Raw genomic sequence first — 72,089 nt, 5'->3', positions numbered from 1 at the left:
CCTTAAGTTCTGCAACTTTAACCCAAAACAGTTTAAGCCTGATTATGTTACCCCTGGAATCTCTGAAGTCATTTTGTCATCAAAAATGTAAATTATCATTAAAGGATTGTACAAAATATGCAAATCACACCCAATAAGAGTAGGGAATTCAGGTATCATATTTTCAAGTGCAATAAGTAAAGCCTTCAGTTTAGCAGAATGCAGTCTCCAATAGACTGTGTGTGAGTCATTTACGGGTAAAAAATGCCTTCTGATGTAGTGCCAATAATGATGGTGCATGCAGTAGAATACTTATGGCAGACTGAGCCGACCCATCAGTATAAATGATGTATTTATATTGGGCAAGAGGCAGAATTGAAAAAGGCAAAGGATAAGCATGCTCCTATTGCAAAAAAATTTGTGTTTGCAAGGAAGGGTAAAAAACGAAGTCCACATCCACAGGTGTCAAGGACATAACCCTTTGTATTCACTGAGGATACAGGGCTTTTGCATTAGGAATGCTGGATTTGATGACCGTCTCTAAGGTTGGCACTGGAGAAATGGCAATATTGCGTTTTGCCTGAGCAAGTGGCTGTTCATTAAGGATGGCCATCTGCACTGCAGTCAGTATTTTTTCAGTAGATGAAAAACACATTTATGCAGTGGAATATAAATGTGATTTATATGCTATAAGTATCATTTCACCATTGTTAAAGGTGACAAATGTAAATCCAATTGCACTTGGCAAGACACAGTTACCTAAATTCATGACATTGACATGCACATGTAAGTGGCATGTCTCAAGTAAATCAGATTGTAAAGATCTGAGGGTGTTAGTGTGTTCTGACGTCCAACAGGAAGTGAAAAAATCAGGATGTATTAAGTCTTAAAGTGGTTTAATACTTTGTGCATAATCAAGTATGTATGTTCTGGCAAAATTCAAAAACCCCAGAAGGGATTGTAACTTCCTAAGAGTACTTGGAGGCTACAATTGTGCCTAGTTCTAAAGAAAATAAGGGGAAAGACTGTTTCCTTCTTTGGTAAGGCCATATCCTGAAAAAAGGATGGTCAAAAATGCTATGTTTGATATTTTTAAAGTTAAACTTGTAGCCCAGTTCAGCAAATGATCACAGTGTTATGCTATCAACTCTTGTTAGATGGGGGTATAATTAATTGTCCATTAGGTAGACATCATCTACATAGGACAGAACATCCGGGTCAATATCATGAAGAATCAACACAATTTGTGCTGCAAAAGGTCTGGGGCTATTCTTATAGCCCATAGGAAGTCCTGCATGGCTCATTTGAAAGCCTAAGGCGCTAAAGGCGGACCAGTATCAGCTTTCAGGAGCCAAATTGTTACTGAGAAAATAGATGGAAATGTTCAAAGTGGTTTTATATTTTTTATGGACCACATTGTTAATGAGAGCCGTAGTGTGTGTATTTCGCACTGAAAATGTATGACAGGAAAAAGATGAATATTCATTTGAGATACACAGTGTTCAATTACTCCCTGGTACACTAGTTTGGAAAGAATTTCTTTAATATCCCTTTTAATAGGGTGTACCTCAGGTGTGAATTGTACAGGAATAACAATATAAAGGGTAATCCTTATCCCAACCAGTATGGTTACAATAAAGAGCAAAGTAAGACCCCATTCAGATGCATAACCTTGCTTAACTTCATCTGGGACGAGGCGTGAGAAAGAAGGAAGAATTACATCCTCATCCTTGGTGCATTCAAGAACAAAAGGTGGGAGCCAATCAACCCTCGCCAAGAGAATGTCATAAGAAGTAGTCAAGCTGTTCCAAAATATTGCTTTAATGGTGCATTTAACATTATTATTATTATTATAGGACATTTATTAAGCGCCTGATTACGCCACTGGCGTGTCTCCGCGCTATGGCAAGTGGTGTGGCTGTCCCCCCCTCCTCCCAACCAAGCTATCTACTGAAACAGGTGCGTTTTAAGTTTTTTTCTAAACTGGACTTCGCAGGGTTCCAACCGAAGTTCCAGTGGCAGATTGTTCCAGCGCTTGGGAGCAAGGTATCTGAAAGATCTGCCTCCCATGCGAGCTTTAAATATTCTTGGGACTTTTAACAGCCCGGTCTGCGAAGACCGGAGACTGCGTGCAGGCTCATAATGGGCTATAAGGCTCTGGAGCTGGAGAGGTGCTTTGCCACTCAGGATACGATGGCAAGTGGCAAGAGCCTTAAACTCCACTCTCCTCTCTATGGGGAGCCAATGAAGCGCCCGCAAGGCCAGTTTGGCGGATGACCTCCTGGGGAGTCTGAGGACCAGCCGCGCCGCTGCGTTTTGTAGAACCTGCAGGCGGCCGAGGACCCTGCCTGAGGCCCCCAGGTAGAGCAGATTCCCATAATCGAGTCGGGAGGTAACCAGGGCATGCACCAGTGTCTGACGAGCATACCCTCAACATACCTTCAATTATGTATTTCTAAGTGATATAGTCTGTCCGGAGGGACTATGTGGGTATCTGCGATTTCAACCGAAATAAATGTTTCAGTTGCTTTCCCTGCCAGAAATTGGTGGTGAATCCAGTATACTATGATGACTTATGCCACAGTGTCGAGGAGAGTCTCCGCTCAACTCCTGTTCAGGGGAAGGGTTATCACTGTATGTAGCATATTTTGTAGTAAAAGCTGCAACTTTCTCTTTCTGAAAACGGGGTTTATAAGGAAGAGGATGATCCTCCTTCTTTATCTTTACGTCAAACGAGCGAGTGTTCCCCTTCTTGGTTTCACGTACTCTTCTTGTCTGTGGTCAGATTGCCCTCCTCTATCATACAGTTGGTCAGACAAGTCCTAAAAGGAACGAGGAGAATGGGGATCAGGAATTCAATACCTATTAGGTGTTTTGATTTATGTGTGATCGCGAAAATCATATTGCCTTTTAGAGGACTCTGGAGGTGGAGTTTGTCCATGCTGTTTACATTTTTGTTGTTACTTAGATTTATCTGCAGAGACTCCATGTTGTGTTAAATGTTGAGTTACTGTTGGGCGCAGTTAACAGTGATAGCAATGGGTTGCACCATAACCAATTTGTAATGGATTCACAAACAGGGTATAAACCTTTTAATAGTCAAGCTTGAAAAACCACAAGAACTAGGTGTTGTCTAAAAACTGTGGAGGGCAAATCCCTAACACCATTGACGTCTCTGAGGAAAGGTGCAAGAGTATTGTGAACAAGCACTACTCAAGGTTCCTGCAAGTAAGGACATGAGCAAAACTTTGGCCATGCCATGTTGCTGGGATTCTACTCAGGGACAGAACTATGATTGGAACCGTAGAACATCGGCGTGTAAGGATTAAGTCACCATACAACATCAGAGTCCATCAGCCTGAGTCCAACTAGCTATAATGCCTCACTTGCCCTCTTAACCTTACCAGAGAAGCAAATGAATTGGTGCCCCAGAACACTCTCGGCCCTCTCAGGGATCGTGTAACAGGACACACCCTTTTAATATCTCACTCGTACCTGTCCACAATAAGATTATCAAGTGACACAAATAACGTTTAGAGAATTTATTTAAACTATTGTGCTCTAAAATGCAGTAACTGTGTAACAAATAGAAAACAAATGCTTACTAAAAATACTGTTAGCATGGTCAATAAACCACATACAATAAAAAGCCCAGTCAGGTTATTAGATAAAATAGCCTAAGCCCCCCTCCAATTCTACAGAAACTAAATGATTATATATTAAAGATCTCTTGGATTAGTGGGTGACCCCATACCTAAGCTTACACAGACGGATGTTCTACATCTCAGCTGATGTAGCATTCTTGTCTCTGAATCCTCGCTCAGTGTTCATGCTTAAACCCTCGTGTTCAGTTGTATGGCAAGCTATGTGTGCTCACAAACAGCAGCTGTGTTCTTAAATTATGTCTAGGTAATTGTTCCTGACCAGAGAAAGTAACAAGGGGAATCCTTGTTTGACCTTGAGTGTGGTGTTCAGGCTAGGGGGCTTCTTATGACTTTAGTGGTCCTCCAGCACCGCAACCACTGAGCCATCTGCTGTGGACCGACAAAGGCCATGGCGTGCACTCATTAAAAATAACTTTCCAGTCTGTGCTTTTTCTTCTGAAAGTGGAAAAAGGATTTTTTTGTTCTTGAAATCTTTTAATTCAGAACATAGGCTTCTATGACAATGACATATTACATATCGATTGATGGCAGGTGAACATACAGGCGACAAATAAGTACATACAAATCAATGCGAACATCATGATTCAGCATAATCAAACCGCAATCCATACATAACCTTATGACTGCAGAGAGGAAGCTTGAGTATCCCACACTTCCCCTCTATAACTCCTCAACGCCCCCCCATATCTTTTCCCATTTCCTAGGACACCTCCTACTCTTGTAAATCACTCATTCAGCCCTTTGGCACCAGTCCAGGTCGTGTTCCCATTCTTCCATAGTCGGCAGGATGTCACTACCCCACAAGCGGGCTGTGTTTCGCTTGGCGACCATGCTTGCCAACGCCAGCCAGATCTTATCCCATTTGGGCCAAGTGGTGTCATTTGTCACTCCTAGGATATGCCATCTGACCTCCATCTGGACCTCCGCCTGCTCACCTCGGACATTATGGCAGCCAGGTTAGACCAGTACGCCCGGATCCTGGCGCAATCCCACAAAATGTGGAAGAAGGAGCCCTCCTCACCACATCCTCGCAGACAGAACTGTGCATTAGCATATCCAATACAATATTGTTTTGTGCGGGGAGTGTAGGAGCGGTGCAGGATGCGCAACTGGACCAACCTAAACCTTGCGCGGATTGCCACTTCCCGGGGGCTCTGCAGTGCCTCCCGCCCGTCATCCTCCTCTAACAGCCCAACATCAGACTCCCATTTTTTTTGGAGAGGCTCCAAGGGATTGGGGAGATTATTGATAAGCTTTTTATACGTGAGGGAGATGGCCTTATCCACCATTGGGTCTAACAGCAATCTATCTTCTAAAAGGGCATAATCCGGTAGCCGATCCCCCTTCTGGAGATGTCGGAGGACGGCATGTTGGACTTGCTGATAGTGAAGGAACTCCCCCCATCTGGAATTCCCCCTGCAAAGTAGAGAACTCTAGCACCTCTCCTCTTTTCCATAAGTCTCCTAACACGTCAATAGGAATCAGGCTCCACTTGCCAAGGCCCTTCAGTTTCGTTACCTCGGGAAGGTAGTCTCCGGCCCACAGTGGGGTTTGCGCCGTTAGTTTCGCCTCCCAACCCAGCACCTTTGTCGCCTTCCTCCAAGCTCCAACAACAGTAGCCGTCTGGGGCAGCAGACGTAATCTACGTCTACCCTTACGATGGAGCGCATCCAAGTAGGTATCACTTCCCAAGACCATACGATCTACTCTATAGGCTGGTTCATCCATCGGGGCGAATACCCACCCATTTACATTCACCAACTGTGCCGCCCAATAGTAGAGCCTAATATCAGGCACAGCTAGCCCCCCCTTGAACACCCCTCTTTGGAGCTTCCTCAGCGCGATTCTTAGACATCCACCTCCCCAAAGCAATGCGCAAATCTACGAATCAATCATCCGGAAAATCCTCTCTGGGACCGGGAAGGGGATACTCTGCAAGACAAAGAGGAGGCGGGGAAGGGCCATCATTTTAAATAGGATGGTGCGTCCCATCAAGGAGAGCGGGAGAATCCTCCAATGCGCCACGTCTCCACGTAGGCACTCCAATTGGGCCTGTATATTCAAATGCGTGAACTCCGCCTCTGACGCCGTAATCCAGATGCCCAGGTACCCGAAAGTTTCTCTCCATACCAACCCTCCACAGTCCACAACCAAATCCAGAGGAGGCCCTGACAGCCGATGTCCCAGAGATTTATCCCAATTAATACGATATCCAGAATGCTCCCCGAACGACCGCAGAAGCAGCATCAGTCGCGGGATGGAGACCGTCGGATCCTGTACATAAAGTAACACATCGTCTGCGTATAACGAGATACGCTCCTCCCAGCCTCCTCCTAAGTCAATGCCTCGAACTATGGGGTCAGTTCTTACCCAAGCTGCCAGTGGCTCGAGGGCCAGGGAAAATAGCGTCGGTGAAAGCGAGCAACCCTGCCTTGTCCCCCGCCCGAACTTGAACTCCCTGGAGAGGGTGGCATTTACGCGGACCCTCGCAAGTGGTGCTGTGTATAGGAGCTTTACCCACGCCTTGAAGGTATCACCAAAGCCCATTCTGGCCAAGACCGCATATATGTAGTGCCATTCCATACTGTCGAAGGCCATTTGGGCATATAATGACAGGAGAGCCGCTGGCACCGCGGGTCGAGATGACACCGCCTGGAGTACCCCAAACAAACGCCGTAAATTGAGCCTGGTGTTTCTGTGGGGCATAAAGCCCAACTGTTCCGGATGGATCAAGGATTGGATTACCGCCCCTAATCAAGTGGCCAGAACCTTGCCAAGGACCTTGGTTTCAAAGTTAAGAAGGGAGATGGGTCTACAGGAACTACATTGATCTTGTGGTTGGCCCGACTTATATATTACAACTATCGTGGCTGACCGAAGATCCCTAGGGAGCAACCCATCCTCCCTGGCAGTGTTAAACATACTCAGCATGTGGGGGGCGATCCGTCCTGATACACACCAAAACGCCTCCACAGGGAAACCCATTGGGACCAGGTGCCTTTCCTGCCTGCAAATCACTCATGGCCGCCTCCACCTCCTCCACTGTAATGTCAGAGTCTAAGAGGTCCCTATCCTCTGGAGCCAATACCGAGAGGGTTATATCACTTAGGAAAGCTGTGCACTCCCACTCCCGCTTCTCGGTGTGCGGTTGATAAATGGATTCTTAGTATTGCGCAAACACCTCTGCTATCTCCGCACCAGCATCCCTCATAGCTCCGTCTTCCCGCCGGATACCCGGGGCCCAATTACGATCTCTATCTCTCTTCTCGAAGCCAGGCTATCATCCTATTCGCTTTATCCCCCAGATCATATACAAGCCGCTGCGTGGCAAGAGCATGCGACTGGTCCTGGAAGGTCAACACATCCCTCAGTTCTTTTTCTTTGAGGCGGAGTGTGTGCCTAATGTCCAGCTCCTACTCCTGGGTTCCCCCCCTAGCATGCTCCAGGACCTGAATCTCTGTTTCTAGACCATCAATCTGAGCCTGCTTTTCCTTCCTCCTCATTCCAGTTTCTGCCTGCACAAAATCCCTAGCTACGGTCTTAAATGCCTTCCAGAGGGTACAGTGAGACCTAACCGAACCCACATGATCATCAAAATAGAGATCCACACGGTCTCCAAACCGTTCCTGGAACTCCTGGTCTTTAAACAGAAAAACATCCAACCTAGGAGGGGTGGACCAATCTCGCTCGGGACCTCTCATCTGCACTCCCACCGGTGAGTGGTCAGATATACCCCTGGCTTTATGACAACTGTTGTGAAAGAGCCCCATGTGTTCCACCTGCGCGAAGAGGTAATCAATCCTGGACCCCGACCCATGTGCTGCAGATATATGCGTGTACTGTCGAAGGTGTGGGTTATGCGCCCTCCAAAGGTCCGCCAAACCCATTGCGTTAACAAACTCCTCAAGCTGGTGTCCTACCCCCGATCAGATGGGGACCCTGATCTATCTACTTCCCTCACCATCACATCATTCATGTCTCCTCCCATTATCAGGACTCCATCCGGCAGCTCCAGGAGCAGTTTCCCCAGATCCGGAAGCGTAGTGCCGTGCAGCCGTGGTGGGATGTAAACAGAACAAAGCTTAATCGTGTAACCCTCCCACCACCCAGAGATAGCTACATAGCGCCCCAGCGGATCAAACCACTTGTGATTGATCACTAGTGCTAGCGAGTTTTTCACAAGGATCCCAGCTCCCCTGGAGCCCGTGGTGAAGCCCACGTGTGTATCCAAACCTATTAAGGGCCTTATAATGGTTTCCCACCAGATGCGTCTCCTGGAGGAAGACTATATCCGGGGCGTGTCTGTGGAGGTATTGAAGGACCATGGTGCGTTTGATTTTGTTCTGCAGACCATTAACATTCCAAGATAAAATGTTAATCTTCTGTGTCGTCGATGTATGTGCCATAGTGTATTAATGAAAAGCAGTAAGAAAACATTCGCCCAACCCTATCACCACCCGCCACCCTTATGTCTGTCAACTGTGGAAAAGTAAATTTTGCCATGTTCTGTGTCCCTACGTGTCATCCATCATATGTTATGTGTGCATGATTAAATATGCATATGTTATTCCCCATGTTTGATTAAAGACCCAATTACAGTTGTGTCCACCTCTAGTATGGCAGTTTCCAGTTCTCGTGAATACTACGAATATCAGGCCTATGTAAAGTTACGTTGCCACGTTTCTCAGTGTGCACGTTATTTCATTGTAAAGTCCCCGTTTCTAGGCCTCAAAAGGGCCCGGACACCGGATTCGGCTTCCGTCTCCTGAACCCTCGCTGAGGAGCGATACAGCCCCCACCTGTATCCTCGACCCTTCACTTACTTCCTGCCTCGCAGTGCCCGGTTCACCCTGGCTCTGCCTCTGAGTCTGCCAAGAGTATGTTATGATTCGAGTTATCAGTACAGTCCTCCTTCTCTGCATTCCTAAGCTACTGAACTGCATCAATAGTCACCGTCATAGTCTAGCCTTTACGGCCCCATGTTAGAGAAATACTGTATTAATGGTCATTTAATATTCTTCATCACGCACTACATGTAGAATAATGCATGCTCCAGTCTTAGAGTCTGTTAGCTTTTCCCCTCCTGACTTCTAGTTTATATCAACATGTTCCCTAAACATCAGATACTAGATACTGCTTAGGTACATGTCGCCCTGACTCTCCAGACTTCAGTCTCTGCTCCTAGCACAGAGTTCGAAGCCCCCAGCTTCTCCTAGTGATACGTCATTGCCAGTTTGCGCGCACCATCAGGTTAGAGGTCCCGGCTCCTTAGGTAGCCCCCTCCATGGTTTCCGCCCCATTCATGACATATTCTGTTACGTTTGCATCACATGTCTATGTATACGCCCTGTTACACCTCTTTTCACCCTTATCTTTCGCGACTGCTATGCATCACGCCTATTGCTCCACCCACTGCTACGCCTATTGCAATGTAATGCTATGTGGTTGCGTTATGTATATATGCTCATGTACTGTTATTAAAAGTGAGACGCCGTCATTTCCCGATCCTGTCCCCGGCAGCTGCCATCCTATTCCCGTGCAGGTCGTCCTGTTCCTGTCCTTATGCTGTATTAAACCTGCAAAACTCCTACTGCCTCGAATCTTGACTCTTATTTATTGAGCTATCTGTTATTCATTTATTCATTCAAAAATAGGGTATTATTTATTTATTTACCACATAATGGCGCCCGAATAGGGACTTGCCCTTTCCCCACGCGTCGGTGAAGCCACGCCGACCCCCTGACCCTCTGCAGTCGTGACGGAACTCTTCTGCGCACCGGCAGATATTTCTGCTTCAAGTATCCCTCAGGCCCACGGAGGAGACGGAGGAGGCGGTCCAGCATCCAAACGAGACGGTGGAGGAACGCGGCGAGTCCCGACCAGAGCCCAAGCCGAGAGTCCAAGGTCCGAGGTATCCGGAGGTCCACCCGTAACTGAAGTCCGAAGTTCGTCGTCCGTCGTCGAAGCAGTCCAGTCCAGTCTGAGGCCTTCCGTTCTTGCTGCCCGGTGAGTACCATTACTGGGGTAGTATCTAGACAGGGTCAATTTAATTGACTCTGGTCCGTGGGTTGGTGGTACACAGACCCACAAACGAAGTGTCCCCTTCGGTGGATGCGGGTCCTGACGTGTCTCTTTATGAGACCGGTAAGTTTCGTACTGTTTCAGCAGTGCATCTGGTTTCTGTTCTAGTCAGTTCTGTTCTCGAGAAAATTCATGTATTCTGTGTTCCGTATTCCAGGTAGTATTCTGTTCGAACTGTTATTTTAAATGTTCTTCATGTATTTCAATGTCGTGGTATGAATGGGGAATAAGTATCGTGTTCATTGTGTATTGTATTGTGTCTAGACTACAATCCAGTCATGCCCTTGTTTTCTAAGTTACGTCAGTTAAAAACCAGAAAGGGTCTGCTGGAAGCAGCAGTTCCGGTTCCGCCTAGGGACAGTCCAGGTCATTTTATGTATCAGAAGCATGGCATAAGTGCCATACTATATCTAGATTTATGGGTAGAGTATACCAAACAGTTGGAAGAAAAGTATAGATGGCCCGTATCGGGTACATGGGATGCCGAGTGCATCATGCGAGTAGAAGAGGCATTATGGAAAAAGAAAGCCAGACAGTCACAGAAAGATGCCATCGAGTTATGGCGCAAAGAAGCTCATAAAAGAACCGAAAAAGAAATCAGAAAGTCAGAATTAAGTAGAGAATCCTCAGAACGAGCACAAGAAAAAGAATTAATCGAGATAGGTGAACGAATTAGAACTGAACAATCAGAGAGACAGAGGCATGCCCTCATTAAGGGTATGTATCCTCTTCTTGCCGAGGGCCTGCCAAAAGCGACCCCGGAGGCATCCAGTAACTTCCTGCCACCATTAGTTCCGACACAGTCCCAGAATATGCAAATCCTGTTCGCGCTCCGCCAGTCCCTGTAAATCAGGCACTTCCCGTTCCTCCAGACACCGGAGTACCTGTTACGGTACCCCCGGTCCAGCCCGCCATACAGGTCCAGCCCGCATTTCAACTTCCTGCCGTGCAAAGACGAAAAGCATCAGTTGACGACTCTAGTTTAGGGGCCGCAGGAGGAGGTCCTCCTCAAACCCCGCCGCCACATAAGCGTTTAACAACAGCCGAATTACATATGCAAGCGTCACAACGTACGCCCAGACATCAGTCTGTTGCAGAAATAAGAAAATCCCTTGCCGAATGCTGCTATGACCCAGTCCCAGGCGAGGATGATATGGTTTTATATTCATTACGTGTAAGAAGGGTGGCCGAGTATCTAGTCACCCTACCGAATATGAAAGAAGACCTAGACAGAATATATCGTTTCATCCGTACAGGGGATGATCCAGAAAGCATTGGCGAGGCCATGTCCCAAAGGAAAGCTGAGACCCAGCTCATGATATTAAAGTTTCTGATTAATTGTCTAATAAGAGAACAAGATTACCCGTCCAAAAATCAGGCCGAAATGAGAGCCCTGATGAAGTGGAGTAATAGTATAGCCGAGGGTAAGCACAAGACTATCAGTGCTATGGAGAGTATGTACAAGAAAATCCGTAAAGAAATAATAAAGTTACACGAACAACGTAAAGCAGCACAAGTAAGCGAGAAAGAAAGTAACTCTGATACTGAAGAGGTAGAGGACGAGAATCCCGACAGAATAGCGTATGTAGGAAAATCTAGATTTCCAGATCGCCATTTACGCCTAGAACACAAGTCTACTTTCCATCATCCAGCACCAGAACAAGGTTCTCTAGAACAAGTATTCCAAGCTACCGATCACATTCTGAAATCACGAATCGGTTACAGTGAGTTGAGTACCATGCATGAACAAGAACTAGTCCGATCAGCAGTCCGATGGATTACTGATTCTACCACTTTTCCAGACGAAATAGTGGCACAAATGTTTCTGAAAATGCCCCCAGCCGAGCAACGACTGGCGGGTATGTATATGATTCAGCACCTCATTACATTGTATGAGGGTCAGCACTCTGATCCAGGCCCGTTACATGATATCCTGAACGAGTTACTCCAGTATAGATGGAAAGGTTTAGGTACCGATTTAATTAGTGTCGTTCTAGAACAGCGTCACAAATATAGAACGTTTTTGAACCCGCATTTTGTTCATGTCTCACCCCCAGAAAGTAAACCATTTTACATGGAGAGACAGAATCCGTTACGAGAAGTCCACCCAGTTAGAGGAACGGGTGGCGAACTAGAACGAGTGTTTGTTTACACTCCGATTACAAAGATGGAACTCCTAGAGATGAAGAAATTAATCCCCTGTCATGATAAAGATCCAGCAGGGTTCCATCGAGAATTAAAAGACATGCTCCGTATGGGAGAATACACGTATCCAGATATAATTAAAATGTTAAAAGTTCTGCTGCCCGCAGGGGTGTATGAAAAGCTCAAGGAAAAAGAATGGGAGGTGGGAGAGAAAAAGATCGATTGGGCAGTTCTAGAAGCTGAAGATAAGGCACGAGTACCAGGTACCGGTCTTGGAGCGAAATGTAAAGAATTACCGGAATTATTAATACAAGTTTTGCCTAGGTTATTGACAACTAGAAAAGAAGACTGGGATGCAATCTCAGCCTGTAAACAGAAACAGGATGAAGACATTAGTGATTTTTATTCTAGATTTGAGAAATGTTTTAGCATCAACAGTGGCCTCAAGACAAGTAGTGAGTCATACCCTCACCTTTTTGTTACTAAATTAGTCGAGAATTCAAGCCCACAAATTAAAAATCGAGTTTTGAAAGTCGAAAGTACCTGGCAAGCTAATACCCCATCCCAGATGTTGCAGATGCTCCAATACCACCAGAATAGAATCAGGGAAGAGCAAGAACACGAGAGAAAACGTATGAAAGACACGAAAATGAAAGTACTGGTTGCACAATCTGTTCCTCAAGACAGTCAGAAGAGGGGTCCAAATCAAGCCAGTCATCCTGCAGCTCCCGTTAAAGGGAACTGCAATTATTGTAAACAGCCAGGTCATTTTATAAATGAGTGTGCAGTTCTGAAACATAACATAGCTACCGGTAAGACTAAAGAAAGACCACGTCCGCCTAGACAAGAACAAGTTTCACAGACTCCTCAGCCACAGAATGCGCCACAGACAGTTACAGCTCCGCAGCCTATCGCTGCAACACAGCACGTCACACAGCAGATGTACCAGTATGCACAGTCTGAGTATCCAGAGTACCAACAGTACTCATGAAACAGCCTAGAGAGGGAGGTAGGCTTGCCTCTCATCGAGATACCTGTAGATCAAGAAGGTCCCTATGTTCACAGTCAAGTACTAGGGAAAGATAGAAAGTTTTTGATTGATACAGGGGCAAGTAGGACCACAATTAGCCACGCCGAAGTTCCAGGGGCTCCGCTCTCAGGCTCAAGAAATGTTTCCCTTGGATTTTCAGGAAAACCTATCGTAAATGAAATATCAAAGCCAGTTACTCTAGAAGTAGGTCCATTGTCCCGTACTACTGATCTGTTACTTACTAAGTCATGTCCAGAAAACCTATTAGGCATTAAAACACTGAAAGAATTAGGTGCAGTTATATGCTGTTCCCCAGAGGGAATACGTCTGTTCCTACGTGACTTCAAGGGTCACTATGTATTACGAGATTTTGATCCCAGATTGTCTAATGTTCCGCAGCATTTATGGGCGCAAGGTCCAACTGATGTAGGTTACATGCAAATCACACCCCATCGTGTGACTCTTAAGCCAGGTGTAGTGTTACCACGAATCAGACAGTACAGATTGCCACCTGAGGCTGTAGCAGCCTTATCCAAAATCATTGACGAGCTCATCGCTCAAGGAGTAGTTGTAGAAACTGACTCCAATGTATGCAATTCTCCGATCATTCCAGTCATGAAACGTACTGATCCAAATGCACCTCCAGTATATCGATTAGTGATTGACCTACGAGAACTTAATAAATGTATTATTCCCCAGTATCCAGTTGTCCCAGATATCTCTTCCCTATTAACAGCCATTGATTCCGAAGCTTCATTTTTCACTGTCATAGACCTCAAGAACGCATTTTTCAGTGTCCCCATTCATCCAGACAGCCAGTTTCTTTTCGGATTCTGTTTAAATGGAAGGAGCTATATGTTCACACGAGCTCCTCAAGGTTTCACAGAAAGTCCTAGTATTTACAGTCAAGCACTCAAGAGACAACTAGACAACATTCACATGCCAACTGACACTGCCCTGCTCCAGTATGTCGATGATCTACTGATCACAGCCCGTTCTGAGCGTGCTTGCGAGCAAGCATCCCTTACAGTCTTGTATTTCCTAGCCGAGATGGGGCACAAGGTGTCCCCTTCTAAGCTTCAATTCTGTGTCCAGCAAGTGGTCTACTTAGGACACTTACTGTCCAAGAGGGGTAGGCAGTTGACACCAGACCGTATCCAGTTAATAGCGAGTCTTCCTCAGCCCAAGACCCAGAAGGAGGTACGTGCTTTTATCGGCCTCACTTCTTATTGCCGACAATGGATTCCTCAGTATGCATTCCTAGCCAAGCCACTGATACAGTTAACGACACAGGAGGCAGCCGTATCGACTGTCCTCCCTTGGACATCTGAACATACACTCAGTTTCAATGAGTTAAAGAAAGCCCTATGTCAAGCTCCAGTCCTAGCTACACCAAACTACAGTAAGCCTTTTACACTTTTCGTCACAGAACGCGAAGGTACAGCATTATCTGTTCTCACACAAGATCAAGCAGGACAATACAAGCCATGTGCTTATTTTTCGAGCACATTAGATCCTGTAGCCCAGGCTCTGCCTGCGTGCCTCAAGTCAGTTGCAGCCACAGCACTAGCTATCAGACAAAGTGATTCCATAGTATTAGGACATTCCTTGACAGTACAAGTTCCACACTCCGTGGAAGTTCTTTTAAACCGAACACAGACTCAGCACTTGACAATTGCACGTTTAACAGGTTATGAATTGACACTGTTCCAGCCACACATAGAAATCAGACGCTGCAACGTTTTAAATCCTGCTACATTGTTACCATCAGTTACTTCGAATTCTGCCACACATGACTGTGTGGAAGTAGTTAACATTACGACAAAGCCAAGACAAGATCTGACAGATATTCCGTTACCAGATCCCGACCTGACCCTTTATGTGGATGGTTCATGTATGAGAACAAGTACAGGAGAACTAGTCGCCGCATATGCAGTGACTACCGACACCGAGGTTATTGAAACACACCGTATTGACACCCTGTCCGCTCAAGCAGCAGAGCTAGTTGCTCTGACACAAGCCTGCCTACACGCTAAGAACCGGAAAGTTAATGTTTACACAGATTCACGCTACGCATTCGGAGTCGTACACGACTTTGGAGTGCTCTGGCAGGAGAGAGGTTTCATGACTTCTCATGGAACCAAGATTCAGCATGGTCTCCTTATTCAAGCTCTGTTAGATGCCATACATTTACCGACATCCATTGCTATCATGAAATGCAAAGCACATACGAAAGTTACTGACATTATTTCTCAAGGTAACGATCTAGCAGATCGCACAGCCAAGCTTACAGCACAGACTCCAGACATTCCAGTTAACATAACACACACTCCAGATCCGACTACATGCATGACAGTTAAGGACCCTACACAAGATGTCATAGATATCCAGTTACATGCTACTCCTGAAGAAGTCAAGAAATGGTCCGAACAAGGAGGGGTCCAGACAGATCAAGGATGGTTAACGAAGGGTAGAGCCACATGGTTTCTCCCCGACTCTATGGTTCAAGTCATTATCAATACCGCACATAGTCCAGCACATTTAGGAGAAAAAGCTATGTTAGACAGTATCCAGAACATTTGGTTCAACAAGCATTTACGAGCTGCAGCCAAGCAGAAAGTCCGTACCTGTATGATATGTTGTCAGTTTAATCCAGGTAAAAGTGTCCCGGTGGAACAAGGTGGATTCCAGCCCCCTGACCACCCTTTTGAAGTCCTCCAGATGGATTATATTCAGATGGAGCGATGTCGAGGTTTCAAGTATGTCCTTGTAGTTGTATGCGCTTTGTCCAGGTGGACAGAAGCATATCCAGTTCCAGATTACACAGCCGCGACCACTGCCAAGCAGTTGGTTCCTGAGTTCTTCCCCTGTTATGGACTCCCTAGAGTCGTATATTCTGATAACGGCCAGCCATTCTCATCTGAACTCATGAAGCATGTTTCCCTGTTGTTAGGGTACCAGTGGAAGTTTCATTGTGTACGCCATCCTGAAGCAGCCGGTCTTGTAGAGAGACATAACCAGACTCTGAAAATCCGAATCGCCAAAGTGTGTAAAGAGAAAGGTGTGGACTGGCTAGTAGCTCTGCCAGTCGCTTTATTTTATATGCGCATGATCGCACATTCCAGATCAGGTCTGTCCCCGTATGAGGTCGTTTTCGGCCGCCCCCCTAACATGTGGGGTACTCCTAGACCCCGAAGTATTACCGATGTTTCAAGTAATATGCTGACAGATTACCTAGCTTCCTTGATGTCTGCCCTCAACTCTTGTCGTTCACAGGTTGCCGCCGCATTTCCAGACAATACCGAGGTGGCACCGCATGAAATCGTTCCAGGATCCATGGTCTTGGTTCGCAATTTTGACCGCTCAAGTCCGCTGGAGCCACGCTGGAAGGAGCCCCGACAGGTCCTCCTCACCACCCGTACAGCCGTGAAGTTGGAGGGTCGCAAAGGCTGGGTGCACCTTTCACATATAAAGAAGTTTTATGGACTGAAACCCGTCTCAAAGAACATTTCCCAGGATTTGAAGGATTGCCAAAGTACTATTCTCAAGGACTGTCCCGCAAAAGACATTGCTACAAACCCTCCCCTGTTAGAGAAGACTCCGCAGCAGGAGTATAAGTTGAAACTCTGGTCTAGTAAAATAAGTCAGCCAGTTTGATTGTCTAAGTCCTCCCCTAGGTGAAACGGTTAGACTGTTTCTGACATGTATAAAATAGACCCCCATAGTGAGAGAGTTAGTCAAAACTCTATTCGATGTATCGTTTTTCTATGTTTCATATTATTTCTCAGCATTATGATTTCCTGCACCAGTTATGCGTTCTACCTGTATTTTCCAGTTTCTCATGTAAATAAGTCTGCTAATGCTACAGTAGAGCATATGTTTAGTGATCTGCCTCCTCATGAACTCTCTTACCGCCTCGCTATGCGAAATAATTCTTTTATCCGTATGTTACATTATTCACACCAGACCAGCAATGCCACTAATTGTTGGGTATGTGGTCGACTCCCCCCTTTCCAGACACCGAAGGGAGTTCTGCCACTCTTTCCTTATCCTTTTTCACATAATGGTTCGTGTGGAGCATGGTCCACGTTAACGTCATCCTCAACAGATATGTCTTTTCTTAACAGCACATGTTTTCCAGACAAGCAAGGTCTCCCCCACAGAACCGGGTTAGATCTAGAAAATGAAGTGTACAATTTAGGTAATTATTCTTCGAATTTCATGGTCCTGAATGTTCAGTCTGATACTACTCCAGATTTACCTGCTATTTCAGTACTACCAGTCAAAGGTGAATTATGTGTCCGAAATAATGGTTCCGTACATATAGGACATAGTGATTGTACTACTATTGTCAAGTATAGTGACAGTGGGAAATCTATTTTCAAAGCTTCACGTCATTCTTATTTTATTTGTGGTCAAACTGCATATGTTCGTCTGCCCCTCGATTGGGAGGGAACCTGTTACATTGCCTTCCTACTGCCACCTGTTTTCCTAGCCCCATCTGATTACCATAGAAACACACATCTAGTACACATTAGACATAGAAGGGAGTCCCCAATTGTCGATTATACTGAAACTGCCCTAGAACAGTATACAGATTTCAACAGAGGTTTCTTTTTCTTTATAGGACCTATCCAGAATAGTAAACTGATCCATAGGTTAACCAGAACCCTTGAAGCTGTAGTCAATGAGACTGCCTCTGCTCTAGGTAACTTAACCGAAGAGCAATCTGCTATGAGATTTGTCGTTTTACAGAATCGTCTCGTCCTTGACGTCATACTGGCCGATAGGGGCGGGGCCTGTAGAGTCATCGGATCTAGTTGCTGCATTTTCATTCCAAATAACGCGCCGTCTGTTTATTCAGCTATAACCAGACTTCATAAAATTGCCCATCTGTTACACCAAGATCCAGGCACCTGGACATGGTCCGGTTGGTTCTGGAATATAATTTCCGCCTGGGGATGGAAAGTCTTGTCCTTTCTAGGTATTGCAGTAGCGATCGTATTCAGCTGCTGCCTCTGTATACAATGTGGCCCTGCGATTTGCGGCATTTGTGCTACATCTTGTATTCCTAGTCCCAAGCCCCGTTCTAAATCCCGTTCCAAGACAATTCGAGACGAGCAAATGATACTGTATGAAATGATAGACGGTATCATGAATATTGATGTTTCCTGATGAAACGTAGTGACAAGGAGGGAATGTGGAAAAGTAAATTTTGCCATGTTCTGTGTCCCTACGTGTCATCCATCATATGTTATGTGTGCATGATTAAATATGCATATGTTATTCCCCATGTTTGATTAAAGACGCAATTACAGTTGTGTCCACCTCTAGTATGGCAGTTTCCAGTTCTCGTGAATACTACGAATATCAGGCCTATGTAAAGTTACGTTGCCACGTTTCTCAGTGTGCACGTTATTTCATTGTAAAGTCCCCGTTTCTAGGCCTCAAAAGGGCCCGGACACCGGATTCGGCTTCCGTCTCCTGAACCCTCGCTGAGGAGCGATACAGCCCCCACCTGTATCCTCGACCCTTCACTTACTTCCTGCCTCGCAGTGCCCGGTTCACCCTGGCTCTGCCTCTGAGTCTGCCAAGAGTATGTTATGATTCGAGTTATCAGTACAGTCCTCCTTCTCTGCATTCCTAAGCTACTGAACTGCATCAATAGTCACCGTCATAGTCTAGCCTTTACGGCCCCATGTTAGAGAAATACTGTATTAATGGTCATTTAATATTCTTCATCACGCACTACATGTAGAATAATGCATGCTCCAGTCTTAGAGTCTGTTAGCTTTTCCCCTCCTGACTTCTAGTTTATATCAACATGTTCCCTAAACATCAGATACTAGATACTGCTTAGGTACATGTCGCCCTGACTCTCCAGACTTCAGTCTCTGCTCCTAGCACAGAGTTCGAAGCCCCCAGCTTCTCCTAGTGATACGTCATTGCCAGTTTGCGCGCACCATCAGGTTAGAGGTCCCGGCTCCTTAGGTAGCCCCCTCCATGGTTTCCGCCCCATTCATGACATATTCTGTTACGTTTGCATCACATGTCTATGTATACGCCCTGTTACACCTCTTTTCACCCTTATCTTTCGCGACTGCTATGCGTCACGCCTATTGCTCCACCCACTGCTACGCCTATTGCAATGTAATGCTATGTGGTTGCGTTATGTATATATGCTCATGTACTGTTATTAAAAGTGAGACGCCGTCATTTCCCGATCCTGTCCCCGGCAGCTGCCATCCTATTCCCGTGCAGGTCGTCCTGTTCCTGTCCTTATGCTGTATTAAACCTGCAAAACTCCTACTACCTCGAATCTTGACTCTTATTTATTGAGCTATCTGTTATTCATTTATTCATTCAAAAATAGGGTATTATTTATTTATTTACCACACAACCATACCACTGGAGCCCCTCGAGCACAGTTCTGTAGAAAGCAAAGTACAAAGATCAAACAGCCAACTACTCCCCCAACTCCCCGCTCCCACCCCGCACCCTGCTACCCTGCTTCTCAGGTCAACGTGACACAATTTACCCCAACCAGCAGAGCGCCTGTCGCCAAAGAAAACGAAAACTTTGGGGATGTGAGCGACAACCAAACAGGCCGCCTGGGGATGACAACCAGCCCACCAACCATAAAAATAGCAACCACAGCATCCCAGTCTAGGGGAGATCAGTTAAACAGTAGGAGCAAATCAAGGCAAGGCATCAATGCAGCCAATCTGGCCCGTTCCCCCTCCGATGCCCAAGCCCACTTTAGGAGTCCATGTAGGACCAAATGTCTTGCCCGGCAGTCAGTCAGGATAGGTACCTCCCTGCACAGCAAGTTCCCAACAGTGGAGTGTTCATACATTACATGCGCTTCCACGCAATTCTCCAGTCTGTGGCTCTCTCCATCACCTCAGCCAAGGTCAGGCGAGGCAGACAGGCTCCTGGCACCACCAGGCCTCCGGGTCGCGCCCTGGCGCCGTCTCCCTCTTTCCGCCGACCCTGTGGAGGAGGTCGGAGACTGCACCGCCGTGTCCCTCCAACCATTTCCCAGCCATTGACTGTCGCGATGTTGCGCCTGCTCCTCCTGCCACATGAAGACTTCCTCCGGGGACGTGAAGAAGTAGGATTTCCCATGCAGAAGAATCTTAAGACGTGCAGGAAAGAACATCATGTACTTGATGCCACGGGTCCGGAGCTCCCTCTTGACGGCATCAAACGATCTGCGCTCCTACTGGACCTTGATGGTAAAGTCCAGGAAGAATCGAATGGTGGCATTTTCGATCCGTAGGTCCCCATGCTGTTGAGCGGCTTGTAAGATGGCGTCGCAATCCCTAGAATACAGGATCCTAGCGATAATCGTCCTGGGGGAGCACCGGGGCGAGGAGGGGGGATCGGGGCTCTATGCGCTCGTTCAATAACAAAGAACTTAGAGAGCCTCTTGGGCTTTAAGTGATTCAGGATAAGGTCTTCCAGGAATAGATCAACACTCAGCCCCTCCATTTTCTCCAGGACCCCTACCACTCGCACGTTGTTTCTTCGGGCCCTTCCTTTCTTGGTCCTACAGGCATGCCTCCGTGTGCCTCTGCTGCTGAGTTAATCACTGGACCTGGCCCTGCAGCTCTTTAGTGGTCTGCTGGAGGTCCACAATCGCCATCGTGTTCTGAGTAGCCTTCTCGGAGGTTTTATTCAGATCAGCCCGCTGGAGGGCCATTTCTATCATGACGATGTCTATCTTGGCTTCCAACGTTGCCCCCAGGGACTGGATCGCCTGCATGATAGAGGCCAGGGACGGCTCTGCGTTCCCGGAAACTCCAGGGGGGCCAGCCTCAACCCCCCCCGGTCTGCGCCGTGTAATTGTCCATGGTGTTCGTCTGCGTGGTGGTGTATTTCTTGGGGTGCATTACTTCGTCCACTACTTCTCACAGTGGGGTTCCAAGCCCGGCACTCCGCCGTTACAGAGGTTTTCCAGCGCCAATGTCAGCCTGCCACCGGGCCGCCGCCCTCACTCACCGCACCATCTGGGACCCCAGAGCCGTCGGGGGAGTATCAAGTAGCTCCGACCCCGTCCACCACCTGCGGGCAGTCCCTGGCTGAGGTAGGCCAGCTCCTGGCCAATGCGGGCCCTCTCCAGCAGCCACCACGTAGACGCACGGCCACCATCAATTCGGGTTGCCCACCAGGGCAGCTCAGGGCACCAACTACGTCGGGCCATTAAGATTGGCTCAGCCCCCACGGGGGCAGGCAGCAGCCTGGCGGGTCCCTCTGCTCTCCACCGCCGGAGCCCCGTGCCACCAGGAGTGTCAGTGCCGGCGCGCTCCTCCCCCGGGTTGTCCATGCTGGAACTCGAGGCCAGTGCCCCTGGCCGCGATTAGGCCCCAGAGGCCTCAAAACTGCCGGTCGGCGTCACCAAGCCGTCCGGCAAGCAGGAGAGGATCAAAGCGTACCTCCCGATTCCGGAGCTCCCAGCGAATCGGGGGACGCTAACGACCGACTGCTGCAGCAAGATATATGGGCAGATATTTGGGGCTTTTAGTGCATGCCCAGGTGCGCGTCGGGGTTATGCGGCCATCTTGTTCGCCGCCAGGCCACGACCCCCCCGGAAAAAGAAAATTTATTACACACACACTACTCAAAATTATGCAGAAATTTACAAATATACACAAACTGATGGTATTGCTTTTGAGTGACATTGCATAAACATTTTCATCCCTCCCAAAGGAGTGGGGGTCTAGTACCACAACTCACATGTGTAAACATTGCCTTGTCCCTAAATGTCAATGGTTGAACATAACTTGGAGTGAGGGTCCTTACCACTGGCACCAAGTGAGTGGTTGTCCACCGCATTATTCCAACTAGCATTTTGTGATGGCAATAAATGCAATAACTACATATAACCAGAGCTGAGAGCACCTAATACTGGCAATAAAGCATACAACCTTTACTCACAAGTGGTTGTCAGTCTCATTATTCAATTAATGAATTAATAGGAGTACATGTTTAAGCATTTCTGGGTGTGTGGTGCATTTATCATAACTGATAGCAATTCAATCACAGCCCCTAAAGGGCATCACATCTATCCCTACATCACTATGCAGTTATAAATCCAACAATCAGAATGGATGCTTGCAGGATTCACTTGGAGATCACATTTAGCATAACATAATGCATTTAATTCTCATTTGTAAATTCACACCTTGCAATTACACCTTTACACCTTAGAAAGAGTTTTACAATATGAAAATTCATAACCATAATCGCTAGGCCACAACTGGGTGCTGCATTACACGTCATCCTCAGAGGGCGCGTCCACCGACATTTAAGAACAAAAGTCCCTGTCATGGAAGTACAAAAGTTCCTGTCGAGAACAACTTGATAAATCACGGAAATCCTTGAGGGGTTATCTCCATAACGGCACCACAGACTCAGGCTGGGGACCTTCCAACACTCCTGGGGAGTCTGCGCTGCTCCTGCAGTTCTTCCCGCACAAGTGCTTTAAAAGATGGTGGTGACCCCCATCCTCCCATGGGGCTCTCCTCCGGTAGCATGTATATTGTAGCAGCGGCTCGCTTGCTGTTCCTGGGAGAGCCTCTGTGCCTTTTCTTCCTGTACCTTGCATGGTATTCCACTGCAGCTTCTTGTCTCGGGGTGCCTGGTCCCACCCCGGCACCCCGTTTGCCTATGACACCATGGAGAGCAGCTCAGACAGCCCACCCACAGCTCTTGCCGACTCCCACCCAACCAACACACTTGCATGCTGCCACGGGAGCTAGCCCGTCTCTTCCGGTCTGCCCGCTCCAGCAGGCAGGTGTGTGCGGTGAGGCCAGCAGCCACCTGGGGGAACCACGGTGGCACTGCCCCCTCTTTTCTTCTCTAGGGCCCAAGAATGGGGTCATGGGCCCCATGTACCTTCATGGGGGCGCAATAGTGCTCCTCAACTTTTGCTTCTTCACCTGGGCCCAGGGACAGGGTCCTTGGCCCCAAACATCTTCATGTTCCCCAACTTTGCTTTGATGTCGGACCCAGGGCTGGGATCCTCAGCCCCTGGGCTGCTTCATTGGAAGTACAACAGCGTCCCCCGGCTCCCTCCGCTACTCTGGGGCCCAGGGAAGGGGGGCTGGGCCCGCAGCAATCTTCGCAGGGGTGCAACAGCACGCCCTGGCTTCACTTTGGTGCCTCTTCACTGGGAGCACGAAGGCACTCTCTGATTCTATCTGCTTCTTGGGTGCCCGGGATGGGACCCTGGGTCCCCACCAGCTTTGCAGGGAGTATGGCAGCGCTCCCCGGCTTCTTCTGGTTCTGGGGCCACTTTCCAAGGAGCTCAATGGCTTTGTCTTCTTTTGGGAGCAGCCTTTTGAACCTGACCCACCCTGGAGGCACATCAAGATACCTGCTAAAAGAGAAAAGAGGGTACTTATCACTAAAATGATGGGATAATCATGACTAAAACGATGTACCTAGGCAAATGATTACATTATGTAGCATATCAAATATAGAATAGGAAATATCCACTTTATCAAGTCAGTTGGTTGTGAAGGTGAATGGGCTGTGTTGTCAGTATTTGTTGCAGTTATGTTGTGCTGTTGAGATGTTGATCTGTTGTGGTGTTGTGTTGTAGTTGTGTGTTGACTGTTTTCCTGGTTTGTTATGATTTGCTTTGTTACATTATGATCTTTTGTATTTTTTTTGTGGGTGTCATGTTGTACTGACATGGCGCGTCGTTTGTACTTTGTTGTGTTTTGTATTGCATTTTCTTATACTGTGTTGCATTATTTGAATAGCATGCACTCCGATTTACAAGGAGTTCCTTGTTACCACTCCAGAGGGTATGGATACTAAGGTATTGCTTGTAGTATGTCCCATAGGGTAAATGTTGGGTGATTTTGGTAGAGTTCAAAGACATTATTCAAACAGAGTATGATGTAGGGTGCTGCACAATAACATTGCGGGCGGTGGCGATCCGCCCGACATCCTTGTCCGCCCGCCACCCATTTCCCCCCGCCATATTACTATGGCGGGGGGGCCGCGGTGGACGGAAAGACCGTCCGCCGCTTTTCCGCCCCGGTCCCCTTGCGCCCGGGGCGGAAAAGGTTTAATATGGTGACGGCGTCTATTAGACACCGCCATCCATATTAGTATGGGCTTTGGGAGATGCCTTTCCGTGGCGGCAATGCTGCCACGGAAAGGCTGGTTGTCTTCACTTTGGTGGCCCCTTGCTGGCCCCCATGGTGAAGGCGAGGCAAGGGGTGCACATGGGGTTACCTGTGGTACCCCCCTTCATTTGCATACACAATGCGGCAGGCACCACACGGTGCCTGCCGCTTTATGTATGCAAATGCATTACATGCATTTTTAGCATTGTGGCGGGTGGTGCTGAGAGCACCGCCTGCCACAATGTTAAAAATGCAGGATACGCCCGCCACTGTGGCGGGTGCATCCTAATACCCCCCACGGGACCCCCGCCCTTATGGCGAGCGGTCCCGTAATCCGATAGGATGGCGGGCGGACTAAGTCCGCCCGTCATCCTAATGACCCCCTCAGTGTTGCAGACAGGATGGCGGGCGGACTAAGTCCGCCCGTCATCCTAATGACCCCCTCAGTGTTGCAGACAGTGTGACCTTTTGAAAGTTGGGATGGACAGTAGATTATCGAACATGGAACATAATGAAATGATTGGTGGTTGGTGTGGAGTGTCTGTTGAAAGAAAAGTGGTCTCATCCTGTGGATTTTTCAAATGCAGATTACATAGAACGTGATGGCTCAGGCTACAGCAAACCTATTTATATATTTGATGCCCAGTGGGATGTGAGTCCTGATTGGTAAAGTGAGAAACTGCCTTGTGGCAGCAATCTGGATCATCTGTAATTTCTAAATTATTTGCAAAGATCGTTCAAAGTTTGCCCATTGGCACAGTCAATATAAGAAAATATTAAGGTGATGCCAGCTTGGACGTTTTGAGGGAAGTCAAGATCTGAGGATTAGAAGCAGCTCTTGTTCTTCAGGCTAGATAGTTGAAGGCTGCTAGTACGTCCACTTGCTGTATGCAAACACCTCTGTGTCAAGGTGTTTATGTGTTTAATTTGAAGTGATCTGGTAGCATATAGTGGTCCATTGATGCTATATATTGCCCAATGTTACAGGAGGCAAGATCCGATGCATTTTCAAGTCATAGTATTATTTGCATTTCATCACCACAGTTATTGCAACTGGTGGAGAAGAGTCTTGCCGGTGGCAGTGGCAGGCTCTATCCGCTCGCGCTCTGTGTTTAAAAGTGCCACACTGTTCTAGCGCTGATTTTTAGCGGTGCATTTTAACTTTTAGCGACTAAGGATAATTTTAAAGTATTTTGTGTGCTGAATTAATTTCTGTGTGACTCACTTGCTTACCGACTCCCGCCCTGGTCCGCCGCGTCCATTTCTGGGCGTTTGCTGCGGAGGGCGAGGAGGAGCCTACCACTTCCGGGCTCGGGCGGCAAAGTCAGCGTTCTAGTTGCCCCTACGGCCTATAAATGTGTGTTGGCCAGCGACCGCGCAGCGGACACGTGCAGCGGGCGCGCCGGAAGCGCGCCGAAGTCGAGCCAAAGTCCAGCCCGTCTGCGCCCGTCCGCGACAGGACGGGACGCGGGGCCAGGGACCCTGGTCTCATATCACCCCCTACTTTACGCTATGATAGAGAGGAGTTGCTTGCTCTGTGTCCTGAGGTCTCCCTTAATTGCATGCACTCCATGGAGGTGCTATCACTACATGCTTGCCCTCTATGCTCCTTCAAACCCCTCAATCCATCGCGGGTGGCTCCTGCAAATAGGCAGGCCAAGGCAGGATTGATTAATTGCCGCTCTCTCGGTAAACACAGTCTTCAAATTTACCATCTACTCGAGGACGAGGAATTTGATATACTGTTTTTTACCGAGACGTGGCTGGGAGAACTCTCTGATCCTGACATCATAGAGGCTTTGCCCCCTGGCTATTCCCTTGCTAGACTGGATAGGAAGGAGGGCAGGGGGGGGGTATTGCTATTGCTACTAGAGCTGCTATGCAATGCACCCTATTGCCTTTGAATATTGATCATTGTGAAGCTGGTGTTTTCACTATAAACATGGGACCGCAAACCTCCCTTTCAGGCATCCTTGTGTACAGACCTCCGGGCAGGATGTATGATTTTATTGCCAACTTGTTGGAGGTCACTGCTCACCATGCGATCAGGAAAAAGAGCTTCCTTGTGCTTGGCGATTTGAATGCCCACTTTGATGACCCCTTAGATAGGGAGGCGAGCGACATTAGGTCCATACTCCATTCTCTACAGCTTGATCTCATAAATCAGGACCCCACTCACAGACTAGGGCACCTCTTGGATCCCATCTTCGGTAACCACTCTAGAGTACAATCCTCTACACCGATCCCGGTCCCTTGGTCCGATCATCTTGTCATTCCTTTTGCCATTCAGTCTTCCGAGGATGACTCTAAGAATGACTCTGAGCAGCGTTACCCGCGGCGGAAGTGGAAATCCTTTTCTCAGGCTACCTTCAATGAACATCTCACAATAGGTGGTCCGTTAGGAGGCACGGACTGTGAAACTGCATACAGTCACCTACAATCCCGCATTTTAGGCGCCCTTGATAAAACCGCCCCCATCCGTAATGGCAGTAATCCTAAAAATATGAGGAAAACCTTTTCGTGGTACACTCCTGAACTCCAAACGCTCAAATCTGCCTGTAAAAAGCTGGAGCGTGCATGGCGTGTTAACTTCTGCCCAATGATTAAAACAAAATATAAAAAAATGCAGAGGGAGTATTACAGAGAAGTTCGCATCTCTAAAGCCGCCCACTATAAAAATCGGATTGATGAGGCAGAGAACTCCTCGAAGGAGCTCTTTAAAATCTTTAAGGAGATCTCTGTACTTTCGACTGATAATAGGTCCTCCAGTGACTCAGTAGACACCTGCAATCGGATTGCGAGGTACTTCTCGGGAAAGATCTCGGATATCTATGCAAGCTTCTCTGGAAACCTAACCGCCACCTATGATCTCATGGAAAACAGTGAGGTTAGCCCCACGGAGTCATGTCTACACAGCTTCCTGGTCCCTCCACCTAATGTATTGGTAAATGTTTGCCAAAGTGTCAAATCGGGCTCTCCTCGAGATCCTGCCCCTCCGAAAGTTCTGACTGCTAGTTTGGAAGTACTCGAGCCCCATTTTAGGCACATCATTCAACTCTCGTTTTCTTCGGCCTCTCTCCCGGGAGACTGGAAGAAGGCTATAGTGCTGCCTATAAAAAAGAAACCGAATGTTAGCCAGGACACACTAGAGAACCTAAGACCTATTTTCCTCCTGCCCTTCCTTGCTAAAGTGACCAAAAAACTAGCTAATGTACAGCTCATGGATCATCTAGAGGCTAATAAGGCACTACACAGCTCCCAATCGGGCTTTCGGAAGAACTACTCGACCGAGACGGCCCTCTTGCGAGCGACCGAAACTCTGCGGATTGGTGCAGATGAAGGGCACACTATGGCTCTCATTATGCTGGACCTCAGCGCTGCGTTCGACACTGTGGCTCATTCCATCTTGCTACAGTGTCTGAGCAGTGCTGGGGTCACCAAGGCGGCATTGGGCTGGCTCAAGGCCTTCCTCTCTGACCGCAGTTTTCAGGTCCAGAGAGGCACGTTTCTCTCTGACAGCATAGCCTTAGAACAGGGGGTGCCCCAGGGCTCTGCCCTGAGCCCCACCCTGTTCAACCTTTACATGGCTCCATTAGCAGAGGTGGTCCAATCATACGGCATAGAATTAGTATCCTATGCCGATGATACTCAACTGCTCATTTCCCTATCACAGGCACCCACTTTAGCAGCGGCCAATTTTAAAACCTGCATGCAGGCGCTTGCGGGCTGGATGAACCAACACTGCCTGAAGCTCAATGGCTCTAAAACTGAGGTTCTAGTGATAGGGGGAAAGGATGTCAGTTGGACTCAGGATTGGTGGCCTCCTTGCCTTGGCCCTACACCTATCCCTGGCAGGGAGGCAAAAAACCTGGGAGTCTGGGTGGATCCGAAACTGTCTTTTGAGAGCCACGTCAACAAAGTAGCAGGGAAGTGCTTTGGGATAATGAAGACCCTAAACCGTACCTTGGACCTTCTGCCCCTGGAGGCTAGACGGACCATGACCCAAGCATTAGTTACCTCACGCATAGATTATGCGAATGTACTGCTACTGGGGACTACTGAGAAAAACATGAGGCGGCTCCAGGTGCTACAAAACACTGCAGCACGGCTAGTTCTCAGACTCCCCAAAAGAACGGCATCAAAACCTACTCTGTCTGCCCTTCACTGGCTTCCTATAAAAAAAAGGATCCTATTTAAGGCACTCTTAATCTGCTACAGGATTACCGTTTCAAAAGCCCCTGAATATCTGAAGGATTTAGCTATCCCCTACCAGCCCACCAGAGCACTTCGCTCCATGGGCATGGGCCTTCTGAAAGTACCCCGCATTAAGAAGGCCAGAATGGGCGGTCGCTCCTTCCGAGTGTTGGCAGCCAACCAGTGGAACATTCTTCCCATCGAAATTAGGCTGGCCAAGACCGAAACGGTATTTAGGAAGCTACTAAAAACTCACTTGTTCACCCAGTAGTCTCGGATACTGCCTGCTCCGTCCGTCACTCTCTCCACAGCGCGGGGACACGCCGGGATGGCGTCACCAATGCGCTTTATAAGCCCCTTTATTATTATTATTTGATAATAAATGAGTACATGGGATTGGTAGAGGCTAATGTAAACACATAAAGGAAGTAATGGTTCAGCTGATTATCTGAAGTGACATGATGAGAGCTCTGTCAGTGAAGAATGAGCTGATCCAAATTAAGATCATTGCTGTAACTTCTATGACATCCAGTTTCTGTATGAACATAGAGTGAAACATCAATGAACATAAAAAGAGTACTGTTACTCCGTTTGAGCCCCCAAAAGTTGTCTTGATATCTTTACATGTAGCGGTCAGAACTTCTTCAGTGCCAATGCGAACACAGAATCTAGTTTTCGAGTGTAGTAGTTAGTCAAACTCTCACATTTGTGCAGAGAAGGGAGGAAGCATTGGCGTTTTTTCGGTTCTGTGCTGTGAAACACCATGCTCAGAGTGTAATTGAGAATCCACTCTGCCAGAGCTGCCGTGCTGTTTCAGTGTTTGTGGCCATCCATAGGGATATTCCATGAGCTGGTCAGAGGTTAGCTCACAAATAGCGGCAGTGGAATCACAAAATACAATACTGGAGTTAGGTGTCAAAGTTGAGCTTCCTCTTCTTTGCTTCCAAAGTGAATGCCACGATTTTCGGTCAGAGGGCATGGTGAAGCCTTAAAACATGCTGCTTCCAAATTGGCTGTCAGTCGATAGGATGTTGTCAGAGAATCCTAATCTCAGAAGAAATAAGGTCTTTTTTCTGTGATGTGAGTTTCTGTTAGAGCATATAAATGGAAGAAGTTCTATGGGAAGGAATGCATTCATAGGGAAATTTGATACTGCATTATGCATAAGTGGGATGGCTTTGTCCGCACCCACTTAGGCTCTTGGCCTGGACAAGGGGCATGAAACTCCCTGGACCTGCTGCAAGTATAGTGTTGAAAATATTCTTTAACAGCCTTCCAAGAGGCGGAGGGGGTGCACATGGGGAGTACCTATGGTACCCCCCTGCATTGGCATGGACAAAGTGGCAGGTACCGAGCGGTGCCTGTCACCTTGTGCATGCCAAGGCGCGACGTGCATTCCCAGCAATGTGGTGGGCGGTGCTCACAGCACTGACCCCCACAATGCTGGGAATAGGGGATGCCACCACCACTGTGGCAGTGGCATCCTAATTGCAGGTGCGGGACCGCCACACCCCTTGCGGAGGGTCCCACATTCCGTTACGGTGGCGGGCAGACTTTGTCCACCGCCATCGTAATGGAGCCCTAGAACTCCCTTGGAAATGCTCCCATCGAAAGTTAAAATAAAAGTGTGTGTCAGCTCACCATCCATCATGAGCTGCATGCACAAATGCAAATGAAGCATTGGGGAAGCTGCAAGACAAGGGGAGGCTACACAACACCCCCATATAGTTTATTTTTAAACTCTCCAGCTGTTTGCAAACACCAGAAGAGATTCAAATAAAAATGTCTATTGATCAACAGCTACAACACTTTCTGCTTGCTCTCCCAAGCCTCACACAATCCTTAGAATTGCTCATGTACAAGGTCTAAAGCTGTCGGATCTTGGTTTGCTCAACATCTAAGAGGCAGAATATTTTCAGGTGCAACAACTATTTTGTGGAACCCCCTCTCCTCACTTTACAGGATCCTCCCAAGTATAGTGAGTTTGAAGGGTGCAGACACAGAATATCGAGTAAAAAATATCGCGTTGCACAAATATCGAGCCATTAATATTGTGGTTCAGAAATATTGACAGCAAGAATATCGTGGTCAAGAATATCGACTTAAGGTAAGAAATATCGATTTTAAAAATATTGTTTTTAATTAGTGTTATGTATTTTAGTATATATTTATATGTATGTGATGTATGTTTTTTATATAAGAATTGTTTTTACTTTTAATATATGTGTTACATTCTTAGTAGTAAAAAAAAAATTCTTTGAATTTTGCATTTTTAGTTCAGCAGCATGTTGTGGGTTTATAGGAGAATAGGGTGGGTAGACATTTACATTTATTTCTTATTTATGAAGATTTGTTTAATTGAGATGTTATTGTGTTTAATATGTAAAGTAATTTATTATTAATTAATTAATAGTTGGTTGTTGAATAATTTCAATTAATTAATTGGTAATTAATGTTGGTAATTGTGTAACTAATTTTAGGTGTGTGTTGTGTTTATAAGACTACAGGATGGGAAGTAATTTGTTTTTAATTTATGAATTAATAATAGGTTGTTAATTAATTATAATTCATGAATTGGTAATTCATTTTGGTAGTTGTGTATTTAATTTTAGGTGTGTTTTGTGGTGTTTATAGGTGTAAAGGGTGGGTAGCAATTTATTTTTTATTCTTAAATTAATATTGGTTGTTAATTTTAACTAATTAATTGATAATTAATTATGGCAATTGTGTAAATAATTTTTGATGTGTGTTGTGTTTATAGGTGTAAGGGGTGGGAAGTAATTATTTCTAACTTATGAATTAATAATTGGATGTTCATTCATTTTAATTAATTAATTGGTAATTAATTATGGTAATTGGGTAATTCATTTTATGTGTGTGTTGTGGTGTTTATAGGAGTAAAGTGTGGGAAGTAATTTGTGTTTAATGAATTAATATATAGTTTTTAATTAATGTTAATTATTTGATAATTACTTTGGGTAATTGTTATTTTTACTTTTAAAGGGGTAAAGGGTAAAGGGTGGGTATTAAATACATTTTAAATATTTAATTATTAGTTGTTAATAGTAATAGTTTTTAATTTAATTGATTATTAATTATGTTAATTATGGAAACAAATAAAAATAAAAATGTTGAAGTGTTTTGTTGGTGTGGTGCTATAGGGTAGGATATAAAAGAAATACATTTATGCTTTAATTAATTTTGTTTGTAAATATTTTCGAGTTTAAAAGAATTATTTTTTATAAATGTATTTATTATTTTATTTTATATAATATTTGTAGGTTTTTGTTATGTGTAATTAAAATTATAATGTGTTCTTATATGTCTAATATATTTTATTTTTTATTTTTAAATATTGTTTAATTATTTTTATGTTTTTTTATGTTTAATATATTTGGTTTTTTTTTATTGTTTGAGTGTGAATAGTAATTTTTGTTTCTTCGCTATCCAACACTTTCCCTAAAGTTGCACTCACTGGAGTGGGAATAGTAATTTGTACCTCTCCGCTATCCATTACTTTCCCTACTGTTGCACTCACTGGAGTAGGAAGAGTAATTTTTACTCCTCCGCTATCCAACACTTTCCCTACAGTTGCACCCTTTGGAGTGGGAATAGTAATTTTTGCCCTCCCCCCCCGCTATCCAACACTTTCCCTACTCTTGCACTCTTTGGAGTGGGAATAGTGATTTTCACCCCTCCGCTATCCAACACTTTCCCTACTGTTGCTCTGATTGCATTGTGAAATTTAAGTTTAAATATTTTTCTAATAGTTTAATGTTTTATTTTCTTATAGATTTTTGTTTTTTCATATTTTAAATCATTAATATATATTTATATATTATTTAAAACTTTTAACATAAATTAAAAATAATTGTTTATTAACTGTTTTAGAGTAAATATATATGTATAAATTGTCATGTTTGTGTGTTTATTTTTTATTTTTTTATATTTTATTAAAATGTATTTTATTGTGTTAATATTATATTTAATAGTTAATACATATAATTTTAATATTATATTTATATGAAAGTCGATATTTTATTCATCTATATTTTTTACATCTATATTTTTTTGTCGATAATTTTGTAGTTACCTGTTTAAGTAGAGGAGTCAATATTTTGGTTGTCTATATTTTTTACTCAATATTTTAACATCGATATTTTTTACGTTAGTGAACCAGTTTGAAGTAGTGATTCAGTTGGTTATGCTCAATTTAATAGTCTAATTAACTCATAAAGGTCAGTCTAATTTCTTTACACTGCAAATAAATGTGTGAGAAGCAGCAAGTACATGAAATTAAATCAGGGCCCTCTCTAGGGCAGTACCACCATTGCAGGCGAACCTGGTGATGACTTCCGGAGGCACTGTGTTTAGAATTAACTAATGGGTTTAAAAACATCTGCTGCAGAGTTCCTTGTGTGTCGGGCAGTTTTCAGGCAATAATAAACATGTCAAGGTAACTCTGGTGATTAATGTTCCTGCTGGATAGTGATTGAGTATTGTCTAGTGGCAGTCTAACTCGTCATTAAGTAGAGGGGAGGGTTAATTTGCCTATTGCGAAGAATGTGTACCATGCAGATCACAGAACTGTATTTTATGTGGAAAGCTCATTGAGTTACTGCTTTCATCACAGAGATCCTTTTATTACTTGGAGTTCATAAGTTACAATCTGCATATAACACAGTGGCCTATGAACCAGTGGTGGCTGGTGACATTTGAAAGTGGTGGGGAGTAAAAGTTAGGAATGAGTTTTAAGTAGCAAGAAACCACTGCATATTTTTTTATTTTTGCCTTGTAATAATTTTGGTAAAAACTGTGTACAGCCATAATGGGATTCTTATCATACCTATTTGCATAGAATCACAATTACAACTGAAATACGTGACCACTGTCCTGTGCGCTCTGCAGAAAGGCAAAGTATTAGATTGCCTTGTGTTCTGCCTTCAACCACAGCTCCAGAACTCTCAATTGTGTAAACAAGTGGTGCCACTTAGTTCAAAGTATGCACTGTACAAGAGTAATATGCTACTTGAAAACAGACAGAAACAACATCCTGGAAGTAGCTAACATTATTTAACATTACCCAGTGTATTGAATTGGCATCCATGCAAAAATTAACTACAATGCTTTCCAGAGACTGCTGATGCCTAGCTGTGGTCCAAAGTCACCCTCAGATGCTCATCAAGAAGATCAACACAGCCAAGTGAAGATGAATGCAAAATAATAAATGTGCCTATTGGCCTTTCACTCTCAAATCTTGATGTAGTACCTATCACTAGGTATATGGGCGGAACAGCAGAAGGAAGTGGAATGGAAATACATCCTGTCACTAGAGAACAGGCGTCTGAAGAGGCCTTCAGCCAACAACTGTGTTCCAAGAGCAGACATCCAGCTAAGTCATCAGGTTCGTAAGGGAGGGAAAGGGAAGGAAGGTGGGTGACTTGTAACTCTAAATAAGGCAAGACTCCTACACTCTCACACTGCTTCACTGCACCAGGGCCCGCTATAGCTCTGTATCATGTGAGTGGAAGCTAGACAGATATATTGCACTATCTCACTGTTTCATTGCACCATGAGCACTGCTAAAGGTCTGTATTTTCACAATGCTTTACTGCACCAGGGCCTTGCAAAAGCTCTGTATCATGTGATCACAAGCTAGACAGCGCTGCTAAAGATCTGTATTTTATAATCCTAACCCAGACAGGGCTCTTACACTCAAACTGCTTTATTGCACCAGGAGCACTGCTAAAACTAGTCCCAGGTATCCCTCAGTAATACAGAACTTACACAGCCTCTCAGTGATTCAAGCCGCAGAGGAAGACTCTCTGCTTCACTGCACCAGGAGCACTGCTAAAGCTCATGACCATATGGCTCCCAGTCCGAACCAGGAAGAGTTTCACTGTGCCACTGCACTAAGATACTTGTAAAGCTCCATACTCCATACCCTTGAGCGAAGACAGTGCCAGACAGCCCCCGCCTTTACCTGCGCATTGTAGGTGCATTCACAAAGCTCAGTGGACAAACCACCTGCTGCTAGAAAAAACTCCCACAGACCCACACTTCTCCAGTGCTGATGTACTGCTCCATGTACACAGGCACAGCTTTACACGCTCACAATGTGCTTTGCACAAAAGCACTGTTTACTCGAAAGTAGAATGCAAGTCTGCTGCTTCCGTGCCCAGAGGCACTGCTAAAAACTATTAAGCATACACATTTTAAAGTTGTTACTCACTAGGAGGACCCATGGGGCAGATGGGTCTGCTCGGGGTCACCAGGCCAACACAAACCTAAACAATCCTGGAGCTTCTCTCATGCTGGGTTCATTGGTTAGAGCAGGCTAATGTAGCGCTCCTTTTGAGGCTAGGGACCTGTGCCTGCAATCACTTGTCATTTTAACACAACTGGGATTAGTGCGGTCTGAAGTGCTCATATCGGGCTGGGCGTCGTAAAACAGCTGACCAATCCGACAAACGCACCCTGCACTAGCAAGTCATCTTGCTTCTGCCGCCAATCGCAGTAATTAGCGCCGCCCTCACACTTGTGCTAGAGCAGTGCGGGCCAGTGGCACATCATATAATGAAATAGCAATGACCATTTTCTTAATTTACATTTACCTGATGCGTTTGCAGCAGACTGGGCGACACTCTTGCGTCTTTTAGGTGGAACCGCCACTGGTTGGAATCATATGTTTTCCCCCCAGTCTCTTTTGTTATACTAATGTTGCTAAAAAGGACTCGTTTCTGTAGAAATACATTATTTTTAATAAAGCCAACTCCAAGCGCTGCAGAATGTTTTAAGTCTAGAGTTTGTGCTTCTCCAGATGTAGCACTCTTAAAATATACTGCCTACTAGTATAGATTAGATGTGAATTCTACACCTTGTAATTCTCATTGTCTTATGTAACATTCCCTATAGACTGATTTACACACTATGATTCACTCTGCATTATTTGTGAGTGATATAAATTGCTCTGACACCCTACACTGGTATAAAACAAATTAAAGTGTGAGTTGGGCTATGGAGAGATGAGGGGCACTGTTGGAGGTTGGTAGTGAGGGAATCAGTGAAGAAGTAGGCGATGCGGTGCCAAAAATGATTATTACTTTGGGTGCTTCCTTTGAGAAGGTCTTTGGGGCACACCATAAAATATTGTTCCAATGGACACCACCAGCACTAAAGCCTGCCCTGAATGAAATACATTTGTGAATATCTGTTAAGAAATATTACCACAAGAAGCCAGCCGTAATGTTTTTTCCAGAGATTAATAAATACCACTAGGTATAATTTCCTTATCTAAAATAGTCATTGCTTACTTTCAAATGATGTAAACCTCAGTGTAGAGAATGTGGCAATAGTTAGATTGGCGCAATAAAGAGCAAATGCAAGGGAACCACATGTTTAGACCAGTTGATCACTCAGTCTACTACTGAGTAATCTGAGAAAGAAAACATTTTCAATTATTGTATTTTATTTGACTGCAACCTTTTGGTACCCCCTTACATATTACTATATCACTAGATTTTGCTTGCCAGTAGAGTTGTCCGCAATACGGATTGTTGCCAGTTCTTTAAAATGTACAATGAGCAGTCTGTTTTTCTCTTGCCTTTTGCTATTTGGTGGATAATTCCACCTTCTAGGATGTACTTCCATTGTAATGCATTTGGGACTATTTTAACTCTGAAAAATGTACTCAATCACCACACTGTTCAACTCTTTGTCATCTATGTGCATTCTGTACAGAAAATAATTATTTCTTGCTACTTTCCCCCCAGCACTGGCAAAGCCTATACTGCAGACATGTTTGTGATAAATAGCCTATATGGATCCAATGCATGGTAACAGAATTTGTGAATTTCTTTGTTTACATTCTGTGGGTAGTACATTAAAGCCAGACCCATTAGCTTTGCCAATGCTTGTTTTCATTTGCCTAGCTCTTTACATTTTATTTCTCCCTAGTCACTTTTGCTTTATCCATTTTCCACCTTGAAATATTTTTCCTTCATTAAGGTATAGCTGTTATTTCATCCATTACAATAGAAATCAAATTTTACAAAAACAAAGTGGAATCTGGGGGGTTTTGGAAAAAAGTCAGAAGACTGGATTGTAGGTCAATACCACTCCCTTCTGTTTATGCATTGTGCCATATCAACATGAGGCACTGCTGGAGGAGCAGAGGTATATAAAGGATTCCATGGATGCTTTCAAAGACATCCATAATTGGGGTGCAATTTGTCCCTCATTTGCTTGGCCTCCAGCACAACTGGCCCTAGTGTACTTTTAATTTGTAATGAATACACCTGTGATGGGGGAGAGGGAGTTTGAAGCACGTCATTAATTGTAAATGTATCCTTATTCTGAATTTGACAGTAAAACCTGGTGATGATACCAGACCTGCTATCATCATTCTATTTACCAGCTCTTCTGGGTTTTGAGACAAAACTAGGTAATAAAATGCCCAATCCCAGAATTACCAGACACTTATCACATTTTCTCCAGGGCCTGGTGGTTTATTGGGTGCCATTAAGCATCTCTTAATATTTTTAAGTGTGTGGGGTGTTAATTTTGTGAGAGCCGAATCGTGATGTTCTCCTGAACCCCAATATTTGCTTTGCATATGATTCAGCACATATGAATATAGAACTGAAGAAAGGGATGGAAGACAATTACCACCCTTTAACTTTAATCCGGGCAACCTGGGAATAAAACAACTATCTACAGCAGCAGTCTGGGTTAAGGGAAGAATAACAATTAACTCTCAACCAGCAGTATTTGAGACACCCAGGAATTTAGTGGGAAAGAGGTGATCAGAAATCCCCTTAATATATCATGCACAAAGGATATGGGGCCAGGAGCGTGTTGACATGAATTGAGGGACCAGTCATAGGCCCTTACTGAAAATTTCCGTTATGAACTAAAAAGTGCACACCCAAAGTGGGACCAGTTTCGGAACACTGCAGCTTCCGATTAGCCATGAAACTGTTTATCCCTTTGTGGGAGATAAATTCCCAAGTACTATTGTCCTGAAGATGGTGGGGTTTATGTAGTAGTATCCACCGAAACACGTTGACGCTAGGTTTGAACTGGATCCAATCATAAAGAGTAACTGTAATGAATTGATTCTTGTATTCATCAGGACTCAGATTTGACGTTGGTCATTGGATCGGAATAAGCACCAGCACTTTAGACACTGAGCATGAGGGTACTCCTTGTTAGGATTTGTGATTTAAGAAAATAAGTCCCTCTGAATCGTATTTGTTTTTATCATATTTGTAATGTAATTGACTGTGTGGGGATTCATAAGAGTGTTGTATCGGTTTCACAATATATACATTCTTTTATGTCTTAATGATATGTATCAGATGCATTAGGATTTTTTGCAATTTTTAATTTTAAACCTATGATGTTATATTTTAATCTTGGTGGTATATGAATATGTTAAACAGATTGAATGTTGATGGGAATAAATGAGGTAGTGTGAAAGTCGATTCTAATTTTATGATAATATTTTTTTACTTCAAGGGAAAGTAATTGTTCCTACTGAATCCCAAATTATACCTTAGGCAGTCCAGCTCTGTGACTTTTCCCATTGATCTAGCGGTAAGAGACTACCTTCCTCATCAATAACAAGAACCTAGCAGAGTACACTCATAATTAGAAACTGGGGCAACTCAAGAACGGAGTTCTAGCTCAAAATTGAGTTTAAAATATTTAATACAGTATCATAAATAACACATTACAGAGGATAAGCATAAGTTGCCATGAGGGGTCTGATAAGAATATATAATTACAGATCATAACAAAGACCTTATTTAGGCAATAAGAATCCCTCTGAATACTAATGGCCTTATTCACAAAGTACACCTATACATTTGTGTAAGTTTACACTTTTTCAGTATTCACAAAAATGCATTTTAATATTACGTTCACAAGACTTGGCAGTTGGGGTGGAGAACTCTGCACATATTAAGATAGCCAATCTTCCTCCCGACTGCAGAGTCTCTGCACTCGTAAACTTACTATTACAATGCAGTTTTTGTGAAAACTGAAAAAGTGTAAACTTACACAGAGGTGGCAGCTTACATTTTGCGAATCAGGCCCTATGGTTGAAATTCATAAAGGGTACTGACAGCATCCTAAGTGAGGAAAGGAAAATCTCAGACAGAGTCTTGGGTGGAAAATGGGGTTTTTAATACACAATTTATTCATACTAATTAATAAAACTGCAGATTCAGTCTAGTGTGATCATGGTTAAATCACATTGGCAAATCAGAATAATTGCGTAATTCTAAAAGATTCTTAGTACTAACTAATTTCTTACGGTAAGAAAAATGTTCTGCTTGCTTCCTCAGAAACTGCACTCTCGAGATGTACAACATAATATGAAACATTTCTTAACAATGCTTAATGCTACTCCCAACCAGCTCTCGTACTGCGTTGGTCTGGGGTCTTTCCACAACCTACATATCTCTCTACGGGCCATTACTATCAAACAAAGGAATAAACCCATTCATTTATTAGGTAGTAGGTTTGTGAGGTAATTGTCGGTATCAAAAACAACCAATGGAAAATTAAGATTTAATTTAACTTTAAAAATTCCCTCCAATGCCCTCCCCACATTCTCCCAAAAAAACCTTAAGTGAACACAATCAAAAAACATATGTAGGTCGTCAGCCTCCACTACACCACATCTTGGACACTTAGGGGAGGAGTTTGGGGCAAACCTTGCAATTTTTTTGGGCGTATAATGTAACCTATTTAAAACAAAGAAGTGATTCTTCTCTAGGGAAGCTGACTTGACATACTTGTATAGATTTTGGAGGGAAAGAAGGTAACAATCAACAGATGCATCTTCCAGGGCAGAGGGAGATCTGCGTCCTCCGCATCAAGAAGACACCAGTACCATAGCCCTACCTCCTTTTTTCTGGGATTTACATTTTGGAGTGTGTTTTCAATCTCCCAGTTTCCACCTATAAGGTCATTCTCAGCCGCATACCAAGAACATATTTGTAAATATTTAAAGCGAGAGAAGGAATCACCTATTTTTGCCCTTAACACATCCCATGGATGGACTCCATCCGAAGATATTAGATCGGAGCAGATAGAAATTCCCGCCCTCTTAATAGGGATAGCCAAGTTATCATTTAGGCAGGCAGGAAGCCCCAGAGAGTCCCAAATTGGGGCAAAATCAGAATAATATCCTATTCCCCATCTCGCTTTAATGTTTTGCCATACACTGAGAGCTGACCTTATTACTTTTAATCGTACCTTTTTAAAGCAACTGATGTTTTTAAACTAAAAGACGAGGGAGTACAGAAACACATCTGGAAGAGCGAGGCTTCCATTTAGTAGCCTCCGTTTTAACTTCTTCCAGGATAACCTGGAGTTTTTATTAGCCCATATGAAACTCCCTATTTTGCTTTGGATTTTACCCAAGAGTTTCCCAGGGAAACCTAGAGGAACAGCACCAAAAAAGCATGTCAACTTCGGCAGGATAACCCTTTTAACCAGGTTTACCCTGCCAAAAATAGTAAGGGGGAGGTTCTGCCATTTCAAGAAAAGATGGTCAATTTCCTAAGACACTTTCCTCAGGTTAATCACGGGGATATCCTCTATATTTTGTGTTATGGTAATCCACAAATACCTGAACTCCCCACAACACCTCCCGGTCCACCCCTCGATGCCCCAGCACATTACCTCAGTCTTGGAGGAATTGACTGAGTATCCAGAGTACAGGCCAAACTCGTCCAAGGTATCCTCACCCTAGGGAGCAACTCTGCTGGGTTGTTGGTATATACCAGCAGGTCATCTGCATAGAGGGCTAGCTTACAGTTGTAGTCAGATACCTGAATTTGGGTGATCTGCACATCAAGTCTCAGGGCTTGAGCCAGGGGTTCAATGTAGATATTAAATAACAGGGGTGAAATGGGACACCCCTGTTGTGTTCCCCTTTGAATACTAAAGCTCGATGTCAATAAACCGTTAAGTAGAATGACGGCAGACGCCCCCTCATAGCACCTAGTAAGGGTACCTACAAATGATGGACCAAACCCCATTACCTTTATGGTCTCCCAAAGGTATGTCCAGTTGACATGATCGAATGCCTTGGCAGCGTCATAAGCGGCCACCGCCAATGGTTCCGACCGTGCCACCGCCTGATCTATACATCCAATTCGTTGTAAGGTTTGCTCTTGAATGTATCTTCCCGGCAAAAAACCCTTTTGGTCTTCATTAATCAGTTGAGGAGTGACCTTGACCAACCTCCCTGCCAGCATGCTAGTAAATATCTTATAATCTGCATTCAACAGGGAGATTGGTCTATAAGAGTCAGCTCTAAGCTGGTCTTTTCCGGGCTTCAAGATTAGCACTATTATTGCTTCCTTCCATGACGGAGGGATCCTACCTTCAGGGCTGTAGATAAAGTTAAACAGCTTGCTAATTCTAGGCACTATGACGTCTTCCAAGATCTTATACACTTCGCCCGAGAGAGCATCCGCCCCTGCCGCTTTGTTATTATTGATCTTTTTTAAACTGCTCTTAATTTCTTCTACTGAGATGGGACCTTCTAGTAAGTCCCAGCCCTCTCTTGACAGACTAGGTAAAGCTTTACTTTTTAGCCAGTCTTGAATTAAATCAGTAGAAGGTACCCTCTCTTCTTTATAAAGCTTTGAAAACAGAGACAGGAGGCACCTCTGCATATCCTCCTGATCACACGAGGTCGTGCCAGTCTCATCTACAGTCAACTTGTTGATGTTATTCCTCACTCTGTCGGTTTTAATCTTTCATGCCAAAGTGGCTCCTGCCTTTTCGCCATATTCATAGTTTTGCATTTTATGGACTGCCCATTGAGCTCTAATTTTTTGTTCCAGTTTACCTCTATAGGCCAAACGTTGGCTCTCCAAATCCTTAAGGATTTGTGGCAGGTGATCAGGTGGGCAGCTAGATCTAACTTTTTCCAACCTGGATATCTCCTTCTCCACTTTTTTAAGATCTAACATTTCTTCCTTATTTTTGGAGCATATCCAACTATGTAGCACTCTGCGAATATGGGCCTTGAATGCGTCCCAAAGATACTCCAGAGATGTTGACCCTATATTTGCGGCAAAGAACTCAGCAGTCGATGTTTTGATAACACTTATTAGCTCCATATTTGACAACATTGCCCTTTTTATTGTTAACCTTGAAGTTGGTTTCGGTTTACCACTTAAGTATAAAAAAAATTATTGGGGCATGATCGGATAGAATAGATGGCTGGGTGGAGATATCCACTAAGTGCTCTAAACCCCACCTGTCAGTAAGGATGCAGTCTAATCTTGAGGAGTGGCCGTGCTTTTTACTAAAAAAGGTAAAACCTGGTTCCCCATCCCTCTTCGATCTCCATAGATCTACCAACCCGAGCTCATGCATCATATTAATCATTGCCCGACATGTGTGCTGAGCAACCACGACGGCTATGGTTCGACCTATCTTTGGCGGGGTTAAGGAGGGCATTAAAATCGCCACCAATTATTATTGGGACAGTGACTTCTACGAGTTCGGCCTGCACCCTGAAAAGACAAGCTGGCTCATCGATGTTAGGACCGTAATAAGAAACAATGGCAAGTTTTGCCATATAGCCACCTGCACCAGGATCCACCTCTCGGATTGGTCAGTTAACGTGGACTTAATGGAGCTGCCTAAGTTAGATCTAAACAAAACCGCTACTCCTTTACTATGTATTGTCTGCTCAGAGCAGCGAAAGCACTCGACCCATTTATATTTACCGAAGACAACTCTAGACTTAAGATAACTCAAATGAGTCTCTTGTAAAAGGAAGACCTGGGCAGAGGATTGCTCCAGGTATTTTATAATCAATCTTTGTCTTCGGGGGCATCGCAACCCGTTGACGTTCCATGACATAAACTTTATTTTTGTAGACGACATACTATACCGAATTTTTCTCCAACCCCCCTTCCTCCATAGACCAGGCAAACTAAGAGACAGCTTACTCTTTAAAATATAATGAAGAATGAGGACTTTTAAAAAAAAATTCTCCCACTGCAACCCCACCCGTGCTCCCCCTGACCCTACCCCACACAGCCACCCTAGGGGAACCCTCCCTTTTCCTCTGGGCATACGCCCTTGGACAGAAACCCCCCTTGACGTGTGGCTATAGAAAAAAAAAATCTACACTTGATGCTAATGGACTGACCCTTTTCAACTACGTGGCCTTATCATTATTCTGTTTCCTCTTAAGACTCACCCTGCTGTTTTAATTTTTTCTGTTTTGAACGGGTACATTTTGTATATCCTACATACCGTTACTGATTACACCTTACTAAGGCTTCCACTCCCGCCCCCACCTTCCTCTCTGATTTTATCTATTAGGGAGTCGACTTCATCTAGTTGGCGCATATTATACATGTGATTGTTCCACATGATTCGCAACGATGCAGGAAATATCAATTGGGTCTAAGCTCCTAATGTATTCAAAATCGTTTTTCTTTTGCCCAATTCCCACTGCTTTCTGGCAGTAATGTGAGAGATGTCCGAACGGATAGAAAAGGCAAATGCTACAGAGAATGAACTACACTTATGATGACCAGCTCTTAAGTAAGTATGTGCACAAAATCCGTTCCGCTCACGGAATTTGCGGATTTTCGGCAATTTCGAGATCCGCGAATCTCGCGAAATTGCCGAAAAATCCACAAATCCGCTCACGGGCAGATTTATTTTAGAAGCCCCGCAAGTTTGGCAAAGTTACAGGCACGCATGGTCACTGGAGACAAATCTTCTGGCCCTTTACGCAGCTGTAGTGTAGGAAAAGCACTATACATTTACCCAACAAGGTAGCACTTACTGATTAGCCAGTAGAAAGTACTCCAGTTGAGTAGAGGTATCGCACAAACCGGTGGCGTCTTCTTGGATAAATATGAAGGGCAGGGTTCATTCTGGCACAATGCTCCTGTCACAAAAATTAAACCTCAACAGGAAGCATTTACAGATATAAATAAAGCAGGTGCCCGAGTTGAAGCTCAAATTCAGTAACGCATTCCTCAGCCCAAAAAAAATCGAGAGCTTTGTTGGGGCTGGGCATGTGTGCTTTCTCCCCATATCTAACGTTGAAAATTAGCTGTGATGCCGGATGGAGGCCTTTGCATCCTTCACTTTCACGAGCGCAATCCCCGTGCAAATCTTGCGACCAGGGGCTTCTTTTTCCTCATCTGCTGCTCTGATCGGTCTCTGACCTTTTATACACATAAGAGGCATGTGAACTCGCATAGAAGCCCCACCCGTTTGGCCCCACCCACACACTAGCGGTGTGCACCATCTTCCCGCCATTTACCCACTATGATGGACAGCTCACTCAAGGGACCCCTGCTCCCTTCAGCACAATGGCATAGTAACACACACATGGTCACTGGAGACAACTCTTTTGGCCTTTGCGCAGCTGCAGTGTAGGAAAAGCACTATACATTTACCCAACGAGCTAGCACTTACTGATTAGCCAGTAGAAAGTACTCCAGTATATATTTCTGCAAATCCGCGAGTTTGCGGATTTTTTCGTGAAGTCGCGTATTCTTTTGCCATTTCGCATGAATTCGCGGACCGCAGATCCGCAAAATTCACCCATACTTACTCTTAAGGCTAGAGATAGTATTCTCTCCTTGATAGTATATGTAAGGAGGTTCACCAAAATTTTCCTTGGACGCTCTCTTCCTGGGACTCTCCTAAATGGGTCGCGGTGCACCATTTAAATATCTGCAGCCAAGTCCACACCTACATCCTCAAAGTCTTTTAAAATAGTTGCCTTCAGGAGCGAAATGACAAAGTTCTTTATGTTGTTCCCTTCCAGATTTTCTGGGACATTTAGGATTTTTAGGTTGTTTTTACTGGAACGATTTTCCAGCCTCTCAATGTCGACTTTCAGATCCTGATTTTGCTTGGCCATTTTGTTAATTGAGGCAGAGGACGTGCACAGAGCTTCCTTGATTTTTGGAATCTCAGCCTCAAGAGCGTCCGTTCTCTGTGCAACCTCCTCTACCCGCTGTGCAAGCACATCACAAGAAGCCTGGATAGCTGCCTGGTTAGCCTCCGAAATGGTAAACCTCCTGCTTATGTCTTCTCTCAAGCTCATCAGGATATCAGCCAGCGTCCCAGGTGACCCAGATAGCCCGGCAACCCCAGATGTGGGCTGGATAGACGGTAGGGGTGGCAAAAGAGAATGCTGGGAAGACTCAGAATTTCCTGGCGTCTGTTGCCCAGATTGGGCCCCATCCCCCCATAAGCTATACTGAGTGCATCATCCTGATCCAAGCTCTGAATCTCCAGCGCTGAAAAACTATTCGACAATTCCACTGATGGGTGGATGGATACCATGAGATCTTGCGGTGGTAGGCTCTCCGCAGTATCAGAAGAATTAGAGAGAGCCTGGGGACTTCTCTCATTAATCATCAGTCTTGCTGGAGTAGTAGTGGTAGTGGCTAGAGCCGCTATGTCGGTGGTAGTAGTAATAGTTGCCATATTTGAAACCTCAGCCTTATCCTTTGTATTTTTACTCTGCCCACACACCACAGTATTAGTAGAAATGACCTTATAAAAGGACTACAGTGATGGTGTGATTTTTAGTTTGGGGCCTCCCCTGATTTTTTTCCGGCCTTTACCTTTACCCTGGGGTGTTCCTTCGGTTACACAAACACCTGACTGCTGCCTTGTGGTGGCTTTTACTACTACTATCGGAGGTGACACAACCTTTGATTTAGGGATCACTGAAAGGTTACTGGGAGGCCTATTACGCAGCATGTAACAACAAACCGTAGGCTCTTGGGAAGATATTTCCTTAGGGAGACACAAACTTCTATCTGGATCACTACTCATGCACTTCTCCAAACGATATATTATTTGGCATGCAGGGGTTTGAAATGTATAAATTGCAATTTCCTCTTTATATATCCCCAATGCTAAAGGAGAACATGGATCTCCCAAGCCCCCCCAGTCTGAGACGAGGGCTCCCACCCCTTGCCTCGAAGCAGCACAGTCTTGCTCCCCTCACTCCCCGCACTTTCGCCCCCTTCCTACCACACTCCTCACTGGTTTAGGAGCCCATGTGTCTCCCACTGCAGCTCTAGCGTGCCGAAACGGATGGAACAGGGAAACCGGCTCTACAGGCAGGGGCAAGCGGAGCCGCAACACGAGAGCCCACCGCCTCCACTCTTGAGCCGCGCCGAGGACGCAGCTGCACGGAGGTTCCAAAGCTGCACCGCCCCCACGTCCAGCACCATTCGCGTGCTGCCTCTGAAAACCCGGCAACGCTGCGAGAAGCCCGCAAGAAGTTGGGTATGCGGGCGGGTACAAAAGAGGCCCTCCAAATGAAGATTACTCCGACTTCACCGTTCTAGCGTTATCCACATAGTAGGGTGGGTTCAATAACAGTCAGCCACCGCAGCAATCCTGGTCAGACGCGATCAAAGTCACACATCAAGGGAGCTCCATCGCGGCCGTTAGCTTCCGGCCGCCATGTTCCCCCCTGCCCTTTCCAAGATGCACCAAACCTACTACCTAATAAATTAATGGGTTTATTCCTTTGTTTGATATTAATGGCCCAAAGAGAGATCTGTAGGTTGTGGAAAGACCCCAGACCACCGTGTTACGAGAGCTGGTTGGGAGTAGCATTAAGCATGGCGAGATTGGACCAAGGGGGGAAAATATCTGGTTTCCATTAAAGACCTGGGGTATGGAAATGAGGTTGGTTTAAGCTCCCTATGGTCCAATGATGACACCAAGCCTCGCACAAAAGAAGCTGGCTTGGTCGGCCCAAAAGCGAATGCAAGAGCATGGACCCAGGGCGCCCAGGAATAGGGTCTTCAATGTAAAAATTGCCCACGCTTATGGTGAAATGAGGACTTATAAAAAATGAAATAAAAAATAAAAACATTTCTTAACAATAGTTTTTTGTCTTCAAATCTTATGCATGGCTGCATTGGAAATTGCAGTGGAAATCCTTCAAAATGATACATCAGGTACACGATGGAAAGTTTAATTCACAATACATGCTTTCTAATACAACAGTCTATATGCATCATAGCAATCTGTGTTCTACCTTACATAATCTATTTCCTAAATCACTCATCCAGGATTCTACACTCTCTCATAATGCTAGTTTTCAATAATCTAATCTCATGAGTCAAATTAGTTATGTTAGTAATAAAAGAATCAATCTCTATACTATAATCAGGAGTGCAAGTACAACACCTTACAAACTCTACACTCTTTTTAAAAACAAATATCTAAAGCAAGACAGTACTGCATGACCATTGTTCACATTGCTACCATTTCAACATTCACTAATTGAAAAGACCCTGCTGTATCTACAGCAAGTGTATCCACTACTATCAACAATCGCCTAATTTTCACATCTTTCATAGCTACACCCACAGCAGGACTGCTTGCTGCTAAAATATCTAAAACTACTTGTTACAATCAACATATCATTCCCCTCATGCCATTTTCTTCATTTAACTCATCTATGTGAAAAATGCTAGGGAAAACTAAAACCAAATAACATGAAACCACCCAATATCTCAGATGACCATAATAAGCAGTCCTTTCACTAACATTGTAAGTTTCCATCTTAATATGTCCCCCCTAAATAAAGGATCTTGACTAACCTCACAACATTTGTCATACACACTTTCAAATTCCTCTTTCTCTTCTTTCTCAGAAATACGCGATCCCATGGACATCCCACCTTTTCTTTCCTGATCCATCTTCAACCCAGGATGTAAACCTGAAGACCTAAATGTATCTTCTCTGATTTCATCCAAAGCAATTTTCGGCTCCTCTAAATGTCTCATCTCTTCGCTCCTCTGTCCTTATGCGGTACAAACGGCGGTGGTGATAGACGGAGCATCTGAACCAATCAAACAATCACACCCAGTCAACAGATCTGGGTTTAATCCATCACCGTTCTTTAGCCCACTCTGCCACCCCAGTTCAGACATGGCCATATGCAAATCAGTCTGACCCTGTGCCTTCATGGGAACAGTCCAGCCCGAACTGCCAAGCCATGCCTTCCCTGGACCAGAAACAAGCTTCCTAATCCCAGTTTCTGGCATTTCAGCCGTCTTCACTCAGGCTTGCTTGAATCCAGTGGCAAAGTGAGCAAGGGACTCACGTCTGAGCATACCCTGCCAACTTATGGCGAACAAAGCGGTACAAAAGGGGGTGGTGATGGACGGAGCAACTGAACCAATCAAACACTCACACCCAGTCAACAGATCTGGGTTTAATCCATCACCGTTCTTTAGCCCACTCTGCCACCCCAGTTCAGACATGGCCATATGCACATCAGTCTGACCCTGTGCCTCATGGGAACAGTCCAGTCCGAACTGCCAAGCCATGCCTTCCCTGGACCGGAAACAAGATTCCTAGGACCGGTTTCTGGCTTTTCAGCCGTCTTCAGCCAGGCTTGCTTGAATCCAGTGGCAAAGTGAGCAAGGGACTCACGTCTGAGCATGCCCCGCCAACTTATAGCGAACAAAGCGGTAAAAAAGGGGGTGGTGATGGGGGTGTGGCTTAGCCGCCTAAGATGGAGCACAGATCTTCCTGAAGCTCCCGCAGCCGGCCCACCTCAAAGGCCTGACACGAGATCCCCCATGGTGTAGCCACGGATCCATGGGCAGATATCGCTGTCGGAACCCCCGTGGCCGGACCGGAATTGCTCATTGACGTGAATAGCGACCCAGAACAAGCTTGGCTCCCCTGGCGCTCCTGGGCAAAATGGCGGCCACGGGCTGCAATGGCGGCGATAGAGGGCTGCACACGCCGAGATCAGCAAAGCAACCGGTGAGCCCTGCCGGGATGCCGGCGTATGCATGGTAGCTGCTGAAGAGAGGCTCGGCTGAGAGGAGGTGAGGAGCCGCTGGGGGCTTGCAGTGTGAGCGAGAGGAGTGGAGTGGGGACAGTCGGTGCTTGAGGGAGGCCCATCCCCCGCCGAGCGGGTCACTCGCTCCAACGACCCTCCATGCAGGCAACGCTGCCGCTGGTGAGGCACAGGCTGCTGCCCCGAATAAAAACCTGTTCTGCCCCAGGGTCCTGCACAGATAAGGGGCCCCCGTGGCAATACTGGAAGCAGCTCCTGACCCGGGAGACTGGCACAGCGTTTCCCCGGGACGGGGACAACGGACCCCCCGGCGATGCACCTGCCAATAATCAGAGGGTGAAGAGGCGGACTGTCGGGAGAGATGAGCGGACACCATAGGCACTGCTAGTCCAGAAGCTCTGCAAGGTCCAGACTGCCCGTGAGACTGGAGGTGCCCCTCCCCACTGGAGAAATCCCTCACCCCCCTACAACTTCGGCCTCCGGGTTGCTGACGGAAAGTGAGTCACCCCGACGTCAACGTGGGTCCCGAATAGCGCCCAGAGAGGACATGGACTGTGCCCTCCGGACCCCCCCAGACAGCACAGCGAGACGAACAAGACACAAGGGACCTCACATCTAGAAAACTAGACCAAGTGCTCGCAGCAATAGAGAACTCCAGGGTGGCGATGGAGCAGAGATTTGACTCTTTAGCTATGGACCTTAATCTTCTCCGGGACGACCATAGAAAATTGGCTGATAAAGTATCCCAGGGAGAACAGGAGCTACAAACGCTGCACATGCAGATGCAACAACACCACCGCGACATTGCCGACCTCCAATCTAGACTCAAAACCCTGGAACACACGACGGACGACTTGGAAGGGCGCTCTCGTAGGAGCAACATCCGAGTCATGAACTTACCGGAGGGGGCCGACCCCATACAATTCATCCTTGACTGATCAACACCTTTTCGTCGTCCATGGACCTGACCCCTTCTTCTCTGTGGAACAGGCGCACAGAGTCCCAGCACGCAAGGTCCCCCCGAGACCGTTCCTGTTGAAACTTCTCCACTTCCGCGACAGGGATGTAATCCCAAGAGCGGCCAGAACACACGGTAAAATACAAGTGGAGGATAAGCAGGTCATGCTCTACCCCGACTACTCCCGGGCGGTGCAACAGCAGAGAGCCACTTTCCAAGCGGTGAAACGAACACTTCGACACAAAAACATCCAGTATGCCCTCCTATTCCCAGCCAAACTCAAGATAATCCACGAGGGCGCCACACACTTCTTTACTGACCCGAGAGCAGCAGACACCTGGGTAGAACAGCACACTCCATGCCACCCGACTCCGGCGAGCTCGCAACACAATCCACCAGAGCGATGGCCCCGTGGCCAGAGGCGCAGAGTCACCCTAACGCAACTCAGCACTCACTCCACCCCGCCGGGGAAAAGCTCCCCGGACCTCACTCAGATCCTGGCGGAACGCAGAAAAGCACTCAAAGCAGTGGCCACGCTCGGCCCACCTGAGGAAACATCGGACTTAGACAACGGACCGCACTTGTTCAGCTCAGAAGAAGAAACCAGCGACGCCCGGGTCTCCCGAGAAGGATCTCAAACACCCCCGAGGGTGACACCCCAGACTTCGGACTTGCTGATGTAACAAAGGACAGATATACGGAAGACACCCACCACAGTGACCAGACTCGAGACACTCCATCCTCGTAAGGCCAGAGCGGCCCAGGTCAACAGGACTGAGATCTGGTCAGACGGCTGAATCCAGAGCGCAACCGGGGTCGATATCGCACTCCTCCGGAAATATCCAACAGCACCCTGGTAACCTATGGAGCCATTTTCAAAACCAAACACATTTTGGTGGTGGAGCCGGCTGCGCCAGAAAAGAAACCTGGCCACCACCCCCTCAGTAACGGACTAACGAACTTCCATTTACTGCAGTTTGGACATATTGCCCCGCGCGATAGGTCCCCCTAGTTGGGATTGTTTCCCGAAGTTGAACTTTATTCCCCCCGAATGTTATCATTTTCCTAGTGTTATTGCAACCAGCGGACACAGCTACATAGATCCTGAGCCGGGGTCTTTGGGTTGATGTGGGGCGGGAGGACCGAGGGGGGGGTCGGGGGATGGGGGATGGAAATGGGGAGCCCACAATCTCCCTGCATGACGCAACCATATCATGTCATCCACGTCACCACACTCAGATCTTAAAGTCATGACGTTAAACGTCAGGGGGATGCACACAGCCACCAAAGGATAATCCATATATGCCTACATAAAATGACAACAGGCACAAGTGGCCCTTCTCCAGGAGACCCACTTGACAAATCAAGAGATAGGCCGTCTCCACCGGAAATGGCGGGGAATCGTATGTGAAAACAACAATGGTGGAGTACCCCCTGTAGGAAAAAGAAAGGAAAAAATGGCAATTAGCCACTTCCTTGTATTTATGTCAAGGTTAGCATGGAGTGCCAGAACCTGTTACCGGACAGTGCTTGTCCTTTTAGAAGACCCCTCACTCACCAACCTAGTTGGTAACATGCTTCATCATCGGGGTCCCACCCCATAGGCCGAATGCCCATAGGGTGTGCTGCGACACCTGACTACAGTGGAGCGGGTTATTGTTTGTTTATTATATGTGCTTAAAAGTTACAGTGAAAGATGTATTAAAAAGGGCCAGTACTACTCACTTCAAGACTTTATTCTTGAGCGTCTGAACCCCAATAAAAACCAGTGTGACACCTGTGCCTAATTAGGAAGGCTTCGGTGTTTCAAGAAGTGTAATGTATAAAAATAGCATAGTGTGCTATGTGCAAAATTACAAGGTTAGATGATAAAAAGGTCTACATGTTTCAACCATCACAAAAAGTTCTATGGTTTTCGTCAGGACCGTGAGGATTGCCCGGGGTGGTACGTACATGCTAAGGTGCGCCCTGCCCTCGTGCAATTTTAAGACCACAAAATTGTGATCTTGCGTAAAAGGGTGTGTTTAAATCCTTCTTCAGGAAAAAACCTGCAAGAAAGAAAAGGGAAACGGGGTTGGGAAGGCGTACTAAAGAGACATAAACATGGGTATACATATAACATATATAGTGCTTGGTGAGGTCACCCCCATCAGGTGACTTCCTATATTATTTAGTCATATAGGTTGTGCAAGTTCCAAGTGGGCTCCAGTGTCTGTTACTGGATCGCGCTTAAGTTGGTACCGTCAGAAGAGGCAAGTTTGTGAGGCCCTCTACTTATTACGGCCGGTGGTAGGAGTGACAAGTGATCATTTCTGTGTTCTGGAGCGGACCGTTAGTGAATATATCAGCGTAAAGGTTTATCGACCGAGCAACAAGTGACTAGCAACAGCCCGATTGGCGTTCGGCTAGGAATCTAGTATTTGCGTGCTCGTCTAATTACAGTCTCGGTGTTTTAGGGAAATAAAAATAAAAATAAAGAGAAATGTTTTGCGAAGCTTACACTTGAAGCGATAATTGTCGCTTCATGGGCTTCAGATCTACCAAGACTGCAAGTATCCGTCACCTACGAGGTGAAGAATAAACATAAGTAGATAAAACATTGATGCACGCATTGTACTCCAACTCGTGAAATTTGGATAAAATGCTGGCGTACCGCGTGGTACCCGTTTTCAGTGAGTGTGTACTTACTTGCGCTATGCGATCATCTGGTGGTACACCTACTTGGTTACTGCTCTCGAAGCCCCGTGGAATGATCGGTGCCTCGGTAATGCCGGTAAAGTAACCTACTCAGTATTTCCTGGTTTAGGCGTGGCGTGATGTGTCACCGCCTCTGTAGCCAATGAGAGCGTTTTCTAAGGGTGTGCCTTACTTCTGTTCCGATCACGTGGCTTCTTTGATGGAACGTATAGCAGGCTGGTTACCATGGTAACCGTTCTTTCGCTTTCGGGATTTTAGCAACGTGAGCTGTCACTGCTAGCGTAGCTCGTCGGAAAAACGCCCACGAAGTGTGTGGTTCCGATCACGTTGCTACAGTGAAGTGACGTGTGGCGGTCTGGGTGTCATGTTGAACACGCAATTGTCATTGATATTAGTAAACAAAAGGCGTGTACACATGTCACTTTAGTGAAAAAGGGGTCCAAATGACAGGGCAGGAATAGTGAAACATCAGGACTACATTTGTTGGGACAAAAACAGTGTAAAAGCCCATTGATTAGAGAGGGGCTGTATTGTTATTTTAGTCTATACTATGATAGTAAAAAGTCCACATATTTTCATTGTTAATTCGGATCAGTCGAGAGAATAACTATCACATCACTGTATACCAAGGAATATTGTCATTCAAGCCAATTTTATACGTTGAGAGCCTATACACCCATCTTTGTTCCTTATTAAATAGGCGTTGGTTCAGATTGGCTCCTGGTTTGATTTGTTCGATAACGGTCCATTGTATATCGTCCGGTGTGTGCCCACTTGACAGATAGTGTTCCGTCATTTTGGTATTAGCTTTCTTGCATCAGATGTTGCTCCTATGATCTCCGATACGTATCTTGACCTTTCTACTTGTCATACCTATTTAATGTAGGTTACAAGGGCAGGTCACTCTATACACAACATTTTCACTATTGCAGTTGGTTTGTCCTCTAATAATCCAGGTCTTTTTAGGTTCTAGTTGTAGAGTTTTGGTGTTGTGAGTAAAGGGGCACACGCTACAGCCCCCACATTTGTAGTGGCCTGTCACTTTGGGCAGACCCCACGTGTTGAGGACTGTCTCTTGTTCTCTCACATTTCTCTTCGGTCTGGTATTGACTACTGCATCCTTGATGCTGCGCGCTCTTCTGTAGGAGAACAAGGGTTTTTCCCATCTCAGGTTTCCTGTGTTCAGTATATTCCAATGTTTGCCTATTATTTTGGTAACAGTATTGGAGATGGTGTTATATGTCGTGACACACGTCAAAGGTGGCTCCTCTGTTTCTCTGCTTTGGTTCTCCAGGAGCGCAGTTCTCGGCTGGTTACGGGCGCGTTTCTGGCTTTTGAGCAGTATTTTGTCAGGGTAACCACGATCCCGTAGTTTGACAGTGAGGTCTTGGGCCTGTCTCTTATAATCAGCAAGTTCACTGCAATTTCTGCGAATCCGCAGATATTGGCCATAGGGCAAGTTTTCACGTAGTGGTCTGGGATGAAAGCTTTCAAACCGTAATAAGTTATTTTTAGCTGTTGGTTTATAGTGAGTGACTGTTGTCAACTTCCCATTCTCTTTAGTTATTACTAGGTCTAAGAAAACCAAGGAATTTGGATCTTTCACATACGTGAACTTCAGATGGTCGTCACACGTATTTGTAGTGTAGTTCCTATTATCCCAATAGGCTCTGCGCATTGGAATAATACCTCCAATAGTATAGACCTAGACCAGACGTTAACTAGGCCTTCTACTGTCGATATTAGACTTAAAGTTTTGGGTTTGCCAGCTAGCTCAGAGTTCACTAGAAACTTTCTCGAATAGGCAAGGAGGAGTTGAACCTCCCTGGATAGACAAGAAGGGATTTAGTTTCTGACAACCATAGAACATGACAACTTTGCTCTCCCCTAATCAAGAGTATATCTCTAGAGTCGTGTGAAAACAAAAGACAACTTATTTTACTCAGTCAGTACGTGCATTCTTAGTTTCACCAGATTGTAGACAAAAGGAAGAGACGGGCGTGTTCAATAAAAGATGTTATTTATTGATCAGTCTCTTTTCTCGTACAAGAGAAATGAATCGATATTATTGTAATACTTATGGTTAAGTAAAGTGCATACAATAAAAGCAGAATTATAAAATAATACTGTAAAAGCATTGATATGGTTTCTAAGCAATATGCTATTTAAAATGGATAGAGTATATACATACACATATACATTTAACTAATCGTACTCAACTGGTGCTTCTAACCACGCCTACCCCGGTGTACCTGACCTAAGCCTAATACGTGGGCTGGAGTAGAAAGTAGCAGTTTGAGTTAGGTTTGTTTTTGCCAAGTGACTGACTCAAGAATTCTCTGCAAGGGGTTATTCAGTTCTGTACCTGAGATCTAGTATGGTTGAGGGATGGTATCTCTCGTCTGTGGTCTCGATATTCCAAGCTGCCTGCAAGGGCTGCTCGGAAGCGCCGGAGCTGGATTTCTCGGCAGGAGAAAGGCAGCGTCTCGTTCTCAGCGCGTCAGGAAGGCGGGGCAGCGCCAGTGGGCTTCGCTCTCTGCTGGGCTTCGGCAAGTCTCGCTGCTCCGATCTCGTCACCACCGCGTGTGTTTGCTTAAGGCAATGTCGGTAATATTTATACCTGTAAGGTGCCGAGATTGACGTAAGGATGGACATAGATACGTCAATAAGGATGTCATACGAGCTGGTCGTTAGCACATTCTTTTACTGAAGTTCTTTGAGAAATCAAAACAATGGCCGCAGGGATTTTCCCAGGTTGTTATAGGTTTGATTTGTTTTGAGAACTCCGTATGCCTTATCAGGGGCTGGAGGAATATTGCTTGCCTAATTAGATGGCAAGCGTTATGACCTAATCAGATAACGCGCTCCTGTGCCGTGGTCTGGCTTAATCAGATAACGGTTTCTGCATCATGGGATGGCTGCTAGTTAATTTGTTAACCAGAATAGGGTCAGGAATAGGGGGATCTATACAGAACCTATAGGAATACATCACACCCACTCCACGCTAACTATGGCCATATTTACGAATCTAGGCATAGTAAAACATACTGTAGAGTATTGTGTATACCTTACCACCCCAAAATACACATAATGCATTTCGAAATTATGTAATATACGGGAAAAAAATAGTCACATGTACTATATGCACTCAAGCAGTAGAATAATGCTAAATTAATCACGCATATGTATACATTATTAGTAATCGAATATGAGAATTACACATGAAATGGCTCTTAATACAGAAGAAAAGTTCGAGACCATTTCATCACAGTTCAAAAATATTTATGAACATACCAGCGGGCAGCTAATGTCTATGAAGTTTCTAAAAACAGAAATTAGTTCTCTAAGAATAGTTCTTACTTTAAGCAGAAGATAAGTGTCCCGAAAAAATTATAAAAATATTTTTGGCCTGCTAAAAAATTGCTGTCCGTGGACTGGAGGAAAAAGTTGATCTTGCTACTTTATTATTAAAGTTGAAGGCCAAATTCAAGGTGTCGGGAACGCCGTGTGCTAGCTTGTTCAAGAGTCGTTATTTCTGCTCTGGTGAGAACATCATATCATTGAGACTGCTGAAAAAGCTGTCAACAGCTTCCTGTGAGAGTTCTACTAACTCGGAAAAAGATGTAACCATGCATTCATGTGCATGATTGTCTCCATTGACGTTTTGAGTAGTATTGCTGACAGAAGGTTGTACCTGATCGATGCTGCTTTCATCTTGATCTTCACTACCTCTTAATCGTAGTGGTGAAGTTTCCACGAATGCCGTCATCAGGATTGGCAGCCGTTGAGGGCAGCACAATGCATGAGCCGTTACCGGACCCAACAATGTTTCTGCATCCATTGGCGCATCCGATTGTAGCATCAGACAGGTGTTCAACACGCATTCTTCTCCGCACAGCATGCACCTTAATACAGGTAAAACACATCTTTGCCATATCGGCCGAAATGAAAGAAACCAAGTCATGTTCAGGTCTCTAAGCCGGGTTAGTCCCAGGATTTTTGATATCCGGTCCCGGTATCCAGTGGCTCGGATTGTTTCTTCCCTTGTCGCAGGTGTTTTGTCTGTGACATGGTTTGCCATGACGAAATATAAGGACTAAGAATAGGATTCCTGCAATTAGTCCCAAAATGAGGGGAACTCCTCCAAAAATCGAATGGACGAGGTCTGGAAAAATACCCAGTATGGCTTTGAATGGTGTTAATGCTCCTGAAAACAATGTCTTAAATACATTTGAGACTCCACTGGTATCAGAAATATTTAAGATTTCATTCAGGATTTCTGCAAAATGTATGGGGGAATTAGTTGATAACAATGAGTGAATCTCTGCAGTCGTCCTTGCGACTAGGAGATCATACGTTTCTTTTGATGACGTGAGCCTGGTCGGCGTCTGAAGAAGCACTGTTTTCATTCTGCTTAAAGTATCAATTCGAATAGAAGTAATTTTCAAGTTAGGCCATGTCCTTGCCTCCCTGTCTGGAAAGGAGCTGGGGAACAATAAGCGTCCACAGCACATGACCTTCGCAGTTGTACTTACGAGATAAGGAACCCCGGGCAGTAGACTACAACATCTGTGATCCACAATTAGGATGTAACTCCCATTATAGAGTCTTTTAAAGAATGGTTCTATCTGTGTTGCAGGTGTGCCTAGCTGGTGACATGAAAGGTTATTTGAGTTCCCTTCACAGGCTCCATGCAAACTAATTCCATTACACAGAAGTGTACCGCTTAGTGACATTGCACAATTATTGCCACTAAGGAACACTTTCGGTCCTTTATTACTGACACATGCATGTGAATAGGGCAAGTTCCATGTTGACTTAATGTACCCTTTTCCCAATTTTTCGTACATGCCAGCCTGTATATATTTTTGACAGTATTGAAACCTGAAAGTAGATATCGGAATATTAATTATCCCATGTATTATCCATTCAATGACAGGTCGTTCTGACATTGTCAATGGTAATCCCTCGAGTTTCTCAATGCTCAGGATTGTATAATCCGCACCCTTTTGTGCCATACTGATTTGTTTATCAGTAAGGTTAAAGATATTGAATAGTGACGTTGTGTTGATTAAACGCCAAGGCACATAGCCTGAACGCAGATTTTGTAACGTCCATCCAAGCTGTATAATAGAACGCAATTGCGACTGACCGTGTTGTAACAACAGTAAGTCTTGCGATATTATGTCGATTGCTGAAGACACAATACTGTCCAATGAAAAAATTCTGGAGGACAGAGTCATTAACCCATTGTCCACTACAGAAAGCGATTTTTCCAAATTAATACGGTCAATTTTCCGTATACTTTCTGCTGTCTCAATTTGAGTTATCTTCCAGGCCTCGTTGTAAGCTGCATATATAGAGGCTGCTATGAAGCGTTTTTGCCGCTGTTTGCGCGGTCCCATAATGAAATCACGCAAGTCAGCACCATCAGTAAGTAAAGTTAGGTGTTGCTTAATTTCTGTCAGTGTGGAAGTTTGTAGCCATTGAAGGCAGAGTTTGCCCACACTGTAGGTGGTGATTATCCCTGGGTGTTGTCTTTGGGAATATCTAGGGTCTGGCCTGGTCAATGTGAACCCCTGTGTTTTGTTCAGGAATCTGTCTTGACAGTTATTAGTATCTGTGGGCCAGATTAACCATTGTTTCCAATCAGGATTTGTTCTGTTTTGGTTTAATACATAGTTTACGTCTATCTCTTCATCTGCAGAGTTATTGCTGTTCATTGTTGGTTTTGGAATAGACGGTTTATTTAAGTCTTTGATTTTGGCTAATCCAAGACAGGTAGTTTGTTGAATAGTGTCATTCAAGAATATAATTTGTTCTGGGATCATGCAGGCTCTAAACAATGATTCTATACCCTGAACTTGCCATTCTCTTGTACCCCAAACACTTTTTACTTCCACATTTTTGTCCCAATAATCAAAACCAAATGTATTCATCTGTTCAAAAAATGAGTCCGAATATATCAATTTTGTGTTTGTAAGCATGGTTTTTGTTCCTGTCTTATTTGACAATTTCAAATAAAATGTTTCAGCTTTACTTGTATTGAACCCTGAAAAATAAGAATATTTGTCATAAACGGTTCTTGAGCTTCCTTTTGGAGGGGTTGCACAATGTTCCCATTGATTGTAATTTAAAACATTTCTAGGTTGTGCAGATTTATGTAGAAAATGGTTACCATAGTGGTTGTAGCAGTACATACTATCATAATTAGATGAACCCTGCAAATAATCATGTTTGGTAAATTTAGCAGACATCACTAGGTCAGACATCATGTCATTAATACTTTCAAAGTCCCAATCATCAGCAAATGAGTTTGGTTTTACAAAGTCACTCAACAAGATCTTGATTTGGTGTGGATATTTGAGGATTTCAACCGGACCATAAATTTCATAGTCAGTATTGTCCCATGCTACCCCACCCGGTATAGGATTGGCTGTGAAGTTGACTGAAGAAAGTTCTCTTTTCTCGACGTGTGAAGACGTGTGTGGCTTGAGGATCAAGTTGATTTTCTGGCTTGCTGTGTCCATTTTTGCATATTTTCCCTCAATGAAGCGTCCCAAGCATAGTGCCATGATGAGCCAAAGTATGAGGATAAATACACCAAAGGACACCCAAAATTCAATCCATGGAGAAATCAGATAGGTTTCTTTCAGCTGTTTCAAAAGTTCCTTAGCTTTGTCTTTAAGCGTTTTCGTTGATGGTTGTGTCTTTGATTCACTGAGGTCTTCAGAGGAATCATTGAAGTTTATGAAGTAGCCGGATGCTGTTCTATCAATTGTTCCAATTGTTTCAGGATTACTGTTTCTTGCATATTCATTTGTTACTTCATTGTAGGTTGGTGTGTCTCTACTAAACGTTTTTATTTGGGTTTTCAGAGGTGTGAGTTCCATTGCATTGTTGCATAGTCCTTGTTGTTCTTCTGTAGGCGTTTCGAATGTGATTAGCCTTTTAGTTAGCACCTCTGTACTTGTAGCAAACCTCGGTGTTCTACTACTTATCGGGAGTCCACTTGGCCTACTGTTTGTTATCGGCCACATGATTGTGGTTTTACCAGGTCGATGGATACAACTCGGTTCTCCTTTTTACCAGCAAGCGGCGGTAGTACAACTGATCTTGTCCCGTTGATGGACAAGACAGGAACTGCTTTTCTGTAAGAAGGCCCAAATTCCTTCTTTACCGCAATCTTTTCTCTGACTAGATTCCCGATTTTTGGAATCCAGACAGGTCTTGCTGGGACAGGCGGTGTTTCTTCAGTGGTTATTGGCTGTTGTTTCAACTTTATGTTGCTCAGGTCTTTTCTTGTTTCGTTTAAGTCCTGCAAAATAGCCAAACGATCTTTGATATCAAAGCTTTTTTCTTTCACCACTGAAGTCTGACTGTCAAGATCTAAGACTAACATCCTAGTCCCAAACAATAATTCGTACGGACTGAATCCCTTCAGAGAATTTCTTGGCAAGTTGTTTAGACTACGTTGGACACTTATTAGATGTTTGACCCACCCAGCTCCCGAACCTAATACCTTTGCTGTTATAGATTGCTTTATGTCACGGTTTTTTCTTTCAACAATTCAGTTTCCCTCGGGATGAAATGGACAAGAATACCGCAATGCAATGCCCATGCTGGTCATGGCCTCCTTATAAGCTCTAGAGCTAAAAGCAGGACCCTGGTCAGAATGCAGCATGCCAATTGCGTATGTGCCGATAAAGACTCGCAAATCTTTTATAACAGTTCTGGCGTCAGCCGATCGCTGGGGCCACATCCATATGAATCTCGTGCATGAATCCACTGCGACCAAGATATATTTATAGTTACCATCCCTTTGTAAGGGACCACAGTGGTCCAGGTAAACACAGGCTAATGGTTTATCCAAGATTAGAAGGGGCGTCTGTGCTGGTCGTCTCACTGTTGATACTTTCATTTTTTGACATATTTCACATTCAAGAACATAGTTCCTGGTTTGTCTTCTCATTTGTGGCCACCAGTATCTCTGTTTTAATAACGATACTGTGGCTGAGACGCCAGCATGTACAGAAGCAAGTCCTTCGTGTGCCGCTATGATGAGTCCTAACCTATGTTCCATGTTTGGAATTACTCTATCCCCCACTCCAGGGATTCGAGCAAATGGAACATTATTCGCATCAGTTATGTATGAGTACTTTACTGGAAAGCCTTTCGGGAGTGTTTCTATCGCATCTTTTACTGTAGCGCTGACAGCTAGTAATATATCGCTGTCTATTTTTGTTTTTGACCGGGTGATGGCAGCTACGGAAGCCGTTTGCACAGCTGCTTTTGCGGCCTCATCAGCCAATGAATTCCCTGCAACGTGAACGCCATCACGTTGATGACTCAGTGTATGTATCACGTGAGTCTTTTGTAGTTCCTTTTGTAAAAGAACTACTTGTTCCCAAAGCATTTTATGCTTGATTGTGCCTCCTTTTGCATCCTTAAAACCATTCTGAAGCCAGACCTGTAAGTATTCATTGTAAGACTGAACGCAATAATACGAATCACACACTATGAGTGTGGGGAATTCGCGATCGGTATTTTCAAGCGCCATCTTGAATGCCAGTAGTTCTGCTCGCTGAGCTGTACAATCTCCTAGAGATTGTGTTTTAGTGACCGCTGGTTCGAATTTCCCATCGTGCCAGCGACCTTTTACAATCGCACACGCAGCACTGTAAGCTTGTTTACCTCCTACTGCGGGTTGTGCTGATCCGTCTGTATATATTATACAGCCGTAATGTTCTAGAGGCAGAATTTCGGTCGGCGGCGGACATTCGAATTCGTATTGGAGAAACTCTTGTGTTTTTAAGTTAGGATCAAATTCGTATGCCACGTCTGCTGCAGCAAGAGAATTAGCCCATTGTATCCATCTCGGATGGAGCGCTTTAGCATTTGGTATGCTTGCTTTTGTTACAGCCTCTAGGGCTGGTATCGGTGTAACGATTATTATTCGTTTACCTTGCGAAAGGGCTCGTTCTTTTGCTATAGCTGTCTGTGTTGCAGTAAGAATTTTTTCCGTTGGGCTAAATTTCATTTCAGCTTTAGTGGACAAGTGTGATTTGAATGCAATTGGTACCTTTTCTCCCTCGTTAGAGGTCAGGTATGTGAATCCGCATCTTCCTGGGATGACTCGAATCACAAGGTTGCGTGTGTTATCACGTGTTTCTAATTTTGTTTTAATTAACATATCTGTTTGTAAGGATCTCAGAATTTCTGTGTGTATTTGAGTCCAATTGTTTTTTTTTAAATCTGGTTTTATTAGATCATAAAGGGGTTTGACCCTTTCTGCGTAATTTGCAATGTATGTTCTTCCGAAATTTAGGAAACCTAGAATTGACTGTAGGTTTTTTAGTGTTCTATGTGCTTGGAGTACGGCACATTTCTCTAGGAAATTGTCAGCCAGGCTTTTGCCTTCACTTGATAATTCATATCCTAAGAACATGACTGTTAGATGGGCAATTCTAGATTTTTTAAAGTTGAATTTGTAACCCTCTGCTGCGAACCCAAGTATTATGGTGTTCACTCTCTTCAAGTGAGTATCCAAGTCATCATCTGTTAGGTATATGTCATCGACATAGGATAATGCTTCGTCATCATATGTTTGTAGTAACTCTGTTACTCTCACTGAGAATAATCCTGGGCTGTTCTTGTACCCCTGGGGTAACCGACAGAATTCTTTTTGAGCGCCATTTATTGAAAACGCTGACAAGTATCTGCTCTCTGGTGCTATATTTTGACAAAAGAATCCATTAGAGATGTCTAATGTTGTTTTATATTTTTTGCGCACTATGTTATTCATTAGTGCAGCACTATGCGAGTTTTGTACTGCAAAAGTTTTGCAACATGAGTTAAGGTGTCTGTAATCCAAAACTAGACTATATGAATTGTCTGGTTTGGAGACAGGAAACAAAGGGTTGTTCATTTGTGAGGTGCAAGTTTCAATCACCCCCTGGTATTCTAGTTGATCTAGAATTTCTTTTACCTGTTTTTTAGCTTCTTGCTTGATTGGATACTGCCTTTGTGCAGTAGGTTGTGATTTTAACTGGATTTTGTGTGGATGAGATTCTTCATCCCATCCCACATGATTTTTATATAAAGCAGGAGCTTGAGCTACTGCCCACTTTCTTGCAAGTGTATATTTTTTATGAATTGGAATATGATTTGAGAAGGCAGGCATAATTATTTCTTCGCCGTGTGGGCACTCCCTGACAAACTCTGGTGGCCAATCTTTTTCAGCTAGAAGGATGTCTTAGCCCTTGGAGAGATTATCCCAAAAAAGGCCCCTTATTTTTCTAGTCTTATCCCCTTCTATACGTAAAGTTATTTCATATATTTTGTGAGGTTTGCTAACTCTGGTGTCTGCAGTTTCCACTTGAATGTATTCATTCGTCTCCACTGTCTCCAGATGATTCATAAGGACTTTGCGTGCTATGCTCACTTCTGCTGCGCATTCTAGCATTGTCTGAGCCCACTCTCCGTTTTTCAGCTGTGTTCTCAGTATTCTCGGCATTGTTGAATACTTTAATACTGGCTACCTTCTTCTTTGGAAACTGTAATTTTTTATTTGGATGAGCAGGTTCCTTGTCTTTGGACTTGACGTGCCCTTCCCTGGGTTCCGATCGTCCTCTTCTTTCCGATTTCTGCGAGGAAGTCTGAAAAGATTGAGAGGGACGTGTATCAAAATCTTGATATCTATCAAGTTTCTTTATGTTATCCCTATTTCTAAGGTTGTATCTTTTCACAGAGGGCTCCCTTTGGGGAGACTTGGGTCCTTGGTCCGGAGATCTTTCTCTCCGCCGAGGAGACCTTCCTCTGGACTGGAATCTCTTTTCTTTTGGATTGGATTGTTTGTTTCCATCCCAGGTCTTCTTTTGACTGTTTAGGTTATTTTTAATAAATATTTTTTCAGGACTTTCCATTAGTTGGGGCTTCACTGGTATTCCACCCAAACTATCTCTACCTAGTTCTTCATAGGATTTGTCTATAATTCTGGCAATTTCGGCTGGTTGGTCTGCTATATCTGTCTCTTTTAACCTCTGGCAGATCGCCACATTCGCTGCTTCTCCTTTTATGTTGGCTAGTAATATTGCCGAGACCTGCTTGAAGTCTTTTAGTAATTTCATACCGAGAGTTAAAGCGGGTTCTGGACCGTATTCGTCTTGAATTTGTTTTAGCACATCTGGTATTACTGACATAGATGGAACTCCATGTGTTTTTGTGTAAATGGAAGCAAAGACTGTACCCCAAGTGTCACAGTCCTCCACGTGTGGTGCGATTCCCATTGGAAGACAGATAGTCAGAATCCTGTGTTTTTCTACCGGGGTGGAATCTGGAAATACCGCCTCTATTTGGGTGATTTTTTGTGCTAACCAGAATGGTATTTGTTCCCGTTTAGCTGGTACTTTACCTAGGCAGGACTGTATGTTCTGTGGTGTAATTTTATTTGTGTTCCCCTGATGAGGGGTCAGGTGTGGAATTTTAATTACTGGTTGGATAGTTGAAGTTCGCATTACATATTGGACTAATTGTCTATATATTTTAATTAATTGTTTTAGTTGTACTAAAACATCTGCTGCAGACATTCTTTCGATGTCTGGATGTGGTGTGTATCCGGCTAGGACCGGCCACGTTGCTCCTGGTCTACCTAGTGGACCGAGCCTGGTGATGTGATTATTATGTTTTAGGGCGCCATTAAACAAGAGCAGGTGCTCTTGGAATTTGAGTGGTACTTCCACTTCCTCGAAAGGAGTGTACTCATTAGGAGGTTCCTCTATTTTATAATAGTGGAACTCCTTTGTTACAGCATTTGCTGCTGGAAAGTTTATCCATGAATAGAATACCTCTGTCTGCCGATATTCGTGTGCCTCAATTACGAATATGACTGTACCACCTCTTGGTGTCAGTCCATTGTCTATAAGTTTTAACGTTATAGATCTTCTTATGTTGACCGGGATGAGTTTTATATCCGGGTCTGCTTCTTGCATAGTATTATCAGCTTCTATTAGTTCAGCTGCTAATCTAACTCTCTCTCTTTCATCATCACTTTCTGACATTTTATTGTCAGGAAGGTTATTCTGTTTGTTTGCAGATCAGGTTCCTTATGGAAACAAAGATTAGATGCACAATATTTTGGAACAGTGTATCCTTCAACGTTGATTGAACCAAGAACCATACATAGGAGTTCCCTCCTGCGAGGTTTGGCGGATTTTACCTCTCACCCACTCCAGACTTCTTTGGAGTATTATGGGAAAAAAGGGGTCTGAGTGAAAGAGCACGACTGAGTTACTCTAAAGTCTTGCGTTAGTTTTATCGCCTTTCCAAACACGTTGGGCGCCATGTAGTGTAGTTCCTATTATCCCAATAGGCTCTGCGCATTGGAATAATACCTCCAATAGTATAGACCTAGACCAGACGTTAACTAGGTCTTCTACTGTCGATATTAGACTTAAAGTTTTGGGTTTGCCAGCTAGCTCAGAGTTCACTAGAAACTTTCTCGAATAGGCAAGGAGGAGTTGAACCTCCCTGGATAGACAAGAAGGGATTTAGTTTCTGACAACCATAGAACATGACAACTTTGCTCTCCCCTAATCAAGAGTATATCTCTAGAGTCGTGTGAAAACAAAAGACAACTTATTTTACTCAGTCAGTAGGTGCATTCTTTGTTTCACCAGATTGTAGAGAAAAGGAAGAGACGGGCGTGTTCAATAAAAGATGTTATTTATTGATCAGTCTCTTTTCTCGTACAAGAGAAATGAATCGATATTATTGCAATACTTATGGTTAAGTAAAGGGCATACAATAAAAGCAGAATTATAAAATAATACTGTAAAAGCATTGATATGGTTTCTAAGCTATATGCTATTTAAAATGGATAGAATATATACATACACATATACATTCAACTAATCGTACTCAACTGGTGCTTCTAACCACGCCTACCCCGGTGTACCTGACCTAAGCCTAATACGTGGGCTGGAGTAGAAAGTAGCAGTTTGAGTTAAGTTTGTTTTTGCCAAGTGACTGACTCAAGAATTCTCTGCAAGGGGTTATTCAGTTCTGTACCTGAGATCTAGGATGGTTGAGGGATGGTATCTCTCGTCTGTGGTCTCGATATTCCAAGTTGCCTGCAAGGGCTGCTCGGAAGCGCCGGAGCTGGATTTCTCGGCAGGAGAAAGGCAGCGTCTCGTTCTCAGCGCGTCAGGAAGGCGGGGCAGCGCCAGTGGGCTCCGCTCTCTGCTGGGCTTCGGCAAGTCTCGCTGCTCCGATCTCGTCACCACCGCGTGTGTTTGCTTAAGGCAATGTCGGTAATATTTATACCTGTAAGGTGCCGAGATTGACGTAAGGATGGACATAGATACGTCAATAAGGATGTCATACGAGCTGGTCGTTAGCACATTCTTTTACTGAAGTTCTTTGAGAAATCAAAACAATGGCCGCAGGGATTTTCCCAGGTTGTCATAGGTTTGATTTGTTTTGAGAACTCCGTATGCCTTATCAGGGGCTGGAGGAATATTGCTTGCCTAATTAGATGGCAAGCGTTATGACCTAATCAGATAACGCGCTCCTGTGCCGTGGTCTGGCTTAATCAGATAACGGTTTCTGCATCATGGGAAGGCTGCTAGTTAATTTGTTAACCAGAATAGGGTCAGGAATAGGGGGATCTATACAGAACCTATAGGAATACATCACATATTAATCCAGTTGAAAAAAGACAACAGGGCTTCCTCTGTGCCATTCCAGACCGTCAGCACATCATCAATGTACCGTCTCCATAGCAGGATGTTTGAGTTATAGGGATTAGTGTCACTCAGGATGTACTTTTCTTCAAAATCATGGACATATAGGCCCACCACACTAGGGGCAAATGTACTGCCCATTGATGTACCCCCGGTCTGCAGGTATATCTGGTCCTCGTATTCAAAATAATAATTTCCCAATATATGGGTGGCAACCACCTTTTCAGCAACCATTTTGTCTGCCAAACCCCTACAGACCCCCTTTTTTAAACCGGGGTGGAAGGGGACGGGGGAAAAGGAAAAACACCAACCAGGGCAACCAAGTCCACTGGGCACCAGAAGACCCGAGCACGAACCAGACCAGGAACAAACCCCAACAGGCGGGACCGAGCAACCGGAAAACTTAGTCACCAACCTATCATCTAGACCCCTGAGTGACTATGAGATGTCGGTCCTGAACAAGGGCCTAGGTTTTGTGCCGACGGGAAATCTAGATAAATTCAAGCTACAGTGTGAACTAGCTTCTTTCTTTAGAAAATTAAGACTGAAAGCCTTTTTTGAGAAACGAGCCATTGCTGAGACGAATCAGGAGACAAATGAAACTGGACTACGGAATAAATCCAACTTCATGCCACCACCACATATGATCCCAGTGGAGAACTCTACGTTCGAACAGGCCGTCTTCAACGACGTGGAAAATACCACTCCAAAGAAGCCATTTATGAACCTCACACAACAAGAAAGGAATGCCCTAAATAAATTACAAAACGATGATTCCATCGTTATCAAGCCCGCGGATAAAGGCGGAGGGATAGTGGTGCTAGACAAATCATCGTACCAGACTGAATGTCTGAGATTACTGTCAGACCATAACAACTACCGAAGATTACCGGTTGATCCTACAGAAGACCTGAGAAGCGAGATTACCTCCCTTGTGGAATATGGAGAAGCTGAGGGCTTTATATCAAAACAAGAGGCGGATTTTCTATGTAAAAGTGAAGGGAAGGTACCATACTTTTATACCATTCCAAAAATGCACAAAAACAAGATACCCCCTCCTGGAAGGCCTATTGTGTCTGGTCTTGGTTCCCTTTTGGAACCACTGTCACGGTTCTGTGACGTATTTTTCAAGGCTCTAGTGCAAAAAACAAGAACCTACCTACAGGACACTAAAAGCGTGTTACAACTACTGGACCCACTGACCATAGATGAAGACACCATTTTGGTCAGTTTCGATATCGAGAGCTTGTATACAAGCATCCCTCAGGATGCCACACTTGAGGTCCTTAAGAAAGCACTGGATAAAGAGGAATGGACATCCAGAACCCCCAAGGAATTCATTCTGGAATGTGCAAGGCTGGCTCTCAAGAGGAATTATTTTGAATACGAGGACCAGATATACCTGCAGACCGGGGGTACATCAATGGGCAGTACATTTGCACCTAGTGTGGCGGGCCTATATGTCCATGATTTTAAAGAAAAGTACATCCTGAGTGACACTAATCCCTATAACTCAAACATCCTGCTATGGAGACGGTACATTGATGATGTGCTGACGGTCTGGAATGGCACAGAGGAAGCCCTGTTGTCTTTTTTCAACTGGATTAATACGTGTGACGACCATCTGAAGTTCACGTATGTGAAAGATCCAAATTCCTTGGTTTTCTTAGACCTAGTAATAACAAAAGAGAATGGGAAGTTGACAACAGTCACTCACTATAAACCAACAGCTAAAAATAACTTATTACGTTTGAAAGCTTTCATCCCAGACCACTACGTGAAAACTTGCCCTATGGCCAATATCTGCGGATTCGCAGAAATTGCAGTGAACTTGCTGATTATAAGAGACAGGCCCAAGACCTCACTGTCAAACTACGGGATCGTAGATACCCTGACAAAATACTGCTCAAAAGCCAGAAACGCGCCCGTAACCAGCCGAGAACTGCGCTCCTGGAGAACCAAAGCAGAGAAACAGAGGAGCCACCTTTGACGTGTGTCACGACATATAACACCATCTCCAATACTGTTACCAAAATAATAGGCAAACATTGGAATATACTGAACACAGGAAACCTGAGATGGGAAAAACCCTTGTTTTCCTACAGAAGAGCGCGCAGCATCAAGGATGCAGTAGTCAATACCAGACCGAAGAGAAATGTGAGAGAACAAGAGACAGTCCTCAACACATGGGGTCTGCCCAAAGTGACAGGCCACTACAAATGTGGGGGCTGTAGCGTGTGCCCCTTTACTCATAACACCAAAACTCTACAACTAGAACCCAATAAGACCTGGATTATTAGAGGACAAACCAACTGCAATAGTGAAAATGTTGTGTATAGAGTGACCTGCCCTTGTAACCTACATTATATAGGTATGACAAGTAGAAAGATCAAGATACGTATCGGAGAGCATAGGAGCAACATCCGATGCAAGAAAGCTAATACCAAAATGACGGAACACTATCTGTCAAGTGGGCACACACCGGACGATATACAATGGACCGTTATAGAACAAATCAAACCAGGAGCCAATCTGAACCAACGCCTATTTGAAAAGGAACAAAGATGGGTGTATAGGCTCTCAACGCACAACGCTTGAATGACAATATTCCTTGGTATACAGTGATGTGATAGTTATTCTCGTGACTGATCCGAATTAACAATGAAAATATGTGGACTTTTTACTATCATAGTATAGACTAAAATAACAATACAGCCCCTCTCTAATCAATGGGCTTTTACACTGTTTTTGTCCCAACAAATGTAGTCCTGATGTTTCACTATTCCTGCCCTGTCATTTGGACCCCTTTTTCACTAAAGTGACATGTGTACACGCCTTTTGTTTACTAATATCAATGACAATTGCGTGTTCAACATGACACCCAGACCGCCACACGTCACTTCACTGTAGCAACGTGATCGGAACCACACACTTCGTGGGCGTTTTTCCGACAAGCTACGCTAGCAGTGACAGCTCACGTTGCTAAAATCCCGAAAGCGAAAGAACGGTTACCATGGTAACCAGCCTGCTATACGTTCCATCAAAGAAGCCACGTGATCGGAACAGAAGTAAGGCACACCCTTAGAAAACGCTCTCATTGGCTACAGAGGCGGTGACACATCACGCCACGCCTAAACCAGGAAATACTGAGTAGGTTACTTTACCGGCATTACCGAGGCACCGATCATTCCACGGGGCTTCGAGAGCAGTAACCAAGTAGGTTTACCGCCAGATGATCGCATAGCGCAAGTAAGTACACACTCACTGAAAACGGGTACCACGCGGTACGCCAGCTTTTTATCCGAATTTCACGAGTTGGAGTACAATGCGTGCATCAATGTTTTATCTACTTATGTTTATTCTTCACCTCGTAGGTGACGGATACTTGCAGTCTTGGTAGATCTGAAGCCCATGAAGCGACAATTATCGCTTCAAGTGTAAGCTTCGCAAAACATTTCTCTTTATTTTTCTTTTTCTTTCCCTAAAACACCGAGACTGTAATTAGACGAGCACGCAAATACTAGATTCCTAGCCGAACGCCAATCGGGCTGTTACTAGTCACTTGTTGCTCGGTCGATAAACCTTTAAGCTGATATATTCACTAACGGTCCGCTCCAGAACACAGAAATGATCACTTGTCACTCCTACCACCGGCCGTAATAAGTAGAGGGCCTCACAAACTTGCCTCTTCTGACGGTACCAACTTAAGCGCGATCCAGTAACAGACACTGGAGCCCACTTGGAACTTGCACAACCTATATGACTAAATAATATAGGAAGTCACCTGATGGGGGTGACCTCACCAAGCACTATATATGTTATATGTATACCCATGTTTATGTCTCTTTAGTACGCCTTCCCAACCCCGTTTCCCTTTTCTTTCTTGCAGGTTTTTTCCTGAATAAGGATTTAAACACACCCTTTTTTCGCAAGATCACAATTTTGTGGTCTTAAAATTGCACGAGGGCAGGGCGCACCTTAGCGTGTACCTAAGCATGGGCGTAAAATCCGCTCCGCTCGCGGATTTTTCGGATTTTCGGCAAATTCGCAATCCGCGAACTCTGGCGAATTTGTTGAAAATCCGTGAATCCGCTCGCGGCGGATTTTTTGCTTGGTTGCGGCGCGCGGCGTGGTGCACGGCGTTCACTTTCCGTCATTAGGCGTTTGCCGAGTTGTTTTTCTCGATCATATTTTGCGAGTGCTGCGTCATTTTGGATCTTGCTGCGTGATCCAGCGGGAGTTTGGCGCCCGCGAATACGTAATCGCGGCTTGCCACCTTGCACAGCACACCTCGCGAGAGTTCGCAATTGCGAACACGTAGTTGCGGCGGAAAGGAACAATCTCGCACTCGCGAAATAGAGATTTTGCAATTCTGCACAAGAAATCCACCAGCAAACAGGATAAACCTTCAGAAAATGATGATTTTTATCAGAATCACTCCTCAGGTTCACATTTGCATGGCCTTTTTTTTTGCAAAGAGTCCATTTTTGCGGGGGGGAGGGAAGGAAGTGCCCCACAGTCTCCAACTTCCTGTTCCTGTCCAGCAGGCTCCTCCCAGTGCTTTGTCCATCTCCTGGTCACTTTCATTTGGTTCTGGAGCTGGAAGGATTACTTTTTGTGGGTGCTGCTGGATATTTGGATTTGAGGCCTTTTTGACTTTCTTTGGATCACTTTTGGATTAGAAATCAACTTTCACAAGTAAGTTTGTTTGGGGCATTACAGTTGCTGCAACTACAATTTTGGAACTTTTTCAGAACATTAAATAAATTATATTGTGGGTAGCCACAGTATCCAGTAGGACCAGGGTTGGTTATGGGTGCATGATACAACTGTTTTGTTGAATTTAAACACCATTGAGGCCATGGATGGGCTGGGATTGTGCTGATTTTTGTTGTTTTTGTCGTTTTTTTGGGGCTGCTGGTGGGGCCTTTTGTCCAGGGGTGGTGGTGCATGGACTGAGTGTGCCTGTGGTGTGGTCTCACTCTCTTTAATGTAAACATCATGGATGGCATTGGATTGTGGTGATTTTTGCCTGTTTTTCTGTTTTTTGGGGGTGTACTGTTGATGTGGACTGGCCATGTGGGTGGTTGTGGTGGCCATCTTGAGTGCTGGCTGGTACAAGCAACATGTGCTTGGGGTGCAAGGGGCCATTTTGAAGAGAGGCAGTGTCTGAGGCCTGCACTTATTTTGCCTACTTTTCATCCATTATGCCCAGGGGTAGTGAGTGTTGCATGGGCCTAGTCTTTCTGTGGGGTGTCTTCTTGAATTTAAACACCATTGAGGCCATGGATGGGCTGGGATTGTGCTGATTTTATTGTTTTTTGTCTTTTTTTGGGGCTGCTGGTGGGTCCCTTTGCCCAGGGGTGGTGAGTGTTGCATGGGCCTAGTCTTTATGTGGGGTGTCCTCTTGAATTTAAACACCATTGAGGCCATGGATGGGCTGGGATTGTGCTGTTTTTTGTGGTTTTTGTCGTTTTTTGGGGGCTGCTGGTGTGGACTTTTGCCCAGGGGTAGTGGTGCATGGACTGAGTGTGCCTGTAGTGTGGTCTCACTCTCTTTAATGTAAACATCCTGGATGGCATTGGATTGTGGTGATTTGTGGGTGTTTTTCTGTTTTTTGGGGTGTACTGTTGATGTGGACTGGCTTGGGGTATAAGGGGGGGCTATTTTGAAGAGAGGCAGTGTCTGAGGCCTGCACTTATTTTGCCTACTTTTCATCCATTATGCCCAGGGGTAGTGAGTGTTGCATGGGCCTAGTCTTTCTGTGGGGTGTCTTCTTGAATTTAAACACCATTGAGGCCATGGATGGGCTGGGATTGTGCTGATTTTATTGTTTTTTGTCGTTTGTTTGGGGCTGCTGGTGGGGCCCTTTGCCCAGGGGTGGTGAGTGTTGCATGGGCCTAGTCTTTCTGTGGGGTGTCCTCTTGAATTTAAACACCATTTTTAAGAGAGGCAGTGTCTGAGGCCTGCACTTATTTAGCCTACTTTTCATCCATTATCCCCAGGGGTAGTGACTCAGTGTTGCATGGGCCTAGTCTTTCTGTGTGGTGTCTTGAATGTAAACATCATGGATGGCATGGGATTGTGCTTATTTTTCTGTGTTTTTCCATTTTTTGGGGTGTATAACTGAACTGATGTTCCTCTGTCTTCCATTGCTTTTAGGTGCACAAGACTCTAGAGAACCACCAGTGCCAGGAAGAAGTCCTGCAGCGGTGTGTGTGTGCAGCATAACGTCACGCGACGTCACGTCTGGACACAGACAACTCTGCAACTCGTGCAACTGCTGCCTGCTGTTCTGAAGAAGATGGCCCCAAAAAAAGTTACCCGTAGCTCTTCTAGCAAGAAAGTTGCCAGTAAGGAGCAGAAGAAGCAAGTTACCAAGGAGACTGGTGTGCCGGACGCCCTTTTTTTGGGAGTAAAAAAAAAGTATGCCTGCAGCAGCAGCTGGATCTGCTGGGGACCAAGCTGGGAGCAGCACCCCCGCTCCATTGGGCTCAGTGCCGCCACCACCACCACGCCAACTTAAGTCCAAGCCCTTCAGTGCTGCAGAGACACTTAGTCTAGTTGTTCAATCACCATCGACCAGTGATGTTGGC

This window comes from Lissotriton helveticus, chromosome 6 (genome assembly GCF_964261635.1).
Source record: "Lissotriton helveticus chromosome 6, aLisHel1.1, whole genome shotgun sequence".
Taxonomy (NCBI): domain Eukaryota; kingdom Metazoa; phylum Chordata; class Amphibia; order Caudata; family Salamandridae; genus Lissotriton; species Lissotriton helveticus.
Note: the sequence above shows the minus strand (reverse complement) of the source record.